At 36.8% G+C, this 72089-nt stretch overlaps 3 protein-coding genes across 5 annotated transcripts; 2 read left to right on the forward strand and 1 right to left on the reverse strand.

Moving 5' to 3' along the window:
* The first annotated feature begins 15634 nt into the window (after positions 1 to 15634).
* LOC109010390 lies at positions 15635 to 16118 on the forward strand. Its single transcript, XM_018991223.1, has 2 exons — positions 15635 to 15758; positions 15901 to 16118. The coding sequence occupies exons 1-2, from the start codon at positions 15635 to 15637 to the stop codon at positions 16116 to 16118; spliced, it is 342 nt and encodes a 113-aa protein (XP_018846768.1).
* A 22171-nt stretch (positions 16119 to 38289) lies between these two features.
* On the forward strand, positions 38290 to 49553 carry LOC109016070 (exportin-2-like). The gene is made up of 4 exons (XM_035683912.1): positions 38290 to 39394; positions 42513 to 44434; positions 47562 to 47648; positions 49252 to 49553. The coding sequence occupies exons 1-2, from the start codon at positions 38374 to 38376 to the stop codon at positions 44432 to 44434; spliced, it is 2943 nt and encodes a 980-aa protein (XP_035539805.1). The 5' UTR covers positions 38290 to 38373; the 3' UTR covers positions 47562 to 47648; positions 49252 to 49553.
* Positions 49554 to 54278: 4725 nt separating this feature from the next.
* On the reverse strand, positions 54279 to 57333 carry LOC109010373. Of its 3 annotated transcripts, none has more exons than XM_018991190.2 (3): positions 57097 to 57333; positions 55107 to 56086; positions 54279 to 54912 (listed from the first exon to the last, which is right to left on the reverse strand). In XM_018991190.2, exons 2-3 carry the CDS (start codon positions 56057 to 56059, stop codon positions 54423 to 54425), a joined length of 1443 nt encoding a protein of 480 aa, XP_018846735.1. In that variant the 5' UTR covers positions 56060 to 56086; positions 57097 to 57333; the 3' UTR covers positions 54279 to 54422. The 3 variants fall into 3 exon arrangements, with proteins under 3 accessions (XP_018846735.1, XP_018846734.1, XP_018846739.1); XM_018991189.2 differs by having other exon boundaries at positions 57092 to 57332; XM_018991194.2 differs by having other exon boundaries at positions 54279 to 54909; positions 57092 to 57331.
* Between the last annotated feature and the right edge of the window lie 14756 nt (positions 57334 to 72089).

A 72089-nucleotide genomic window follows, 5' to 3' on the forward strand; every position in this document is an offset into this window, starting at 1 on the left:
GGAAGTTTGTATTAGTTCTTTTTTATGATGTCATGGTGTATAGACAAAATATTTCGGACCACATGGTGCACTTGAGAACGGTTCTAGAAACTCCGAGGTAGTATAGTTTATATGCTAAAATGTCTAAATGAAGATTTGGGATAATTGAGATTGATTATTTAGGGTTTATAATCTCAGGTAGTAGAGTTAGAGCTAATCCAACTAAGATTTCTTCGATGATTGAGTGGCCCATTCCTTCTTCATTGAAGTCTTTGAGAGGTTTTTTGGGATTTACAGGATATTCTAGAAAGTTTATAAGGAATTATGGTTCCATTGCAGCGCCATTAATGTATTATTGAAAGAAACCTCTTTTGAATGGACTGAGGAAGCCACCAAAGCTTTTCTGGAATTGAAGCATGCTATCACTCATCCTTTTGTACTGAGGCTTCTTGATTTTTTCAAGAATTTTACCATTGAGTGTGATGCTTCTGGCACAGGGTTGGTTGCTATATTAATGTAGGAGGGTCAACCCATTGCCTTTTTCAACAAAGCTCTAAAAGGGAAAGCCTTACTTCTATCTACTTATGAAAAAGAACTACTAGCCTTGGTAACTTCATTCAATCTGTGGAGACCTTATTTGTTGGGGCAAACTTTTAGAATCAAAACAGACCAGCAAGCTCTTAAGTTCCTTTTGGAGTAGAATGTTGGAACTAAAGCACAACAAAAATAGATTTCCAAGTCTACGAGATATGATTTCAACATTGAGTACAAGAGAGAGAAGGAGAATAAGGTAATAGATGCACTGTCAAGTTAATTGGAGGAGGAAACATTCACATTAGCTTTGATTTCTTTTCCTACTATCTGGATAGAGGAGTTGAAACAAAGCTGCTCTCTTTCTCAAAAGATCCATGAGATTTATTCTCATCTCTAGAAGTGTGGAGAAGCCCCAAGCACTACTCATTACAGTAAGGTTTTTTACTCAAGAAAGGGAAGATGGTGGTTGTTCCTTCATCACCTTTTAAAGACAAGATTTGATAGCTCATTCATTATAATCCACAAGCAAGACATGTGGGTTCTCATAAGACTTTGTAGAGGGCTAAGATGTACTTCTATTGGGAAGGGATGTGTAGTGACTTTAAAAAACTTGTCAAGGAGTGTGACATATGTCAAACTACTATGTATAAGGCCATACATCCGGCAGGATTACTACAACCACTGCCAATTCCTAACTCTCCATGGACTGATATCTCAATTGATTTTATTGAGGGACTGCCTTTTTCACATGGATACAATGTAGTTTTCTCGGTCGTTGATCGACTCACTAAGGTTGTTCATTTTCTTCCACTTTCTTATCCTTACACAACCATTAAGGTGGCTTAGATTTTTTTTTCTCTAGTGTATTTAGACTCCATGGCATGCCAAAATCAATTGTTTCAGACATGGATCCAGAATTTACAAGCTCTTTTTGGAGATAGTTGTTTCAATTACAGGGCACTTCATTGGTCTTGAAATCTACCTATCATCACCATAATGATGAGTAGACTGAAGCTCTCAGAAAGTGTCTAGAAGGATATTTGAGATGTTATATTGGAACTGACCTAAAAGATTGGAGCTTGTGGATTCCTATGGCCGAATGGTGTTATAATACTACAACTCATTCTTTCACTGGAATTTCTCCTTTTGAAGCTCTATATGGGTATCCTCCCCCCAAACTACTTTCTTGTATTCCTGGCACAACTGCTAATGTTGATGTGGATTAGTAGCTGAGATCAAGGGAAGAACTTGTGGGACTTTTAAAAGAGGATTTACCTAAAACTCAACAAAGGAAGAAGTTTTTTGCAGACAAGAAGAGAACTGAGAGAAGTTTTGAAATTGGGAATTTGGTAATCCTAAGGTTACAACCTTATTGTTAGAAAGCAGTGGCATTGCACTGTAATCAAAAGTTAGCTATAAGATATTACATGCCTTTTAGGTGGCTGTAAAGTTAGGGGTTGTAGTTTCTCGATTGAATTTATTTACTACTTCCAAGATCCATTTACTATTCCATGTTTCATGTCTTAAGAAAAAATAAGTCAACAAATTACACCTTTCCTACCTTGCCACCAACTGACCAAGATGGAAACCTTCAACTTGAACTAGAAGCTATACTCAAAAGACGTATGAAAAAAGTTGGAAATCATGCCATCATAGAACACTCATTAAGTGGCTCGATGCACCTTCTAAAGATAGCTCTTGGGAGTCCTTGTTGAAGTTACGCAACCTTTACCCTCACACTATGCGCAATGTTCATTGACGCGGGAAGGCTTGTTAATAGCCTTGTGGTCAGGACTCTTGAACGGTGGGGGAATTGTTAGGGGTGGCATGAGGAGGACGAAGCAAGGCACAAGGAATATGTAGCAGAAGTAAGGAAGAAAAGAAAGGAAATCAAAACGGTGTGTAGAGAATTAATGAAACATGGTATTTTAAGATCAAAATGGGGCGTTTAATATTCTTGTAAGAAAACATTGCAATAGACTAATGTGTATATAAGGCGGGAGGGAATTACTTCTTGTTGTAAATAGAACTCGTGGAGGTTGATTTTATTTTCTTTTACATCTTGTTGTAATAAGGAAATCAATAATAGGCCATGAGTTGCTTCTTGATGATTCCAGAGAGGATATTTTGAAATGACATTCCCGACCTCCTGCTGCTGCTGATGACCAGTTTTGTTTTGTTTTGTTTTTTCCTTCATGCTACCGCGACTAAGCCTACAACACCATGTTTCAACTGCATCTACGAAGTAGTTTGACTCATCCTAGTGAGAGGTGTCAGTGATGTCATTTTCGGCCACTTCATGCCACCACTTCATGCCATCATCAACGTTACTTGTCTTTAGATAATACATCATTGTCCGTTCAAGGCTTCTCAACCCATTTGGCGGTAGCAGCCATCTAGAGCTTCTAATGAGGAGACTCCATCCATCCTCACGCTAGTCTCTGCTGACCCCTACGATAGTTATGGGCCTTACAACCCTACTAAGGCATCACTTGTGCACGGTCAGCATGATTCACTGCTTTCCTTCGACAGTCTGTTACGATCCCACATCGACTAATTATATGATTGGTTGATGGTTTATAAGCCCCTAGGCACCCTTTCCTTGTAAGCTAGTTTTCAACGGTGAATTCTACCCAGTGGGTTCATAACAAATGGTATCAGAGCCACCCCTCGTCTAAGGCCATGTTGCAACGGTTGCAATCGTGCAACACGGGGGGTGATGCCAGTATGGCAATATTCACCCGGAGCTTGGAAAAGACCTAGCACTCAGCCAGCCCGTGTGAGCGTCGAGACCCCGTGGACGTCGGTTGCAGAGCGTGGTGGTTGTTACGATCCCACATGGATTAAGTATGGGATTCATTGATGGTTTATAAGCCCCTAGGCACTCTTCCCTTGTAAGCTAGTTTTCAAGAGTGAGTTCTACCTAGTGGGTTCATAACACAGTCTCCCACCACACGCCGGTGATAACATAAATAACATTTCTTTCTCTCTCTCTCTCTCTCTCTCTCTCTCTCACCCATTCCCAAAACCCACAAAATACATTTGGATTTATGAAAAGATGAGCAAAGATAAATCCACTAAATGGTCAGATGTTCAAATGAAAAGATCAAAGTTCATTGAATATATATATATATTTATATATATATATATATATATAAGAAAAAACATTTACAACACAAGAAGAAAGGACAAACAAACAAAGTCCAACTGGTTGAGATTTGTCTAAAGAACGAACCATTACCATGTTACTATGTAAACTTTAATCTCTTCACCAGTGAGAAATTATTTTCTCGTTCAAGACTCAACACCGAGATATAGACTGTCTATAATCATAAGCTCTAATACCACATATTAAATATTTGAACATGAAACTTTAATTTCTAAAAGGATCTTTGACAATCTATGCTCCACAATAATGAATCTAATTAAATAACATGAAATAGAAAATGCACATCTCTTCTTATATGGGTGAGAACCCTTAACCCTCTCAGCTCTTATATAGGTGAGAACCTTTAACCCTCTCAGCCCTTAAGGTGTCCCACACACTCCATACTTCTAATGGATTTTTGTTCCACTATAACTCATTAACTAGTTTGTTTAATTAGGCTAGTATAAATCCATTAGAAGTATGGAGTGTGTGGGACACCTTATAGAATTAAAATTCTTAAAAAAAAAACCCACCCAAATAGCTGCACTATGTCTACCACTCAACAAACTCCAGAATGGAATATGGAATATGGCAATATCTCGTAACACAAATTTACAACTCTGAGTCTGCCATAGTTTTCATTTCAAGTTGTAATTATAAAAAGAAAACAAAACTTGTGAGAAAACACGATAAAAGATCAGGTTTCACATAAAAAAAAATCATAAACAAAAAATAGAAAGAAATGGTGATTATAACTAATGCACCTCAATCCTCGTTACGCAGTAGCCTACAATATTAGTGGTCAACTCTACAATTGAAAAAGTGAAAATACACCTTTTAGTATTCATAAAATGAGAAAATCCATATAAGACCAACATTCATGATTAAAACTAAAAAAAAACATAAAGATTAATAGCATAGTTAACAAAGTGGAAAGAGTGATGACTGTTATAACAGAAAAAAAGTGAAAAATAACAAAAAAAAAATCATAAGACGAGATCCTAGCCAGATTAAACTATAAGACTAGGCCCCAACTCAGATTAAACTACAAAACATAGTACAATAACACCAAGTCCTAACATAGAACTCAGATAAGATAAAATTGGGTAAATGTAGTACAAATGCTGTAATATAACTGTAGGTATTGGCTTAAAACTCATATTTAGAGAGCTAGCACCAACTCTAGTGGTTGGATTTGACTCATTATCCATTCCCATTGACTCACAAAACCTGACATGATAGCATGATGCAAAAATCACATAACAATTAAAATGATATAATCATGAACATCAAAACAATATTGAAATTTCAGTTTTGAAACCCCAAATTTAATTTGGGGTTTCGGATTGAAACCCTTAACTAATTTAGGGTTTCAATCTAAAACCCTATATTATTTTTGCAGTTTAAACCCTAGAACAGATTGGGGGCTCAATGTCAAAACCCTTAAATTAATTTAGGGGGAATAGATTGTACCTATGACTTGTTGTATCAGTATTTGGCCGTAGTTCCTTTTTGACGAGTAATCATTTCTTGCCTTAGGCGGTTAGTGCATATAATTCACCCGAGCTCATTCGTCCATTTAGCTCCTCATTCTTGTTCTCATAGGAGACGACTTTCTAGCTAGTATGTCATGGCTGAGTTCTTGATCTATACCTCGGTCTGGGACATGTCAGTAGGATTTCCACGTGGTGCATACTCGCCCAGATGTTGTACTAGCTGCACTCTGTGTCTCATGATGCTAGTTCATAAGGCCATTAGAGTGCTTCCTTCAACTCACGAATGGTATGTCCCCTTTCTTGTTAGGTAGGACCTTGACATCCTCCCCTTTTTATAAAGAATTTTGATCCTCAAAATTTAGTGAGGGCTCTTACTTGCTTGATTCTCTCAAGGGAGGTGCGTTCTGATAGGGGACCCGTCAATGACTTCGGTAGCTTTTGACCTTAGATGAGACTTTGCCTCAATTGCGTCAGCAGTCTAACCTTCATCATTTGAGGTCAAGACATGAGATGACTCATCATGTCTCCTCCGCTTTCTTCTTTGCCCTTGCCCTTCGGTAGTGGTCTCTGGTATCCTAGTGCTTAGGCCAAGTTCAGCTTCATAGGACTTTGTTTAATCCTCACCCTTGCCATCATCTTGTTCATCATGTTCGGGCTCCGCTCTCTCTCCTCCTCCTTATGTCCCCTGGCCCTATGAGCACTCTCCTCGTCTAGGCGGCGTTCTTCCTCTAGTCGTCGTTGTTCATCCAGTCTCCTTGCCTTCTCACGCTTTTCTTCTATGAATTGTTGGATGGCTTTGGGAGGTATGGCTTCCTTCCTAGTAGTTTTTTTTCCCGCACCATTTTGTTTTCCTAAGATTTGCAGTTTTGAATTGAGATCTGGGGAGAATGACAACCATTTTATAGATGCACTTGTTCACGTGAGTTATCTATAACACCCTTTCCTCATGCGTTACGGCCTATAAATAGGCTTGAATAAATACGGGAACTACTCTTGCGTGGTCTGCTCTCTTTCCCATGTATACTCCTTTTTTCCTACATTCCTCCACTACACCTTTATCAAGGGCACAATCTTTGACCTCAACCTTTCTCCTTTCTATCCACAATTCGTATGGGTCTTTCTTTGTATATAAGATTTGGTTGTAACTGAACTAGATTTGGTTCAATTACTTGAGCCTTCCGGTTCCCAAAACTTCTCCTAAGAGATGAGATGTGGAACACATTGTGAATACCTTCATATTCTGCCGATAGCCAAACTCGATATGCTACTGGGCCAACCCTTTCCATTATGTGATAGGGTTCAATATCTCTTGGGCTCAGCTCCCTTTTTAGCCCAAATCTCTTAATACCTTTTATTGGGGATATCTTGAGGTATACCCAATCACCTTCCTCAAAAGCTAGTTATATCCTCCTTTCTAGAGATCTCAGTACATCTTAGTTTCGTCTGCATGCATGGTGTAAGGCGTTGAATGGGCTTCTGCCAATATGCCTCTTATGATCTCCGGGTTGTCTAGGATCGCCTCACGTAATTTGAATAACATGATCCCATCTTTACTTAAGCTAAATTGGGTCGGTCCTTTGCCTCCGCTAATATTCTGTCAAATCTCTAATAACTTCTTATCCTTCTTTGTTGCTTTAGCAATTCTTCAAACCCATTTATCCTCAACTATTGTAGAGTGGCGAAAACCTCCTCCGACGATTTGTATTTTACCAATAAGAACCTCATATCTTCTATTAGCGAGTCCACCTTTGAAGTCTCTTGCTCGCCCTAGTCCTTGGCTTAAGGCTTTGGGCATCAGCGATTGTGTTAGCCTTACCCATGTGATACTTAATCTTACATTGGTAATCATTGATAGTCTCCAACCATCTCTACTACCTGATGTTGAAACTCTTTTGGGTAAACAAGTGCTTCAAACTCTTATGATTCGCGTATATTTCGCGCTCTTCCCATATAGTTAATTTTGCCATATCTTCAAGGGAAAAGCTACTGCTGCTAATTCCATGTCATGGGTGGAGTAATTCCTTTCATGATCCTTCAATTGTTTAGATGCATAGGCAATCACCTTATCTTCTTGCATCAGAATGTATCCTAAACCATACTTCAACACGTCACTGAACACTACTAATGGTTTATTCAATTTTGGTAGTGCCAAAATCAAGGCTAAGGGTAATCGCCTCTTCAATTCCTCGAAGCTTTACTCACATAGATCAGTCCAGATGAGCTTAACATCCTTTCTAGTCAACATCATGAGAGGGCTTGATCACTTAGAAAATCCCTCCATGAATCTATAGTAATAATCGGCTAACCCCAAGAAACTTCTAATCTTCTGTACGGTGTTAGGTCATTTCTAGTCCATCACTGCCTCCACCTTGTTGGGGTCTACCATGGTTTCTTCCCCAATTACCACGTGACCTAAAGATCTTACTCCTTTTATCCAAAACTCACACTTACTAAGCTTGGCATATAGTTCATGATCCTGAAGGGTCCTCAACACTATCCTCAAATGATCTTCATTCTCCTCAGATTTTGGGAATATATCAGGATATCATATATGAATACTACCACAAATAAATCCATGAATGGTCAGAACACCCTATTCATAAGGTCCATAAAAGCTGCTCGGGCATTTTCCAACCCGAAAGGCATTACATTGAACTCGTAATGACTGTACCTGGTCTGAAAAATCGTCTTAGACACATTCCTTTCCTTAATCCTCAAATCATGGTATCCCAACCTGAGATTGATCTTGAAAAAGAATGCAGCTCCTTGCAATTGGTTGAATAGGTCATCTATCCTAGGTAGTGGGTACCTATTCTTAATAGTCACCTTATTCATCTCCCAATAAGTGATACACATCCTAAGGGTTCCATCATTCTTCTTCACAAATAATATTCAACTCCCTAAAGCAAGGTATTGGGTCTAATGAGTCCCTTTACCAATAATTCATGTTTTTGACTCTTTAGTTCCTTCAATTCTGTCGGGGCCATCCTATAGGGTGCCCTATGAACTGGAACGGTCCCTAGTTCTAAGTCAATTACAAACTCTATTTCCTTGGCAAGAGGCATACCTGGCAATTCATCAAAGACTCTAAGGAATTCTCTTACTATTGGTATGTCCTCCACTTCCTTATGCACTCATTTTCTCAAGGTTAGGTGCACTAGATAAGCCTAAACTCCTTTTACTAATTACTTCTTAGCTTGCATTGAGGTGATAACTTCAGGCAGAGCGATAGTTTACTTCCCTTAAAAACCCCTAGCTTCCATTCCCGGCACTTGAAAAGTTACAATCCTCGAACGACAGTCTATACTCGCAAAGTGTCTAAATAACCAATTCATTCCCAAAATAATGCTGAAACCTAGTGTACAAAGACAATTAGATCGCTCCCCAAAGTTTCTCCCTCTACTTCAAACGGATATCCCTTAACTACCTTAGTACAGACTACTGTCTCCTCATTCAGCAGAGCCACTGTGATCCCTTGGCTCAATTGTTGCATTCGAAGGCTAGACAGTTTAACTAATGTTGAAGATACAAATGACTAGGAAGCACCCGAGTCAAACAAAGTGCTAGCATAGATGTGCGATACCCTAACCCTTCCTATGATAATCTCTACTACTTGCTACACACAAGGGATTCCTACAAATGAAGTTAACTACAACGAGTAATAACCTAATACGTATGATGACGCCAGCTTCCTATACTTCCATGGTCTCCTCGTCAACTTCTCCCAAGGTAAGTGTGTACACTCTGGCTTGCACAGGCTGCCTTAGACCTTCACGTCCACCTCTTGGCATCGTTAATTGCACTACGGGTGCCTAGGGACTGTAACAACCAGCCTAAAAAGCCTGTAAAGACTTAACCATTAGCTCCTTAGTCTTAGTTAGTGTAAGTTGTTATTGTTGGAATTACTTTAGCATGAAAATCAAATTTTGTATCATTCGAAGATCCCTAGTATTTTGTTTTGTTTAATTGTCAAGACGCCAATACGGGAATAACACTTGGCATCCTTAGTGGGCTAAGTATGGGTGGGGCTAGATGTAAGCCCAATAGTGTTTTATCTAGGACCTCAATTACTAAGGATGTGGTGGGTTAAGGGTAGATGCCATTGGCCAAGACCCACATGATTTAAGAAGCTTAGGTCATTCTTGGCAAGCCTTAGGAATTAGGCCCAAACTTGGAGTAGGCTTGAAGCCTTGGGCCTAACTTGGCAATAGTAGAGGCCCATGGTCCAACCATTGAAAGATAAGTCATTTTGACCCAATCTTGATAGATCTTTGAGGCCTTATATGAACCTCAAATTTGAACATAAAGTCCACTCAATGACCCACACCAAGAGCCCACAACCACGGAACTTTCACAAATAGCCCTTCAAGCCCAACATGGCCCAAAAGCGTTGTCTTCTATTTTTACACTTCTAATTGAAGCCCACATACACCATACCATTGGTTTCCCTCAAGTCCAAGAAGTACACCACGCCCCTAAGGTCCCTACTTGACCATAATTAAGCTTTAAACTTAGATTAAGGGCATTAATGAACTTACACATGATTAGTGACCTCTAAACCATGTTTTGAGCCTAATTTTCCTTTTAATTATTTCCCACATTTTTTATCTGAAATATATTGATTCTATTATTGATTTGCATCATTATTATATCAAATTAGAATTTTAATCTTGACCCAACACATGTCAATAGAGGCAAAGACATGCCAACGCCCAAATCACCACAATCGACACCTTGAAGCATCACTTTGTGCATTGCTCTAATTCAACCCCAAGCCCACGCCAATTGCACCTTTTTCTTATAGCATTTTCCTCTTTTAACACCTCACATTATCCCTCTGAGTTTAGTTTGATTGTTGGATGAATTGGCTCCATGGAACCAAACCAAAAAAGACCTAACAGGTTCCATTAGAAGCCAAGTTGAAGCCAAACTGAGGGACATTGTGTTTGTTTGAATTTTTGCTCTCGGTTGAGCTAACACCACACACCACCTCCCTTTCCCTCCAATCTCCATGAACCCTTCAAAGCCATCATGAAGTTCTGACCAAGTTTTCCCCCAAGCCAAACACCACAAACTGATGGCCATCAAGATTAAACCATTTGGCTACTCCACCCTCTTCCATGAGATGCACACACTTGAGCACTTGGTAACAAATCCTCCACCACCTACCACCTGAAAAAGCCTTCAAAGAGTGACATTATACCTGCACAAACCAGTTGTGGAGATAAAACAAAAGTTTACTTAGCACCTTACAGCACCTGAAATGGAGAAATCGTGGAGGTTTGAACACTATTCACCTACACAAGTGATGGCACAAGTTGGAAATCTCACCACCACCCTCCACTGCCCACTCAACTAATCACCAACCTCTCCTTCAGCCAAGGCCAACGTCCCCTCCCCTCTTGAAGCCTATAAATACCTCTATCACTTCCTCATCTCTCCACACTCTTCTCCAAGCCTCCTTTTGAGTTCTTGTGAGCTTTTCTTCCCTTAGTAAGCAATAGAGAGAAACTGAGGGAAATTCTTGAAGTTCGTGAGAGTTCTTGAGTGTTTTTGTATTGGGAGCTCTAAGGGCCACGAATTTTTGTAAGTAATCTTGCCCTATCTGTTGTTAAATTATGGCATGGGAATGGATGTTGAGTGAGTTTAATTAAGGTTTAGCATGCTAATGTCAAACCGAGTCAAATTTGAAGTCTTGATTAAATAAATTATTTTGGGTTGAAATTTTTAGCCATGGCATGACTTGATATGATTTGATATAATTCAAATTTGTCTTAGAATGAACTTTGATTGTTTAATTTTGAAGTTGGAAGCATGTCGTAATAGACCTTAATTCTATCTTGTGTTGATCATTTAAAGCATGCACAATTTTGAGTAGTTTATGCTTAGCTTATGAAAGTTTTGATTAAGTTACCTAGGCTTGAATAATGTGCATTTAGAAAAGTGTAGTGATTGGGATAAGAATGAAAATGCATGATTTTATTAAGTTTTTGAAACATCTCTTGGTTAATTAAGTGTTGGGATGAACTTGTATGACCTAAACTTAAGTTTTTAGTTTGTCATAAAGGTTATTAGAATTCATGGCACTTGATGAAATGAGGTACACAAGCGTCTATAGGGGTTAATTAGTTGAAATCACACTTAGGCATTGATGGAATGCATGCCACGGGTTGGGTATGATTAGTATAGTTTCACTTTGATTCTTAAAATTCTAAAGGCATAGATGGTTTTAGAACATCGAAAATATAAGGATTTTCAAGTTTTGTTAATTTTGGGGCTCGTTTGTAAATAGTGAAAATTTAGGGGTATTTTTGTAAATACTAATTTTTTAACCCTTTTGGTTATGAACATCTCTCTTAGAAGCTCTGATCCTAACTTAGTATAACCTTTTTGTGCATGTTGGTTGTTTAACTTACTGAAATTTTAAATAAGTCTCACCCCTTGTGGACCCACTATCATTTCTCTCGGGATGATAGAAGTTGTTTCAAGACTAGACGATGATGGATAGGATGGACCAGTGTATCCAACTAATTGAAGAAGAGTTGGACCTCTTATTTTCATCTTCATAGCTCTAACTCTTCATACTTTAGAGCGTATGAATGAATTGATCTAATCATGGAGACTTATTATTTAAGTATTTTGTATTGAGGATGTGCTACCTTATCGTTTAAACTCATGATGAATATTAATACTATTGGGATGTTTTAGTTCATTTTGGCATCAGTTATAATTATTCACCCTTATTCCACTGTGATTATTGCATAGTGCTGGTTGCATTCTATGATACATTGGATATTAATTGTCATGAACAGGGGGTATATAACCTTGTGTTGCATGTCTCGATGCTCTAAGAATCCGTTTCATCCCAAGCGGAGAATTGGGGGCGTCATAGGGTGGTATTAGAGCAATTACATCTCTAGATAAAACCACATATCCTTAGGAATGACATGCCAGAGTGTAGGTGTGAATCTTTAATTTGGATAGGCTTAAATCTTGAAGTTGGAGATGGATCTGATACGCGTGCCTCTCAAGATTTGATCGAGGGAAGCAAAATGACACATGATAGAAGGGAAAGGAACCTTGAGGGATCCAATGCTCGCAGAGAACTAGAACACTCGTTGGATGGAGGACATGACTTGGCGGATGCAATTCGCTAGATGACAGAGACGATGAAGCAACATCAGGAGATTATCCTGAGGCAAAACTAGCAATAGCCTCACCAAGAAAGGTAGGAAAGGATGGAAAGTCGAGGCTACTCATACAAGAAGTTCTTAATATATAGATACCCTAGTTTCAAAGGAATCGAAGGACCCATGAAAGCCAACAAGTGGCTACTCTATCTCGATAGGACCTTCGAGATCAGTGGCTATATTGAGGAGTAGAAGGTGCAGTACGCAGGACATTTGCTGCAAGGTGAGGCTGGTATCTGGTGGGATACCAAGAGACAACTGTTGATAAGGAAATTGGGCAACATTGCAGCTTTGACCTGGTATAGGTTCAAAAAGGAGTTCGATAATCAATGCTTCCCGAAATCAATAAAGTAGCACAAGGCTCAAGAATCTGCCACACTATTACAAGGGAACTAACCTGTCGAATAGTACGCTACAAAATTTATGGAGCTAGGAAGGTTCACTCCACATCTGATCGCTACCGAGAAGATGTAGGCATAGAAATTTCAAGGAGGACTACAACCCCGAATCTGCAGTTATGTGGCCTGTTTTCGCATTAACAACTTCTAGAAATTAGTTAATGTGGTCTCCATAATAAAGGTAGAACAACGGAGCGTTGCAGCCTAGATTAACCTAGAACAAAACAGTTCTTATTCCTTCTCGACATGAGGGAATAATGCCAAAAGGAGGATAATACAAGGAGCTGTCAAGAGCAAAGGCATCATGCCAGCCCCACCTATAACTTGCAAGAACTGCAAAAAAATTCACAGCGAAGAATGCCGAGTAGGTTTAGGGGTGTACTTTCGATGCGGACAACTAGGGCACATGATTCGAGTGTGCCCCAAAATGCACAAGATGGAAGGAATGCTCCTAACAATTGGCCAAACCAAAGGTCGCCTGCCCAAGCTCTTGTGTACACTATAACCCCAAGATAGATAGACGATAAAATTTCTGAAGATGAAGAAACGATAGTTATCACTGATAATCTTTTTTAGCACCCCTCTTTTAGAAATTTGATCTTATAAATTAGTTGCTAAGTATGTGGTAGTTAATTATGCTTTAGGGAAGATCACACTATATGAATATACGCCCTACGCTTTATTTACTCCAACACTACGTGGTCTTTTGTGTCCACGGCGTTTGCACGCACATGTAACCTGTAGACCCAAACATTACCTCAAGTAGTAGCAGTGACGATTCCTGATGAGAGTGCGATCATCTGTACTCGAGTCCTTAGGAACTACCCGCTAAGCCTAGGCGGAAGAGTGATGGAAGCAGATCTAATCGTCTTTAATTTATTAGAATTTGATTTTATACTCGGGAAGAACTGGCTATCCAAGCACTTTGCTAGGATAGATTGTGGAAACGAGGAGATCATCTTCGATCCACCAGAAGTTGGACAAATCCGTTATACAGGAGGGATTGTGAAGGCTACCCCTCTCTAATATCAACTTTGCAAGTAAGGAAGTGCATCGCTAGTGGTGCTACGACCTATCTAGCATTCATAGTCAAAGATTCTTATAGTGATAAGGACATTCAGGGGATACCCATAGTTGAAGAATATCCTGAGGTTTTCACTGACGACCTACCTGGATTACCTCCCGATAGATAAACATAATTCATTATAGAATTGGAACCTGTTACAACCCCTATCCATAGAGAACCTTATCGTATGGCCCCATTAGAGCTCAAGGAGTTAAAGGAGAAGATAGAGAAACTTCTGGAGAATGGATTCATTCAACCTAGTTTGTCACCTTGGGGTGCGCTAGTTTTGTTTGTAAAGAAGAAGGATGAATCGTTAAGGATGTGCATTAACTATAGTGAATTGAACAAGGTAACAATAACAAACAAGTATTTGTTATCACGTATCGATGACCTATTAGATCAGTTGCAAGGAGCGTCAGTGTTCTCGAAGATAGACTTGAGGTCATGGTATCATCAGCTCCAGATTTGGGAGCAGGATATCCCTAAGTCGTCATTCCAAACCAAATTCGGGCTCTATGAATTCCTAGTAATGCCCTTTGGTCTAATCAATGCCCCTGCCATATTCATGGATATGACGAACAGAGTATTCAGACCTTACCTGGATAGCTTTGTTGTTGTATTCATTGATGACATATTGATTTACAATAGAAGTGAGGAGCACAAGCAACATCTCTGTTTGGATTTAGAAAGATTAAAAGAGCAGAAGTTATATGCCAAATTCAGGAAGTGTGAATTTTATCTTTAAGAGGTGAGGTTCTTGGGGCATCTAATCTTAAGCCAAGGAGATCGAAGCTGTGATGAATTGGAAGCATCTGACTAATGTGGCTGAGATTGAAAGCTTCTTGGGATTAGTTAGTTATTATTGGAGATTCTTCGAAAGATTCTCCAAGCTATCAGGATCCTTCACTGCTCTAACCAAGAAAAATGTCAAGTATGTCTGGATGGTTGGAAAAGATTAGTGATTACCAGTGTGAAATCAAGTATCACCTTGGGAAAGCTAACGATGTAGCATATGCACTAAGTCGTAAAACGAAAAAGGGTGATCCTTGAGATTCTGGCCCAGCAATGGAGTCACTCCTACATAGTATTAGGAGTTTATTAATTAAGGATCTCCAACCTGATGCATCTCTCGCTGTAGTACAAGAATTTGTACTAATAGAATGGGAGGAAGTGATGAAGCGACATATGCAAAATCCCAAATGGTTAGAAGTCAAGGAGAAGGTTGAAATGAAGGAAGGGCCAGAAGGTTTCACCCTCAGAGATAATGGGTTGTTATACTATTAAGACCGAAAGGTGATTCCAGCTGATCCGAAATCACCTTGACTATCTATAGAGTAGTGAAGGTAGAACATCAAAGACCTGCTGGTGAGTTGCAACCACTTCCAATCCTAGAATGTAAATGGGGAGGACGTCTCAATGGACTTCGTGGTTGGACTACCAAGGACCTCAAAGTGTAATAACTCTATTTGGATTGCGGTCGATCGCCTTATAAAAAGTGCTCACTTTTTGCCAATGAAAAATACCAACCCTATGGAGAAGTTAACTCGGTTTTTTATCAGAAATAGTGCAACTACATTGAGTTTCAAAGATGATCGTATCAGATAGGGATACCTGTTTTACCTAGTGTTTTTGGCAAGGACTTCAAGATACAATGGGCACTAAGTTGAAATTTAGTAGTACCTATCATCTTTAAACTGAACGGACAATCTAGACTCTAGAAGAAATGTTGAAAGCATGTACTTTGCAAGAGAAAGGTGATTGGGAAAAGCATGATGGTGCCCTACGAAGCTTTGTATTGAAGGAAATACAGATCTTCCTTATACATGGATGAAGTAGGAGAAGGAAAGATCTGTGGTGTGGAGATTTTGCAAGAGATGACGGAGAAAATTCAATTGATAAAAGAAAGAATGAAGGTTGCTCAAGATAGACAGAAGAGCTACGCCAAATGTCAGAGAATGAGCATTTAGTTCAAAGTTGGTGTCTGGGTCTACCTCAAAGTATCGCCAATGAGAGGAGTAGTTCGGTTTGGGAAAAAGGGGAAACTAAGTCCAAAGTATGTGGGACCTTATGAAATATTGGTTGCTTATAGATTGGATCTTCCAGCTGAATTCCAAGGAATTCATGACGTATTCCACGTATCTCACCGTTAAGAAAAGTTTTGGAAAGCATACGCTAGCAGCTGTAGATATAGAGGATATATCATTACAACCTAACCTAACCTATGAGGAAATACCTATTCAGATTACTGACTCGAAGGAAAAGGAACTCAGGAATCAGAAAATTCCTCTAGTCAAAGTTCTTTGGTGAAACCATGACATTGAAGAAGCCACATGGGAGAAAGAGGATGACATGAAGACCAAATACCCTTACTTGTTTGGCTTGTGACTTGTGTGACATCACATTGCATCATGGCATATGCATCCATTCATGCACGCATGGCATCCATCTATTTTCGCTGTATGAACCGTATCTCCCTCGTTATTTACAACATCACCATGACCGGTAATGGGAGAGCCGCTCGATGATTATATATGACCCCCAGCCGATTATGGAGGCTAAGAGCTGAGCAATGAAAAAGAAGGCGGAATCATATGATAGACTCCTACTAGACTCAGCAAGAGAGATTCGAGTAGCATCAGACACATATTCTTGAGCATGAATAGGAAAGGTAACATCAGGACATGGAGAGCCCTACCTCATGAGGAGCAACAACCATATCACCCCATTAGCTAGATGGGTGAGACTAGGGCTTGTTGGCTTAAATGCCAAACTAGCTCGATCATTCCCACTACACCCGATCAGCCTGAGTCTAGCTAGGCAACGGAGCAATGACAGGGAGTGCAGGAGTAGTTGTACCCTACTCCTCCTCCGACCGATATGTCAAAGATGTCTGACTCTTCATTGAGCCGTATACGCTTTCGCGAGGAAGGAGATCCAGAGATTGAGAGCAACAAAATTAGGCAATGGAGGACGAATGAGGAGCGAGTCAACGCATATTATGAATCCAAAGAGGATGCTTACTACTATAACATGCAGGACCAGTTAACAGAAGATGACACTGAAGGCCCTTCTTCGAGCTTCGAGCTTCGAGCTTCGAGCTTCGAGCCTTAGAGCCATTAGTAAGCTTATGCTTAGGAATTGTATGTTGTGTGTGTGTTTTTTTACTAGCTAAGACCTCAACTTTGAGGAACAAATCTTATTTTAAGGGGGTGGATGTAACACCCTGCCTAAAAAGCTTGTTAGGTCTTAACCATTAGCTCCCTTAATTTTAGTTAGTGTAAGTTGTTATTGTTGGAATTTCTTTTTTTTTTTTTGGGAATATTCTAGCATGAGAATCACATTTTGTATCATTGGAAGATCTCTAGTATTTTATTTTGATTAATTTTCAAGAATCCAATAAGGGAATGACACTTGACATCCTTAGTAGGCTAAGCTAAAATGGATAAGTATGGGTGGATTTAGGTGTGAGCCCAATAATATTTTAACTAGGGCCCTCAATCACTAAGGATGTGGTGGGCTAAAGATAGCTACCATCAACCAAGAACCATATGGATTTAGGAAGCTTAGGCCTTTCTTGGCAAGCCTTAGAAATTAGGCCCAAACTTGGAAAAGGCTTGACTTGGGCATAACTTGGTAATAGTAATGACCCAACCATAGAAAGACATACCATTTTGACCCAATCTTGATAGATCTTTGAGGTCTTGTATGAGCCCTCAAATCTGAACACAAGGTCCACTCAATGACCCACGCCACGAGCCCATAACCAAGAGACTTACACAAATGGCCATTCAACCCCAACAAGGCCCAAAGCCTTGTGATCCATTTTTACACTTCTAATTGAATCCACATACACCATACCATTGGTTTCCCTCAAGTTCAAGTAGTACCCCATGCCCCTAAGGTCCCCACTTGACCATAATTAAGCTTATTGCTTGGGTTAAGGGCATTAATCAGCTTACACATGATTAATGACCTCTAAATCATGTTTTGAGCTTACTTTTCCTTTTAATTATTTTTCACATTTTTTATCTGAAATTTACTGATTCTATTAATGATTTGAATTATTCTTAGGTCAAATTAGAAGTTTAATCTTCACCCAACACATGTCAATAGAGGCAAAAATATTTCAATGCCCAAATCACCACAATCGACACCTTGATGCATCACTTTCTACATTGCACCAGTTTAGCCCCTAGCGCATGCCAATTGCACCTTTTTCTCAAGAAAGTGTTCATCCTTTAACACCTCATATTATTCCTCTTAGTTCAGTTTGATTTTTGGACGAATTGGCTCAAAGGAACCAAACCAAAAAGACCCAACTGGTTCCATTAGAAGCCTAGTTGAAGCCAAACAAAGTGGCATTGTGCTTGTTGGAGTTTCTGCTCTTGATTGAGCCAACACCACACACCACCTCCCTTTCCCTCCAATCCCCATTAATCCCTTAAGGCCATCATGAAAACTTGACCAAGTTTTTCCTTAAGCCAAACACCACAAACCGATGGGCATCAAGATTGAACCGTTTGGCTACTCCACCCTCTTCCATGAGCTGCACACACTTGAGCACTTACTAGCTAATCCTCCACTTGAAAAGCCTTTAAAGAGTGTCATGACACCTGTACAAACCAGCCATTTAGATAAAACAAAAGTGATACAAGCAAGAGATGAAAATCTGTCCAGATTTTTAGACTACTACCTGAAAGCATCATGGCATGATTTCATGCCTCGTTTTTTTGTTTTCTTTTTATTTTCATACCATGGCAGCACCTACACCCACTTAGCACCTTGTAGCAGCTGAAATGAAGAAATCATGGAGGTTTGAACACTATTCACCTGCACAAGTGTTAACACAAGCTGGAAATCTCACTACCACACTCCACCGCCCACTCAACGAATCACCAGGCCCTCCTTCAACCAAGTTAACGTCCCCTCCCCTCTTGAAGTCTATAAATACCATCCTCACTTTCTCATCTCTCCACACCACTCCTCAAAGTCTCTTCTTGAGTTCTTGAGAGATTTTCTTCCCTTAGTAAGCAATAGAGTGAAACCGAGTGAAGTTCTTGAGAGTTCTTGAGTGATCTTGTGTTAGGAGCTCTAAGGACCACGAATTGCTATAAGTAATCTTGCCCTATCTATTTTTAAGTGTTAAAATGATATGTTAGGATTTAAATTATGGCATGAGAATGGATTTTGAGTGAGTTTAATTAAGGTTTAGCATGCTAATGTTAAACAGGGTCAAATTTAAAGTTTTGATGAAAGAAATTATTTTGGGTTGAACTTTTTTAGCCATGGCATGAAATTATATGATTTTATGTGATCCAAAAATGTCTTGTAATGAATTTTTAAGGTTTAATTTCAAATTTGGAGGCATGCTATAATAGGATTTAATTCTATCTTGTTTTGATCATCTAGCATGCATTGGTTTTTTATTAGTTTATGCTTAACTTATGAAAGTTTTGTTTATTTTTACCTAGACTTGAATAAAGTGAATTTAGAAAAGCCTTGTGATTGGGATGAGAAGGAAAATGCATAAGTTTTTGAAACATCTCTTGTTGAAGAATGCTAGAACTATCATGTATATGCTTAATGGTCGGATCATTGAAGATTAAGGTCTTAAGGCCATGATTACGTGTTGGGATGAACTTGTATGACCTAAGCCAAAGTTTTTAATTTATCCCTAAGGTTATAACTACTATTGGCACTTGATGAATATGAGTACACTTGCATCCATAGAGGTTGAATAATTGGAATCACATCTAGGCCTTAAGGAATTGCATGCAACGGGTTGAGTGTGTTTGGTATAGTTGCACTTTGCATTTTACAATTCTAAGGGCATATATGGTTTTAGAACATATAAAATATGAGGTATATGAAGTTTGGTTAAATTTGCGGCTCATTTACAAATAGTAAAAATTTATGACCTTAGTGGCAATTTTGGAAAGTTTAGGGGTATTTTTGTAAATACTCATTTTTTAACCCTTTTGATTTTGAACATCTTTCTTGGAAGCTCAAACCCTAACTTAGTATATCCTTGTTTACAACCACTACGATTTTCTAAACTTTAGTTTGTAAGTTGACCTCTAACTTATGCTTCGATAATTTATTTATGATTTATTGATAAATGTCACATTCATGATATAAATTGTCATTTGACCATAAAAAATCATATTATATGATACATTGAATACATGACTAATTGCTTACATGACAAGTGCAATTTTTCATCATTTGAGCCATTTTTTTATAAAATTGTCATTTTCACATGAAGCATACTTATAAATGCATGTCATGAAAAATATTTTCAAGCATAACATGAAAACTTAATTTTTGTCATGACCCCAAAGGTTAGGATGGAAATGTATCCTAGCAGAACTCCTCAGTCCACTCTAGAATGAATAAAAATGGAGTTGTATCCCCTGGATTGACAAATAACAGTCAACGGGCTTCGAATGTGTTCTTTCTAAAAAACGTCATAGCGAAGTCAAAATTTTATGACACATAACCTAGTAGGTGTATATGTTATGATGTTATGATAGTGTCATGTTATGTTACCAATGCACTGAGAACGAGTCTGCAAACAACATAGTTTCAACATGAGTTATACTACGGTCACCAGCAGGTACTCATAGTGCATATGGGGAAACTATGATGATATCATACGTTATGATTAATGTGATCATCAAATAATACTTAACAATGATGAAATGTTTTGTTTTTAAAGTAGAATTAAGAAAATGTTCTCTATATGAAAATGTGCCTCAAATTTTTTTCTGAAAAGTTGAGGAATTTGGATGGTGTACAAATATTGATTTTATGAACAACATGCATTTCATATTTATCATTTATCATGCATAATTTATTTTTGTGCACGTTGGTTGTTTAACGTACTGAAGTTTTAAGTAAATCTCACCCCTTGTGGATCTACTATCATTCATCTCGGGATGATAAAAGTTGTATTAGGACCAGACAAGAACGGACAAGATGGACCAGTGGATTCGACTGATTGAAGAGGAGTCGCACCTCGATCGAAGATTAGATCTTATTTTGATGTTCATAGCTCTAACCCTTCGTATCTTAGAACGTATGAAGAAATTGATCTAATCATGGAGACCTATTATTTAAGTATTTTGTATTGAGGATGTGCTACCTTATCGTTTGAACACATGATGAATATTAATGCTATTGGGATGTCTTAGATCATTCTAGCATTAGTTAAAATTATTCACCCTTATTTTGTTGTGATTATTGCATACTGCTAGTCGCATTCTATGATGCATTACAAATTAACTGTCATGAACAGGGGTATGTAACTTTGTGTTATATTTTCTAACGCTCTAAGTCTTTGTTACATCCCAAGCGGGAGTTTAGGGGTGTCACACAAAAGATGACACCGAAGGCCCCTCTTCGAGCTCTAAGCCTTAGAGCCATTGGTAAGCTTATTCTTAGCAATTATGTGTGTGTGTGTGTGTCTACTAACTAAGACCCCGATTTCGAGGATGAAATCTTATTTTAAGGGAGCCAGGATGTAACATCTCGCCTAAAAAGCTTTTTTTAAAACTTAACCATTAGCTCCATTAATCTTAGTTAGTGTAAGTTGTTATTGTTGGACTATATATATATATATATATATATATATATATTTGGATTATTTTAGCATGAGAATCACATTTTGTATCATTCAAAGGTCTCTAATATTTTGTTTTGTTTAATTGTCAAGAAGCTAATATGGGAATGACACTTGACATCCTTAGTGGATTAAGCCAAAAGGGCTAAGCATTGGTGAATTTAGGATTGATTCCAATAGTGTTTTATCTAGGGCCCTCAATTATTAAGGATGCGGTGGGCGAAGGATAAATGCCACAGGCCAAGACCCATATGGATTCAAGAAACTTAGGACTTTCTTGGCAAGCCTTAGAAATTAGGTCCAAACTTGGTAATAGTAGAGGCCCTTGGTCCAACCATAGAAAGACATACCATTTTGACCCAATCTTGATAGATCTTTGAGGCATTATATAAACCCTTAAATCTGAACATAAGGTCCACTCAATGACATACACCAAGAGCCCACAACCAAGAGACTTACACAAATAGCCCTTCAAGCCCAACAAGGCCCAAAAGCCTTGTCTTTCATTTTTACACTTCTAATTGAAGCCCACATGCACCATACCATTGGTTTTCCTCAAGCCCAAGAAGTACCTTAGGGCCCTAAGGTCCCTACTTGACCATAATTAAGCTTCTAGCTTGGGTTAAGGGTATTAATCAACTTACACATGATTAGTAACATTTAAACCATGTTTTGAGCGTAATTTTCCTTTTAATTCTTTTCCACATTTTTTATCTGAAATGTATTGTTTCTATTATTGATTTGCATCATTATTAGATCAAATTAGAAGTTTAATCTTGATCCAACACATGTCAATAGAGGAAAAGACATGTCAATGCCCCAATCACCACAATCGGCACCTTGATACATTGCATTGTGCATTGCACCAATTCAGCCCCTAGCCCAAGCCAATTGCACCTTTTTCTCAAGGGCATTGTCCTATTTTAAAACCTCTCATTGCCCCTCTTAGTTTAGTTTGATTGGTGGATGAATTAGCTCCATGGAACCAAACAAAAAAAGACCCAATCGGTTCTATTAGAAGCCTAGTTGAATCCAAACCGAGTGGCATTGTTTTTGTTTCATTTTTTGCTCTTGGTTGAGCCAACACCACAAGCCACCTCCCTTTCCCTCCAATCCCCATGAACTATTCAAAGCTATCATGAAGTTCTGACCAAGTTTTCCCCCAAGCCAAACACCACAAGCCGATGGACATCAAGCTTGAACCATTTGGCTACTCCACACTCTTCCATGAGCTGCACACACTTGAGCACTTGTTAGCCAATCGTCCACCTTCTACCACTTAAGAAAGCCTTCAAAGAAAGACATTGTACCTGCACAAATCAGCCATAGCGATAAAACAAAAGTGATGCAAGTAAGAGATGAAAATCTATCTAGATTTTCATACTACTATTCGACGGCATCATGTCATGGCTTCATGCCTTTTTTTCTTTTTCTTTTTCTTTTTCACACCATTGCCGCACTTGCACCAACTAAGCACCTTGAAGCAGCTAAAATGAAGAAATCATGAAGGTTTGAATACTATTCACCTGCACAAGTGATTACACAAGCAATAAATCTCACCACCACACTCCATCGCCCACTCAACCAATCACCAAGCCCTCCTTCAGCCAAGGTCAACATCCCCTCCCCTCTTGAAGCCTATAAATACCTTCCTCGCTTCCTCATCTCTCCACACCTCCCCTCCAAGCCTCCACTTTGAGATCTTTTCTTCTCATAGTAAGCAATAGACTGAAACCGAGTGAAGTTCTTGAGAGTTTTTTATTGTTCTTGTGTTGCGAGCTCTAGTGGCCACGAATTGCTATAAGTAATCTTGTCTTATCTATTGTTAAGTGTTGAAATGACATGTTAGGCTTTAAATTATGGAATGGGAATGGATGTTGAGTATGTTTAATTAAGGTTTAGCATGCTAATATCAAACCGGGTCAAATTTGAAGTCTTGATGAAATAAATTATTATGGGTTGAATTTTTTATCCATGGCATGACTTGATATGATTTGATACGATTAAAAAATGTCTTAAAATGAACTTTTATGGTTTAGTTCAAACATCAAAGCATGCCATAATAGGCCTTAATTCTATCTTGTGTTGTTCATCTAAAGCATGAACGGCTTTGATTAGTTTATGCTTAACTTGTGGATGTTTTGAGTCGTTTACCCAGGCTTTAATAATGTGCATTTAGAAAAGTCTTGTGATTGGGATAAGAATGAAAATGCATGATTTTATTAAGTTTTTGAAACATCTCTTGGTTGATTAAGTGTTGGGATGAACTTGTATAACCTAAACTTAAGTTTTTAATTTTTCACTAAGGCTATTATAATTCATGGCACTTAATGAAATGAGGTACAAAAGCATCCATAAGGGTTAATTAGTTGAAATCGCATTTAGGCATTAATGGAATGCATGCCACAAGTTGGGGGGTGTGACTAGCATAGTTTCAATTTGATTGTTAAAATTCTAAAGGTATAGATGGTTTTAGAACATAGAAAATATGGGGTTTATGAGGCTTGGTTAATTTTGGGGCTCATTTGAAAATAGTAAAATTTTAGGGCTTTAGTGGCAATTTTGAAAAGTTTAGGGGTATTTTTGTAAATAATAATTTTTTAACCCTTTTAATTATGAACATCTCCCTTAGAAGCTCAGATCCTAACTTAGTATAACCTTGTTTACAGCTGCTAAAGTTGTCTAAACTTGGACAGTTTGTAAGTTGACCTCTAACTTATACTCTAATAATTTGTTTATGATTTATTAATAAAATATAAATGTCATTTGAACATAAGACATCATATTATATGATAAATTGAATACATGACTATTTGCTACATGACTTGTGCAATTTTTCGTCATTTGAGCCATTTTTTTATAAAATTGTCATTTTCACATGAAGCATACTTATAAACGAATGTCGTGAAAGATATTTTCAAGTATAGCATGAAAACTTAATTTTTGTCACAACCCTAAAGGCTAGGATGAGGATTTATCCTAGTGGAACCCTTTGACCACTTTGGAGTGAATAAAAATGAAGTTGTATCCCCTGGGTTGACGAAGAATAGTCAACGGGTTTCGAATGAGTTCTTTTTAAATAACACCGTAGCGAAGTCAAAATTTTATGACACCTAAGGCTAGTGGGTGTATATGTTATGATATTATGATAATGTTATGTTATGTTACCAATGTATTCAGAAAGAGTCTGCAGATAACGTAGTTTTAACATGAGTTGCACTACAGTCACTAGCAGGTACCCACGGTGCATATGGGAAACTAAGGTGATACCATATGTTATGATTAATGTGTTAATGATACTTAACGATGATGAAATGTTATGTTTTTAAAGTTGAATTAAGAATTTTCTCTTTAAGAAAATGTACTTCAAAGTTTTTTGAAAAAGTTGAGGAATCTGGATGGGAGACAAATACTGATTTTATGCATATCATGCATTTCATATTTATCATTTATCATGTATAATTTATCTTTGTGCACGTTGGTTGTTTAATTTACTAAGATTTGAAGTAAATCTCACCTCTTGTGGATCCACTATCATTCTTCTCGGGATGATATAAGTTATATCAAGACTAGATGAGGATGGACCAGTGGATCCAACTGATTGAAGAGGAGCCGCATATCGATCAAAGATTAGATCTTATTTTGATGTTCATAGCTCTAACCCTTCATACCTTCGAGCGTATGAAGGAGTTGATCTAATCATGGAGACTTAGTATTTAAGTATTTTTTATTGAGGATGTGCTACCTTATCGTTTGAACTCGTAATGAATATTAATGCCATTAGGATGTTTTAGTGACATCAGTTATAATTATTCACCCTTATTCTGCTGCGATTATTGCATACTGCTAGTTACATTCTAAGATACATTGCATGTTAACTATAATGAACGGGGGTATGTAACATTTTGTTGCATGTCCCGACGCTCCAAGACTCTGTTCCATCCCAAACGGAGAATTAGTGGTGTCACAAGGACAATCCCAAGCGAAATGTTTCGTTTGACTATATATGTAGCACACGCTTCAAGTCTGACGGCAATATCCTTTGTGAGCTTTACGACAAACATTACATACCGACATCCTTCCAGTCGTTCGCGACCTTGGAATGACTGGTGGTCCCCCAACAACTCTAGATACGAACTTTTGCGAGGTTTTGAGCTAGTCCCTTTGCTTACACCTATTCACCTTTTAAGAGTTGGGGATACATCCAACGAATTTCGCTGCTCCCGTTTAGCTATGGATACCTTATGAACAAGTTCCTGGAAATCCATAATTTTTAGGCAAACTACTTGAGTCCTAATGTGGGATCGCAACCAATCCTGGAATCATTCCAACCTCATGGCTTCTGTAGAAATAAGGTTAGGGGCAAACCTTCCAAATTTCATAAATATGGCGGCGTAATGTTCCACCGTCATATTCCCTTGGACCAAATTAGCGAAATATTTAGATCATTGTTTCCTTATAATCTCCAGGATATAATGGTCATCAAATTCTTTTTTACCTTGCTCAAAAGATCCTTCTCGTGGCCTCCAAGTTCCATAGTACGGAGTTGCCTCCGAGTGTTCCACCACAGAGCTGCTTCTCCCTAGAGTAAATAGCTCGCATATAGCACCTTTTGGTCCTTTGTGCACCCGCATACCTCAAACATCCTTTCTATATCGGATATCCAACTTTCCACTCTAGGCGGTCCCTCATTTTCAAGAATCTCAAGTAGAGATGAGCCAAAAATCGCTCATACATACATCCCTTTCCTTCTTCTATGGGGGTTCCTACTGACTAGACTTGCATATGACGGGAACACATCTCATATTGTTGTTCCAGCATGTCCGATATCCGATTTAGTGCTTTAGCTATCACCTATGATGGCCCAACCTCCGCTTGGGATGAAATGGAGACCCAGAACATTGGGACATGTAATACAAGGTTACATACCTCCGTTCATAACATTTAAAATGCAATGCATCCTATAAATGCATCTAGTAACATGCAATAACCATAGTGGAAAATGGGTGACTAAGAAGTACTTATATTAGAATAAGCTAAAACATCCCAATGTCATTCATAACCATCATAAGTTCAAATTATAAGATAGCATAATCTTAGTACAATTATTCTTGATAATAAGTCTGTATGTTTAAATCAGCTGCTTCATGTGTTTTAATGCACAAAGGGTTATGGCTATAAACATCAAGATGAGGTCTAATCTTTTGTCAAGATTTGGCTCCTCTTCAATCAATCGGATCCATTGGTCCATCTGGTCCGTTCTCGTCGGGCCCTAACACAACTTCTATCATTCCGAGTAGAATAATAGTAGGTCTACAAAGTATGAGATTTACTTGAAATCTTAGTAAGTTAAACAACCAACGTGTGCAAAGATAAATTATGCATAATAAATGATAAATATGAAATGCGTGCGATGAAAAAAATTAGTACATGTCTCCCATCCAGATTCCTTTACATTTTCAGAAAAATTGAGACACACATTTTCCTAAAGAGAACAATTTTTCACTTTAACTGCCAAAAACATAACATTTCAATAACGTTTCATCATTTATAGCAAGTCACATTTAATGATATTGTTAACATCATAACGTATGATATCGTCACAATTCCCCATATGCACTATGAGCACCTGTTGGTGACCGTAGTATAACTCATGTTGAAATTACGTTGTCTGTAGACTCGTTCTCAATGCATTGGTAACATAACATAACATAACATCATCATAACATGTACACTCACCAGCCTTACGTGTCATAACATTTGACTTTGCTCCGTCGTTCTTTAAAATATACCCATTCGAAACCTGTTGACTGTTCTTCGTCAACCCCAGGGTTACCACTCCATTTTTACTCACTCCAAAGTGGACAAAGAAGTTCCACTAGGATAATTCTTCATCCTAGCCTTTGGGATCATGACAAATATTATTTTCGTGATATGCTTGAAAAATTGTAGTTCATGACATGTACATATATAATAAGCTTTCATGTGAAAATAACATTTATATGCAATATGCTAAAATTGTGAAAATTCCACATGTCATGTAGGCAAGGGGTCATGTACTCATTGTATCATATAACATGATATTTCATGCTCAAAATAACAATTATAATATGAATATGGCATTTATCAATAAATCATTAATAACTTATCAATGTGTAAGTTAGAGGCTAACTTACAAACTCCTCGTGTGCGTTAATCATAGCGGCTGTAATAAAAATTATGTTGAGTTAGGATCTTAACTACTCAAGGAAGATGCTTGTAATCAAAATGTTTCAAAAATGGGTATTTACAAAAATACCCCTAACCTTTTCAAAATTACCCCTAAGGCCCTAATTTTTCAATATTTACAAACAGACTCCAAATTCTACCAAAATTCATAAACCTCATATATTCTATGCTCTAAAATCATCTATGCCCTTAGAATTCTGAAAAAAAAAAAAAAAAAAAAAAAAGTGGAACTAGTCCAAATACACTCAACCCGTGACATGCACTCTAGTTGATGCCTAAGTGTACTTTAAACTATTGAACCTTATGAATGCATGCATATTCAATTTATTTAACTTCAATTAATTACTATAATCCTTAATGACATGTTAAAAGCTTAATCTTAGGTGAACAAGATCACTACAACACTTAATCATGGCTAGAAACCTTAATTTTCATTAATCATTAATTAATCAAACATGATGCTTTTAGCCTAAATCACAAAGTCATGCTTCAAAATTCATCAAAATCATGTACTTTCATTCTTATCCCAATCACAAGGTTTTGCTAAATTCATTTTATTCCAGCCTAGGTGATAAAATGAAGACTTCATGCCTTAATCACAAACTTAATCAAAATCCATGCATGATTTGATGATCAATCCAAAATAGAATTAAAACCTATCATGACATGCTTATAATCTCAAAATCAAACCTTCAGTGATCATTCTAAGACATTAATAAATCATATCAAAATATGCTAAGACATGCCATAACTAAAATTCCCACTTAAAACAATTTAAACACTTAATCCAACCTTAATGGACACAATTTTGATTTAAGCATGATAACATTTTCTAAACTCAACTAAAAATCACTTCAACACTTAAAAGTGAAACATAACATGCAAACTAAGATTAGGGCAAGAAAACTTATAATTTTCGTGGCCTTCTAAAGCTCACAACACAAGAACACTCAAGAACTCCCAAGAACACACTTTTCGGATTCACTCTGGACTTTCTAAAGGAAAAAGGCTCTCAATGCTCAAGAGGAGGCTTGGAGAAGTGGTGTGAAGGAAATGTGGGGGTGAGGAAGGTATTTATAGGTGGCTATGGGGAAGGGACGTTAGCTTTGGTCCATGGTGATTGGGTGAAGTGGGTGGTGGAGAGGGAGGTTTGAATTCCAGCTTGGTTACATCACCTTGTGTAGGCTTCACTTTTAGGTGCTGCCATGGAAAGAGAGGGTGTAGGTGCTACCATGGTGCATCATTAGAAGGAAAAAAATGAAAATAGTTTATGAAATCAAGCATAGTAGCCATCGGGTTCAAGGCTGAAATTCTGGACGTTTTGATCATTTCTTGACTCACCCTCTTGTCCTTTCTTTATGGCTGATTTATGTAGGTCATCCGTCACTCTTGGAAAGCTTTTGTAGGGGTTAGAAGGTGGGGGATTGACTGCCAAGTAATGATGAAGTGGCAACTCAAAAGGGGAGAGGTGAATGCAAGGGTGTTGCCGAGTGGTGGTGGTTTGATGCCATCGATTTTGTGTTATTTTTCATGGGAACAAAATTTTAATCAATTTCCCATAATGAATCTAAGTGTGTCTTGGGGATTGGGTGGTGATGAAGGTGGCATGAGTGTGTGGGTCATTTGAGAGCAGAAAATCAAACCCAATTGCAAGGCATTCGGTTTCCATCCAACTAGTGTTTAGGTCTAGTTGGTTTTTGGGTTTTTGGTATGGTTCTTGGAACCGATTTCGTCCACCACTAAGTCTACAGTGAAATGGGTATTTTGAGGTGCTAAAATACAATAGATACCTTGAGAAAATGGAACAAGAAGCTTGGGTTAGGGGTTGTTCAATCCAATGCACACAAGAACACACGTGTGCCGATTAGTGTGGGTTAAGGGTGATACCCGCATGGTGCCCTCCCCCGCACCCCGCACCGCACCATGTGGGCTTTGGGGGTTTTTGCCCTGCCCCCCGCCCCCGGGAGGCGGGGGCGAGGGAAAAAATCCCATCCGCCCCGCCCCCTGCCTAGGCACCACATTGTGTTTAAAAAAAAAATTTGGTCTAAAAATATTTTTTTAGACCCAAATTCTAATATAATTTAAATAATAAATTAAAATTTATAAATATAAAAAGAACTTAAACTCATTTGAGTTAGAGTTTGGCATCCTAGACCAACCTTTATATAGGAGGGTAAGATAATACAATAGTCATCCTTAAGCAATGTGGGACTTAGTAGTAAGTCACACATTACTTAAGGATGACTATTGTATTGTCTTAACTTCCTAAGTAAAGGTTAGTCCAGGAGGCCAAGGCAATCCGATGACTTGAATATAATTTTAAGTCTTTAATAAATTGTATATATCTATATACAATATATTTATTTATATATATATAATTATATGTGGAGCGGGGGCAGGGGTTGGGGCGGGGCCCCGCTGGGTCATCCCACCCCCGCTAGGCCCTCTCTATGCAGGGCGGGGGACCCCACCCCCTCATGGACGGAGCGGGGTAGCTCGCCTGCCCATGGGGGGCGGGGTGGAAGCGAGGCGAGGCAGCGGGGGCGGGGCCCCGCTGCCCACCCCTAGTGTGGGTTTAGGGTTTGGACATGTCATTACCATTAATTACATTCGTGGAGATTTATCTAGGGTTCTAATATGATCTAAGAATTATGCAACTGAATAATAAAATAAGTAAATTTCATATCAAAATGGCTAAAAAGATTAAGAAGAAAATTAAGCTCAAAACATAGTTTAAAGATTACTAATCATGTGTAAGTTGATTAATATCCTTAACTAAAGTTAGAAGTTTAATTATGGACAATTGGGAGTCCTAAGGGGCGTGGGGTACTACTTGAGCTTGAGGAAAACCAACGGTATGGTGTATGTGGGCTTCAAATATAAGTGTGAACATGCAAGACAAGGCTTTGGGCCTTGTTGGGCTTAAAGAGGCCATGAGAAGGAGTTCCATGGTTTATGGGCTTCGGGTGTGGGTTGATGGGAGGTCTTGGTTTCAGATTTTAAGAGGTCATGAGAGGCCTTAAGATCCACAAAGATGGGGTTGAAAGGCTTGCCTTATCATAAATGGGTCATGGGTCAAAGCTAACACCAAGTTAGGACAAAAGGCCTTATGCCTTCCTCACACTTGGGCCAAATCTTTCTAAGGCTATGCCACAAAAACTTAAACTCTCATAAAACTTGGTTCAAAGCTTCTAAGTTTTAGCCCATAACATTCTAAGGGTTTAAGGGCCTTAAGTGTAGCACTAATGGGCTTGCTTACTAAACCACTCATACTTAACCTTTATGCTTAACCACTAATGACGCTAAGTGACATAGTTTATTGGGTAAAACAAATCTAACTAACTCCCTTAAGAGAAAAAAATAATAATAAATAATAATAATAAATCTTATATAAAGACCAAAACTATAATATAGTATTATAAGCTCATTCTAAGGGAGATTAAGGGTTAATCTTAATAGGTAATTAGGCAGGGTGTTACATAACACTTCATCCCTTCCTCCGTAAGATGATCCTCCTTTATGACCACTTGACATTTGCTCTCCCCATGGAGCTTTAGGTTGCACCATCGTTAATTCTTGCCACATAGCCAAAGCGTATTATGTACTATCCCACCTCATCGTCCTAAGCATAAATCAGGCCTAGTGCTAGAATATTTAACTTATCATGCTATATCAATCCTATTTTACAGTCCTATACTTCTAAGAGTTGCCCAGAGTCGCACATAAAAGCGTATCTCTGATACCAAGTTGTGGCACCCCGTCCCACATGAAAGACTTGGTGAGGTACCCTTGTGCCATGGATGTTGGCCAATTAGTCAGCATCTTGAAAAATGGTTAGGCGTGTAGTAATCCAAAGGGAAGTACATGTGTATGGAATTCGGTTTAAGACAACATAGTGAAAATTTAAATGAAACAAGTTGTAATAGCAACGTAAGCATGTATGTTCCAGAGACTAAACTTCATACAAAATGGGCTTCTCGCCCTTCATAACCTCAAAGCATTACATCGTTCAGGATACATAGGGTTAGTCGCCATAGGCAGCCGACTAAGTTACAAACAAACCCTTGGCTTAATTATGAACATTCTACAAAAAGGCACATAGTAGCTACAACAAACACTGATGCTAAGACGGATCCTAGTACCTTTAGTAAGAACTTGGGCGCGATTGACTCCTCTTCCTCAGGTGTCAAACCGAGGTTTGAACCTGCATAAAAGTCTATAGTCTCGAGAACGAAACCATAGGTAGGTTAGGCAGCTATGACAAGACCGTTAATGAAAGATATTGCTATCGAAGAAACACGTATGTGCATGGGTTGGTATCAACCTCTCTTCTGTAGTTTTGGGCATCCCCAAAACCTATCGAGGAATCACCCTCTCGAGACATGGCTCTCTCTTTATGCAAACTAGATAAAAGCTCAATAGTGCTATTATGGCGATGAATTACTCATCTCCATATGATAGAAAATTTGTAAAAACCAGTATTGGGTCAAGTATCATTATTTGCTCATAGGCATTCATTTCCACCATTGCTCATAGGCACACTCTTGCTCATAGGCACACACTTACTCATAAGCACACACTGAAACTTGTTGCCCCAGACTCTACCCAGCTGTACCTGACTCAAAAAGACCAACATGTGATACGTCGGGAGATCCCACATCTCGAATATCATGTGAGATCAAATATGATATCGTTCCACCCCACTCCCCTCGAGACATTCTCCTTCTTGTGTGATGTACGTGGTAACGATTCGCGGAATGGTTTCAGAAAATTTTTAGTCCCATACCATGGTATTAGAATCTTGTTTACTCCACAGACGTACACACACAGGTATCCAAGGCTCCCAAACAAGATATCACCATCAATAGCAAAAGCAATTAAAAAGCGCCAAAAACATTGAAAGCATCATAAAACAACGAGTAATTATAACTAGAAATATAGTGCTGGAAATATATATTTATACTTGTAGGAAAAGGGAGGCCAAGTTTACAGAAATGATGCAATGTCTTACACAAACAACATTCACCCCACACTACCTAACACTGTTTCAGAAGCTAACATACTTTCCTATGTCAAAAGTAATCTCGTTGTCTCCCTACTCCTTGCATTTTGCAGCAGTCGCCTTCTTGAGCTCATAAGTGAATAAGGTCTTAAAAGTGAGATCTTATCCCACGTCTAGATCTTTTAAATTGGTTGGGAATGTTAGATGTCTTTGCTAACATATCACTGACTCCAGATTTGCTTGGCTATGAGTCTTTTATCCTCGTCCTGTCATACTATAGGATGACAGAAATAGGTGACCAAGGCATGGTCTGCACACCCTACGGCCTATCAACTCCTTAGTTCTCCTTTGAACGAGGGTTCTCCAAGTGGCGTCCGGCCATACTTCTGGGTCCTAACAACATGACTTGTCGAGCCTTCATCTTTAATTGCATAGCCACTTTGGATGTGACCTTTCAGATGGAGTGTGGTCTTTTATACTTGCTGCTAACATTTCTCCAAACTCTTTTGTGTTATATCGGAAAGTTCCCATGATTGATTATGTTAGTAGTTGTTCGTAGCTCCTCTTTGGTGAGTAATCCTTTCTCGCCTTGGGTGGTTAGCGTGTAACTTGCCCAAGCTCATCCGTCCCTCCATGTAACGACTCGATCCAATATTATTAGGGATATAATATGAATAATTTTATTGGGCCTAAATTAAGTTAAATGAATTATTTTGGATATGCCCACAAGCTAAAAGTTTTTAGGTTAGTTGGGAAGTTTTAATCAGGGCTGAAAGCCCAAAAGTTTATTTGAAGTCCTGAAGATTAGTGGATGATTTTGAGATGGTATAAATAGGCCAACATTTTTGGAAGCCCAATCAAGGTTTATTGGATTATTTTGAATAGGTCACTGGTTCATAATTTATTTAAATGGATTATGAAATTTTATTGGGCTCAGTTATTAGGTTAAAGTTCATCTAATATTTATGGATCAAGTGGTCCTTTGTCTTGTGGTGAAGAATCCTATGCATTTGTCTCACCAAGATGGTAAAAGATTAGAGGCCTTGCGGATTAAACCGATTGTGCCTAAAGTTCCTTGTTGCAAATTGGTTAAATGGATTAAGCCACCGTCGGGATGGTACAAATTGAACACGGATGGTAGTAGTCTCAGAAACCCGAGATCTTGTGGCATTGGTGGGATTATTCGAAGTGATTCAGGTTGTCTTGTCAAGGCTTATGCCTCTCCTATTGGTTTTGGCTCGAACAATAAAGCGAAACTTTTGGCGCTCCTTCAAGGTTTGAAATTTTGCAAAGGTTTACATATTTCTAATGTGATAATAGAAATGGATTCGATGGTGGTGTTATCGTGGTGGTTGAGAGGGCATTGTGGTGTGTGGTACCTAGTGAATTTTTGGGAAGAACTTGTTGGTTTGACTCGTAACCTTCATTGTCGGTTTCAACATGTGTTCCGTGAGGGTAATATGGTGGTAGATTGATTAGCCAAGGAAGATGTTTTAGGCGCCGAATTGGCTTTTTCTAATAATTGTGAATTGCCACGGACTCTTCGTGGCTTGCTCCATTTGGATTTCTTAGGCCTTCCATCTCTAAGAGTTTAGTTTATTCTGGTTTTGTAGTTTTGTTTTATCCGTCAATACATAAGTTTGTCACAGATTTGTTTTCTAGGTTGCGGGCCTGATGGGTTTTCCCATGGTCATTTCTTATTACCACGATATTCATCCGCCATAAGTGAGGGCATTATTAATAAATTTGGGAGGAGGTCACTCTTGGACATGTGACTTCTGCTCTTTTTTTCTTAAAAAAAAAAAAAGTGGGCCTTATTTAATTTGGCATATAGGCTCAACTATTATTTTAAAAGCTCAAAAATATTTATTGGACAAGTTGAAATTTTTAGCACTCAAAACAAGGACCAAGGGAAAACCCTAAAGGCCCACGAAAAGCCCAAGCCCATATACCCAACATCCAAACTTGCACATAAACTCCATGCACTTCGTCTTCTCCCTTTTATTTCACTAGGGTTTCCAGTAGCGCATACGCGCACACGCACACACACACACACATATGCGTACACACACGTGTTAGAGATTGCATAACGTACAACATAAATTTCCAGTCCCTAGGGTTGTTGTTGACCCAACTCCTGCCAAGTAGGCTAACAACCCGAGCAGCCCGTGCTGTTTTTTAACTCGACCCGACACAGCCACGTGATTGAAACAACCCGACTCGACAACTGTGGGTCAGATCAAGTCTTTATTTATTTATTTTAGAGCTCAATGAAACTTCACCATATGAACCATTAGGTTTCAACACAGTAGGCCTTTCAACCATTTTTACTCGAGCATTACTCCCAAACATTTGTGGATTTCTTGCAATATATGATTGAATGCCATAACTCTTATTTGTATTTTTTATTTTTTTGTCTTTTATTTGTATTATACCTCTATTGGTGTTATTGGGAAATCTATATTATGCAAACTCTTTAATGAGTGCTCCACTACTGTGTTTGCATGCTTGCTATAGGCTCCCATAATAAGCACATGCGGACAATAATCAAAAGGTCAAAAAACATATCAAGCATATATGTGTGTGGAGTAGTCTATTTTCTCAATCTTTGGGTATGTCGAAAACCCATACATCAAAGACCCAAGAACAAGGATCTGCAAGGTGGAAATGGAATCGGAATTAGGAAGCCAGTGAGGAAGTGTGCAGGAGGACTTACCAAAATTCTAGTTGTTTCCACCATTTTGGCGCAACTCCTCCTCTAGTCAAGTCTTTCTCTTCCTTCCACTGTACACATAGTGTGGTAGCTAAGAGGATACTTCAAATCTGTAATAGAGGCAACGACGAACAAGTTTGATTTTTGGATTTTCTCTGGAAAGAAATAAATATTTTGTAAAAAAAAAAAAAAGAAACTTTCTTGAAAAATTTTGGCAAATCAACCGATCGACCAAAAGAGCCCACTTGATAGCTTTGGTATCTCATGAAGATATTTGTGTCCAGGGGGACTTACCAAAAGTACAGTTGTTTTCAACATGCTTTGTTGCTGCCGACAACGGAAGCTGCCGCCCATTGTCCCTTTTGGTAGCTATTGCACTGTGAGCCTCCATCACCCTTGAACCATCGCACATAGAGGCCAACAACCATGGATGAAGAAGACCAGACCCACTAATGCTCTGCCCAAGCCCCTATTGCACAACCATCCAACCTTGTGTACGTACAACTCGGCACCAAGAGGAAGAGAAGCCTACCACCATGATCCTCACTCCCATGTTCAGCAGCCTCTCTCAGGCACCAACACTGGCAGCAATAGAGCACGTCAGAAAGAGAGGGGAACAAAAGTGACGACGAACGGAGGCAATGGCGATAGCGATGGGAGGCGATGCTGATGAAGAAGAGAATGGGGAGGGCTAGCCGACTAGGATTTGGTTTGCAAAGCAACAAACTTAAGTTACTTTAAAACAAGTTGGGTTAAGTTTAGTAGCACATTGCTTTCTGAAGATTTTTAAAAAATGACTTTATTGGAGAACGAGGTGTTAGACTCCAGCTCCTCGTTCTCGTCCTCTTGGGAGACGACTTTTCTAGCTCATCTATCGTGGCCAAGTTTCTCATCTCTACCTTACTTTAGGACATGTCAGCCAGATTCCTACAATGGTGCCTACTTGCCTGGATGTTGGACTAATTGTACTTGGTATCTCGTGCGACTACTTCCTAAGACCATTGGAGTGCTGATTACCTTTGCCTTTTCTTCAACTCCACGAATGGTTTGTTCCATTTCGCATTAGGTAGACCCTCACAAGCAACCTTTGTGTCCCTTAAAAAAGCTGCATGCTCACTTGAGGTAGAAAAAGGAAGTGGTCTAGAAGTCCATCTATCTTGTCAAATCCTTATTTTCTATTTGTTTCATACTCTCCATATTAGACATTCATTAAAGAGAGCTCTAACATGCCACGTACTTCTCCAAGCAAAAGTAAGTTTACTACGTAATTTGGAATCCGTAATATTACCATTTGAAAAAATATTTAGCTTTAAGTATAAAAGCTGACATAGAATCAAGTTGTTGTAAAAGCGTTCACTATTGCTTAACAAAAACAGCTTAATTAAAGGCTTTTATGGGGCCTATTTGGGATTACAGAAAGAGGCTTAAAAAATATTTAAATAGACTTAAAAGTTATTTAATAAAAAAATTAAATTATTTAAATATTATATATTAAAATATTTTTAATCTCAAATAAGTTAAAAAATATGTTTAAAGAAAATCATTAATTTCTCAAACGTGCTTTTACAGATAATATAGAACGTAATATGAATTTTAAAAATATGTAAATGGACGACAATGTCTATACAACTTTCAGATAATTATAACTTAAAAAAATATAGTCATAATCTTTAAAAACTCAAATAATCATCATTTTGACCTTAGAAATCACTTTTTTAATTTGTTTCTCAACAAATGTAAAATGTTTCAAAGTGTTTTAAACATATGGTTATCAAACAGTAAATAACGTTTTAATAGTAGAACTTATTACTTAAGTTATAAACTATAAACCCTAAAGCTATAAGCTATATTTCTCATCGTAATCTCAAACATACACTATATCACGTAATCTCAAACCTCTTAAGAATTTAAGATGAAAATTTTTGAGATGAGACGAGATAATTCATCTTTATTCCCAAAACAACTCCTTAGGCTCTTAGGACAAGCATGGAGATTGAGATGAAATGATAATTTTGTGAATAGTAATAAGATAATTTATGAATAGTAGTGAGATAGTTTGATTAGAGGAGATTTGAATTCAAAACTCATCCCAACTCATCTTATCTCATCTCATTTAATCATTATAATTTTTACAAACTTTGATACAATATACAATAAACAATTCAATTTTTTTAAATTATAAAACAAAAATAATATTCTAACAATATTTTATTTAATTTTTAACTTTTATTTTATTTGATCTCATCTCAACTTACTATTCAAACATCTTTTATTTTATGGGATTTTAGGAAATGAGAGAAAAATTTGAAAAAAAAATATTATAAAATTAAACTATTATTATAATATAGTTTTTTAAATTTATTTTTATTTTGGAATTTGAAAAAATTAAATTATTTTTTATTTTTTGTTTAAAAGTTTGAAAAAGTTGTAATGATTAGTTTAAAAGTATTTATATTTGAATGATGTTTAAATAGAAGATGAAACGAAATAAAAATTTTGAGATGAAAATTTTTTCCAAGAGCAGTGTTACTCTGTCGCCTGAATAGCACCGCTCCAAGTGACCACAAGGTCAAATTTATTTATTTTTTAATATTTTTTTATCATTTTAAAAGAATATAAAATATATATCAATATACTAATAGTCACTTCTTTAACTATTAAGTAAAAAAAAATTAAAAAAAATTAAAATAGATGAAGTATCAAAATAAATGGACAAATTAAATAGATAAAATAACATTTTTCTTTTTCCAAAGAAGCCCTTATCCTTTCCCCAAACCTCCGGATAAAAACTGGTTATACCGGACGACCATCTCAACGGTCATTAAAATGGAGTTCAAATACAGTCGAGTTCAACCGACTATATAATACATTCGAGTTCAAACTTCAAAGTACCTAAAAGATCATTTGTCCCCATCCAAATTCCTAAAATTTACCTTCACTTTCCCTCTCTCCAAACATCTCCCTACACCCACACTTTGCAAAATCCTAAAACCTTAAAATGGAGTGGAACCCAGAAACCCTCGAGTTCCTTTCCCAATGTTTCCTCCACACTCTTTCTCCCGCCCCCGAGCCGCGCCGCCACGCCGAGGCCTCGCTCTCTGCGGCCGCTGATAGCCCCAACTATGGGCTTGCGGTCCTCCGCCTCGTCGCTGAGCCCTCTGTTGATGAGCAGATCCGCATAGCTGCCGCCGTCAACTTCAAGAACCATCTTCGGGCTCGATGGGCACCTGCGTCAGCAGATGATCCCAATTCCCCCGTCTTTTCCTTCATTACCGACGCCGAGAAGGAGCAGATTAAAGCGCTGATCGTCCACCTCATGCTTTCTTCCACTCCCAAAATCCAATCCCAGCTCAGCGAAGCCCTTGCCCTCATTGGAAAGCACGATTTCCCGAAGCTGTGGCCGGCATTACTCCCTGAGCTTGTCGCGAACCTCCAGAAGGCAGCGCAGGCGTCCGATTACTCGTCCATAAACGGTATTCTCGGTACCGCCAATTCTATCTTTAAGAAATTCCGTTACCAGTACAAAACCAATGATCTTTTGCTTGATTTGAAATACTGTTTGGATAATTTTGCCGCACCGTTATTGGAAATCTTTCTCAAAACCGGCGCTTTGGTTGATGCTGCTGCGAATTCTGGCGCACCTGCCTCGACCCTTAAGCCGCTTTTTGAGTCTCAGAAGTTGTGTTGCAGAATATTTTATTCATTGAATTTTCAGGAACTGCCTGAATTTTTTGAGGACCATATGAAGGAGTGGATGACTGAGTTCAAGAAATACCTCACTATAAATTACCCGGTACTTGAGAGTAGTGGGGTTGACGGCCTTGCTCTTGTCGATGAGCTTAGAGCTGTGGTATGTGAGAATATCAATCTCTATATGGAGAAGAATGAGGAGGAGTTTCAAGGGTACTTGAATGATTTTGCTCTCGCTATTTGGAGTTTACTGGGGAATGTGACTCAATCTTCTAGCCGTGATCAGCTAGCCATGGTTGCAATAAAGTTTTTGACCACAGTGAGCTTAAGTGTAACGCCCCGACCCCGAGGGTCCGGAGAGTTAACTCATATCACCTAAAATCAATTCCAACTAATGCATTTAAAATAAACCAGAGTCTCCATAACATATTAAGTCATTTGTTTAACACAAATATCCATATTCCTACGTAAGGCACATCAATGGTGTCTCGTCGTTATACATAACTTTTCTACTCGATTAGAAACATTCGTTACTCAACATTCCAAAATCACATAAAATATCAATTCTACCAAAAAGTTACTCTTCAAGAGTCATTGCACCCTAAGGCACTTAGTCTTCTATGTTCCACAAAACCTGCACATACTCCCTATTTCTGGTTCTCAGCTGTTGCATCAAAATTATCTGAAATATATTATGAAGATAGGGGTGAGTTATCAACAACTCAGTAAGCAGAGAATATATACTAGTATGCAAACATGAGCATTTACAGATTTCATAATGCAGAACAAAACACTTTATTTTTTCATAATGCAGGGTCAGAACATGTTATAAAAATATCAGAGCGAAAGTTCAAAAATATTCTTATTCAAATTCTTTTGGCATAGCATAACTGACCACCATCGTACCAGAGTATCATATCGCATCAGAGGCCATGTTTAACCCCCATGGTAGGGTTGTGCAAACCCCGGTAGCTAACCGAGCAGAAACAGAATGTGAATCTTCCCCTTATTTATTCTCGGAGCCCCGAGTGTGCACACAGGAAAGACCACCAGAAAACCACTTTGTTTCCAAAGTGGGTGCACCAGAAACAGAACAGTTGGTACCAACCCAAACAGAAACCACTATTAGCACCCGTGGTAGGTCAAATAGGTCACCATCCACAAACCACATCCCAATTCAGAATGTCATGCCAAAAGTTTTCAGAAATCACATCATATCAGAATACGGAACACCTTCAGAACAGAACAGAGTTTTCAGAAAGCATATCATATCAGAGTACAGACCATCTTCAGAACAGAACAGAGTTTTCAGAAATCACAAAACATTATTTTATGCACAAACTTTCATATTCGCTCTCTTTTTCACAATGCAGAAGTAAAATGTAAAATAGCTCATGTCTACACCAGTCATGCCAGAAAATGCTTTATTCTTAAACAGAATCTCATGAGTAATGCAGAACAAATAACTGAGGTAGTTCAAGTATATTTTTATAATAAACATGTTCATTTTCAAAAATCAACCTCAGACCATTTTATTTTTATGCAAATCTAGCATAGGAACCCCGCTTACCTGGAACTCTTTAGTCTTTCAAGATTCCTCAACGAAGCCGAACAAATATTAATCGTCACCTATAAAATTACGTAAATTCTGTAAATTTTCAATCAATCACGTATTTCGATAGTTGAACCTAAGAACCTATTTAAATCCTCAAAACCTAGAATTCTAATAATTCCTATAATACCACCATTTTCTAAAACCACCAATATCCACTTAATCAAATTCGTACCAATAAGAGATTTAATCGAGCAAGTATTTATGCATTTACCAAAATCAATAAAGAGTCATATTTTAAAAAAAATAAATATCTAAAGTACCAACAATATCTTATAACTTAATAGAATACTAAGATCACTTTAAAAATCTTGTTGAATTCGCTATGCAAAACTCATCTCTTAAAAATAGGTTTACCTCTTTTTGTTAACAATATTGCTAAAATATTTTCTACACAAAAATAATGTTTTATGAGACCTAAAACCAAAACTCATTTTAACATAACAACAAAAATACATAAATAAATAAATACGCTTCATCCGAAAACACACTTCTGGAGTGTAAAGGGGTAAACTTGGGAATTGAAATCAACTATCAAGTTACCACTTTATGTATTTATGAAATATAATATATATGTACGTAAATCACCTATAAGAAGGAAAACAAAAACTGTTGCACACACAAAACACGGGAATCACCCAGTGAGTGGCGGCAGCAGCACTTACCGAGAGATGGAGCCACGATGGCGGCAAGATGGGCGGATGCAATGGACAAGGGCTGTCCCGACGGATGCGCACTGAGTGGGAGAAAGCGACGAGCGAGACTGGGAACGGTATGAGGGGCACCGAGAGGGAGACGGAGAGTGAGGGAAGGAAAGAATACGGGAAGGGAATACAGGCTTACGGCAGCAAACTGGAGGTGCCTCGGCTGAGCTATGGTGCACAACGATAGAAGGATAGAAGTTTCGGTTGTTGGCTGTGGAGGTGCCACACTAGACTCTGTTTTGGTTGCTGGAAAATAGGGGAGTTCGTGAGTGGTGCGTCCGTGCGTGTGGATGACTCTCGGTTTCGTGAGGCTGAGCAGCGGCCAAGCAGAGGTGTTACGGTGCAATGGCTGAGGTTCCGCGTGGACTGGGTCCGGTGGGTAGCGACTTGATGGCTTGGCTGGTCCTCTATTTTTCGGTGGTGCAATAGAGGCGAGTTTACGTGGAGAGGATAATGGCGCGCGGCTTGAGTGGTGGACCTGGGTGGCTGAGGTTCCGTGCGTGGACTGAGATCGGTGGTGAACGACGTGGAGGAAACAAATGCTCTGATTTGAGCTGCAAGAGCAAGGTGGTTTCGGTCGTTTGCCTCTCGGTTGGGATGGTAGCCGTGGTTCACAGTGGAGGATGGATGCTAGGAGATCGGATGGCTGAGGGTGATGAAGAGGGGCAGCGGCACTTATTCTAGGGTTGAGAAATGCTTAATATATATAAGAGCTATAAGAGGAAAACAGATGAAACCTAAAGATGGAGAAGGGAGATACGTGCATGAAAAAGGAAATTGGACTCAAACCGTGCGATGGAGTCTGGACCCGCGCAATCTCACGGCTAGGCTTTGAACGAGATTAAGGCATTGCTTTTATCTAAAGTTTTGGGTCTCCAATCAACTAAAAAAAATATATATATATATATATATATATATATGCATAGATATAACTATCCCATAAATTTTGATGAATATCCACTTGATCCATTAAAGACTTTGAAACCTAATTATCAAACTTATAAAAAAATTATACACCGCCAAAAATATCTTAGGCTCAAACTCTCTTCTAAAAAAATTTTACTCGTAATCCCAAATGATTCTAACTAAAACTCGAAAATTTTTTGTAAAGTCGCTTGGCTGGCCCGGGAGTTACATTAAGTGTGCACCACACTCTGTTTGCAGGCGAGGGAGTGATACCGCAGATTTGTCAGGGAATTGTGATTCCAAATGTGAGGTTGAGGGAGGATGATGAGGAACTATTTGAAATGAATTACATTGAATTCATTAGGAGGGATATGGAGGGAAGTGATCTGGATACTCGGAGGAGAATCTCATGTGAGCTTCTTAAAGGGATTGCAACCAATTATAAGCAACAGGTCACTGATATAGTTTCTTCACAAATTCAGCATTTGTTAACCTCATTTGCTGCAAACCCAGCTGCAAACTGGAAGGATAAGGACTGTGCCATATACTTAGTTGTCTCCCTCACTACTAAGAGGGCTGGGGGTGCTTCTGTCTCGACTGATCTTGTTGACGTTCAAAGTTTTTTTGCTTCAGTTGTTGTGCCTGAGTTGAAAAGTCAGGATGTGAATGTTTTTCCAATGCTTAAGGCTGGTGCATTAAAATTCTTTACAATGTTCCGGAATCAGATATCAAAGGAAGTTGCTTTTCAGTTTTTTCCAGACTTGGTTCGGTTCCTTGGTGCAGAGTCGAATGTAGTTCATTCTTATGCCGCGAGCTGTATTGAAAAACTCTTGCTGGTCAAGCATGAGAGGAGAAGAACTAGATATACTGGAAAAGACATTGGTCCAGTTTTTGGAGAGTTGATGACAAACCTTTTTAATGCCTTTAAGTTTCCAGAGTCGGAGGAGAATCAATATGTGATGAAGTCCATCATGCGGGTTCTTGGGGTAGCAGACATATCTCGGGAGGATGTTGGGACTTGCATTATTGGGTTAACTTCTATCCTCGTGGAGGTTTGCAGAAACCCGAAGAACCCAATCTTTAATCACTATCTGTTTGAGTCTGTGGCCATTCTTGTGAAGCGTGCCTGCGAGAAGGATTCATCTCTTATATCAGCTTTTGAATCCAGGCTCTTTCCTTGCTTCCAGCTGATATTGGCCAATGATGTTACTGAATTCTTCCCTTATGCATTTCAGCTGCTGGCGCAGCTTGTTGAGTTGAATAGGCCACCCATTCCTCCAAGCTACATGCAAATTTTTGAGGTTCTCCTGTCACCTGATTCGTGGAAGAGATCTTCAAATGTCCCAGCACTTGTGCGGCTGCTTCAGGCCTTCCTTCAAAAGGCACCCCATGAGCTTAACCAAGAGGGAAGACTTAACAAGGTTCTTGGGATATTCAACACCCTCATCTCATCCCCTAGTACAGCCGAACAGGGATTCTATGTGCTGAACACTATCATTGAGAGTCTTGAATATGGTGTCATTGCACCCTACATTTGCCATATTTGGGCTTCCCTTTTCGGGCAGCTCCAACGTAAACAGACAGTAAAGTTTGTCAAGTCTTTCTTGATAATATTGTCACTCTTTGCAGTCAAACATGGTTCTTCAAACCTTGTAGATACTATGAATGCTGTTCAAGCAGACATATTTTCCATGATCGTGAAGCAGTTTTGGATACCTAATCTTAAGCTGATCACAGGTGCTATTGAGCTTAAGTTGACTGCAGTTGCTTCTGCCAGACTTATCTGTGATTCTCCAGTACTTTTGGACACCGCAAATGTTGAACTGTGGGGGAAAATGTTGGATAGCATTGTAACGCTCCTTTCACGACCAGAGCAGGATAGGGTGGAGGAGGAACCAGAAATGCCAGATATTGCAGATAATGTGGGTTATACTGCCACCTTTGTCCGTCTCTACAATGCTGAGAAGAAAGAAGAGGATCCTCTGAGAGATATAAAGGACCCAAAGGAGTTTTTGGTAGCTTCATTAGCAAGGCTTTCTTCACTTTCTCCTGGGAGATACCCTCAGATCATCAATCAATATATGGATCCCGCAAATCAGGCAGCACTACTTCAGCTTTGCCGCACTTATAATTGCCCAATAGTTTGAGTAAGTCATAAAACCAGTGTTGCCTTTTATTAATCTTTTTACTTGTGTGTTCCAATTGTCTGTACATAATAATGTGTGTTTTAATTTCTACTCGGAATGCCTGTTTATGAAACACACATGTAAAAAAAGGACAATTAGATTTCAAGTAGATACAACCATTAGATTATGAAAAATAAGATTGTTAGAAAAATATTTCTTAAAATCACAATAATTAAATAGAAAAATATGGTTGTTATAGTAATGAACAAAATATGACTGTTAGCTCTACAAAATATTATCCTTAAAAAAGTAGAATAAAAACATAATTTTTTTTTTTATTATTACAGAGAGTTAGGTGGCTAATCCAATGTGAGGTCAAGATTAGAAGAGAATGTGACATAAAGAGCTAAGTGGGAATCTCATGTGCACTGTCCTCGCTTTATCGAATCTTGTGTTTATGCTTCTGGATCCTTCTGCATTTCACAACTGTTGCCATTGTAATTTTTTTCCCAGAGTCAAGGTAAAAACCCCCCCCCCCCCCCTATACAGTTATAAAGATGCTATATAATAAAATATCACCAAATCAACAATCGAAGTAATCCGAGAGTCCCCATATCTTCTCTATGTCTCTATTTACTTGAGATGATCGAAAATGAGACATACCAAAAAACCTATTTTCTATCAGTTAGGACTAGAGTTTTACGTCTGAACATATACATTCATGCAATATAGACTGAAAATGTACAATGGTCTCAGAGTTTATTGGATCTTTTCATGCATATAGTCTTTGTAGTTTGTGCCTTGTGCAACATATGTACAAGGTACAACTTGCATTACTTATTGTGTAGAACTTGCATGTGATGTTGGCTCTTATAGTAAACACTTTACGCACAAGAAGATCAACTTGTTCTCATATGATGCTAAATCAATATGTATGCTTAAGGATTCAACAAAGTGAAAGGATGACTCAAGTACTTCCACACTCTCTATAGTTCTTCCACTCTTTTAGCCCCAAAGATTGTTCTCTCTCCCTTTTTCGTCCCTCTCATCCCTCTCTTCATTTCTCTCATTTGCAAGCTCTTGTTTAGCCCTCCACACAACATTGTCATTACATTCACTCATTTGGATGGCTTGAAGAACCTATCATGCTAAAGCTAGGTCCCCCCAACTTGCACAAGCAGTCAAAGCTTCTACACTTGTGGGGAAATCTCATCTCAACATATCAAGCACTACCAAAACCTATGATTAGAGGGAACCTCGCCCACACATGGAGCTTCTCCATTGAGGCCCATGATTCAAATACATAATCTTCACTTTTACGAACCCCAAAGATTGACACATGATATTAGCCTCAAGTCCTTGGAACATAAGAGGACCTCTACTTTTGATGAAGAAATGGCCTCCCAAACTTCCTATTGATTGCATCAATTTTTCTCACGTTCTATGGGTGCAATTCCATGGGCTATCACCCAACTAAATAAATAGGGAGTATGTAGAGACACTGGCAAGCAAAATAGGTATCCTACTGGAAGTGAACTTGAAATCATCCTAGGAGTAACCACTATGCCGTTCCTACAAGGGAGCATTTTAATCAACAATTACAATCCCCTTCCTCTGAGCGCCCTTTGCAAGTATCTGATATTATTCATTTATGATTTTAGTATAATTTGAGAGGACTTCAATCCTCTACTATAGATATGGTAGAATTTAGGGGTGGGCGGCAGGGCCCCATCTACCTGCCCTACACTGCCCTGGCCTCGCCTGGGCGGCGCAGGCTATCTCGTCTGGACCATGCGAGGCGCCCTGCCTGCACCCCTTGAAGCAGTGGGGGTGGGGGGCTGCCTGGGCCCAAGCCCATCCGCATAATACCCCGCCCCCTGGCCTAGCCCACTATTATTTATAATTATATAGAAATATATACATGTATATTAAAAAAATCGTTAATAAAACAACGTCATTTTGGGTTAGGTTTTAAAACCCTTCCCCCCCTCCCCGCCTTCTCTATATTTCCTCTCTATCTCTCTCTCTCTCCCCCCCCCCCCTTTCTCCCTTCCAAGGTATTTCTCTATCATATGATATATATATATATTTTTTATAAGTGATAATATTATATATATATCAATAAGCGTAACCAAGTGCACTGGACGTATACAAGAAAACACGTAGCCCATAATGACCCAAAAGCCCATGAAAACCTACCCAAAATACACCAAACCGAATTGGAAAACTATCATTACACCTCCCTGACCCCATCCCCTAGATTCCGTAAAACTAATCCTCAACCAGAACATCACAAAACCCTCCCTTTAGCCTTCTCTCGACTTGAGTTACCTCCCTTAGCATCGTAGTTAATTTCCCATGAAAGATTCTTTAACTCCCTGCTTTTCTTAAACTTAGATTTGGTTTCAAGCGCAATATCATATGATATATACATTGTTTTGAATTTTTTTGTTGTTTTCCGATTTATTGTGGATGGATTTGTTATTATTTTTTTTTTTTTGTGTTTCCTGGTTGTTTTCTGCCATGGGTGGGCGGTGGGCAGTGGGGGACGGACGGTCCAAGGGGCCGTTCTGCCCCCCGGCATACGGACGGGGCATCCCGCCTCCGTGGTGCAAGGTCGGATTTCAGGGTTGGAAACCCAAACGCTGCCCATGCTGGGGCCGGGGTGCGCATGGTGCGGGTAGCACCCCTAGAAGAATTGTACCATATAGAGAACCCATATCCATAGAAACTCCTAGCCCAATTGACTTGGATACTTCGGCCAAGAGATGAACACAGATCAAAGCCATCAAAGAAAGCCATCTTTGGTTGCTAGAGCCACATTCATAACCAAAAGCAAAGTAGGAAACAAATCCTTTGGTGCAGAAAACTTTTATACGTAAGGTCACATAAAAAACATAGTAGTCGATATCTCTACAACCCACGCAAATCTCAAATGTCAACCTCATTTCCCAACTGAAATCCCTAGCCCGCAAGCAATTCTTGAAGCAATCTTTAAACCCTAGGTACCTACAAGAAATATGCGGGAGTATGAGCAATGTGTAAACATTCGAATGTCAGAAATGGAGACAGAATTAGAGTCTCAAAGAGAAACTCAACCCGCAGTTCCTTAGCCACACTAATGCCAGCAGTTACACTTTTGATGAAGGTGTCATGGAGAGATGACTTCAAAGTAATACTTTTGTTCAGCACATCGAGGAACTCTGCTATTGCTGGAGGGGGTACAGAAAAAGAGGTAACTGCTTTGATCTGTTATAAATTCAGATTGTATAAATTGCCTGGTCATTGCCTTCTAGACAGTTCTCTCAATACTAGTTGATGATAAAAATGTGTAGAAGGGAGAGATACTTTCAATGAAATAGGAGTAGTTAGACAGCAAACTTTATCCCTTTGTTTGCAATTTATGTTTAAGTTAAACAATTGCACGGTAGTTGCAGTAGAATCAATGACTAATTTAAAATGGTACTTTGCAAATCAATCTTGAGATGATTTTGTGTATTTTGCTTAATGTTAATGTTTTTTATACTCTGCAAGCTTTGGGCATGATCTGGTTGCACCAGAAAGAATTTTAAAGAATTATAAGAGTTACAGTTAGACAATTTTTGGCCTCACATTCCTTATCATGGTGTCCCGGTTTTTCCGGTCATGAATGACATCAAAGTGAGCTTTGTTTGCTCAGAATCAAAGTGAAGTTTGATAGTTTTATGTTATAGTTGTTTGATAGAATGCTAAATTTGGGAGGACAATATATTGTAGACTGCCAAAACTTCGAGTTAAGATCACGTTGTTGGGAGTTTCAGAGGATGCATGGTTTAACAACATGATTGAAGGCCTTATGAGTGGTCTAAGCTTGGATGATAAGAACCATATGGAAAATGAGCACAAGGAGAAGTAGGACTGCTTGAAATAGGAAGAGCGCTATAACACGGTTTGGGGGAGGGTTATTCATTCAAACCATGCCGAGAGAGACTGAAAAAAGAGATAATCATGGGTAGCAGGTGATAAAAAATACTAGCATGGCATCTGTTAGTCTAATCTGAATACCATATGACTGTGAGTATATATATATATATATATATATATATAGTGCACTATACATATATATTCAGTAGATAACTTATTGTGATTGACCAAACCAAATATTCCCGATATGATGAATATTTTACTGCATGTTATTCAATGCCATGGGTGGTAGCTAAATTGGCCAGTGATAATTTAAGTAAGCTACTGATCTTGTTTTTTTGTTTAAATAGTTTCTTTGAACTAACTAGTGTTTTCTCATACAACAATTGTTCCAGTAACTAGAGATATGGTGTGATCAGCTTTTGGCTAATTGTAGGTTATAGTCGAAATGAACAACTTACTGTTATTATTCATAGGGTTCTTGTAATGGCAAGGCATATATGGAACAGATTGGAATTCCATGTTGTTATACTTGAGAGGTTGTTTATGGCCCTGTGAACAGTAAGGTACAAAAAAAATCTCAGGTTGAAATTCCATCATAATATGGATTAGGAAAACATCAAATTTTAGGCTTATATATTACTAATATGCAGTATATGAATTGCAAAAACTTATGAATTTGAACCACAAATAAATCCCACCATGGCCAAGGATGCTTGAAGGTTCGGATCCAATATCCTCATATGAAGTAGCCTGTTGTAGTGAAGGAGAAATGAAGCATTTTTGTAGTTGTTTGGCCATTGAAAGTACTTCTCCTGCAGGATATAACATTCAATGCTAAGGAAGCTGTAATTTTAAGAACTTATTCTAGGAAATGGTTATGCATGAATGCATGCTATGGTCTGAATTTAATACATGGTTGTGTATTGCAACAGGTCAATTCACCTTCCAAGGGCAGGGCTGATTTGGTTGTGCTAGCCAAGACCCCAACAACTCCCAGAAACAAAATTCCTCTGTGCGAGTGCATACATGTAGAGATAGGACTGCTGGCATGTTGAAATAGAAAGTATGGCTGCATTGTGGGAGAGCTAAACTAATTTATGAACGTGAATGAATTTGAAAGAGTAATTACTAATACATGTTTGGCATGGTTCATTCAGTTTATATGTAGTACTGTGTAAAGTCTACAATTGCATCTGGTTCTTTTGTATTATTGGTAGAATGGTGATATATGCAATTTGGTAGAATGATGATATATATATATATATATATATATATATATATATAACGGCCATGTAAACATACAAGAATATAGACCAAATTGATCAGGCTATAATTATGTGAAAACCCTATGTTCAAACCCAATGGAGATATAGAAGTGATAAAAACAGACCGGTAAATTGTCGAGTGTCAAACCTTGAGGCCTCATTTGGTAACACATGAAATGAGATAAGATGAGATGAAAGTTGAAAATTAAATAAAATATTGTTAGAATATAATTTTTTAATATAATTTTTATTTTTTACTTAACAATAAAATATATTATTTTTATTTTAAGATGTGAAATATTGAATTGTTTATTATATTTTATTTGAAAACTTAGAAATATTTATGATGCCAAATTGAAAAGTAATTGTTCCAACCATAGCTTTGCTACTAATGAATAAGGTTGTGCATTTAGATCCACATTCGGATTTTTAAAAGTGGGTGGATACTTATCCTGGTACAACTGGTCAAAATCCAAGTAGGTATCCGATTTTTATCTAATTATCTAATAAATAATATCGGATACTCGGTTATCCGGATTGTTACTGGATTCGACTACGAGCTTTGAAGATCAAAAGGTCGTCGAGGCCAAGAGAAAACTAAGGGACCTCATTGTCAAGAAGAACTGTGCACCCCTCATGCTCCGTCTCACGTACAATCTATTTCTCCAACTATCGACTAGGAGTACAACTGTAGAATGACTCTTACGTGCATGACACTCTGCTGGGACCGTTTTAACTGGAGGTCGCTTCGGTACCATGAAGCACAGGAGCAAGCCCGAACACGCCGCCAACAATAGCCTCGACATCACCGTCAGGCTCTTGGAGCCCATCAAGGAACAATTCCCCATCCTCTCTTAAAACGCGGCGCGGATTTCTATTAGGTACCAAAAAAAAAACAAAGAGAGAAAGAAAGATGCTTCTTTCTGCCATTCCAAATCCCAAGACCCAAACCCACATGCCTTCTCTCCCTCTGCCATTTCAAAAATCTCAGAAGACGAAAAAATAAAACAAAAGATTTGAAATCAAAAATTGATTAACACCTTGTCTCTTCTCTCTCTCGCTGAATTAGTAAAATCACCTACTCACTGTCCATGTCAGTTTTCAAACACATCACATCCTGTTATACCCCCTCACTCTCTCTCTCTCTCTTTTTTCTTATTTTCTTTCACTACAAAATTTCTTTCATCTCTCAAAGGTGTGAAACTGCACTCCCGGGACTGAAAAGGACCTCTTAAACATGGTGAAACTCTGCTAGAGTTTTGAGCTATGAAGAAAAACGAAAACGAGAAAGAAAATGGTGGAACATTATTTTACCCGTCTGCCTACAATCGAATGGTTATCCACCCAAATTCAGCAAGGTATCCGGGTTCCAGCCCGGACCCAAAAAAAATCTGGTCCGGATCTGCAGTCCTATTAATGAATCACCAGCAAAATGGATGGAAGGTGTCGATTAGGAGGACCATTTCCACAGATTTGCCAAATCTTACATCCTTTTATGTAAATTGAAAGGTCTCCTTTGCAACTGTATATACATTGTTTATAAATGTGTATATATGTATGTATGTATAAACCTTTGTTGGAAGTTCCTTTTTATGAACTCGATTTATAATGAAAGGAAATTGCATGTGATTTTAGAATGGGATGAATAATGATGTGATTAAATACTATGTTGTATGATTATATGTTTTGAAGAATGAAAGCTGAGGTAAGGTAAGGTAAAGTAAGGTTAAAGAAAAGAAAATAAAAAGGAAAGAGATTGCTTGTGTTTGATGAGGATAATGGATTGTCCATGATGACAATAAAGGTGGTACGTACCATGAGGTTGGGACAGCTTATAACAATATCGGAATTAATTGTATGGTGTCTTTTAGATTCGAAGATGAGTTGAGATGGGTTATGAATAATAGTAAGATGAGTTGTGAATAGTAGTAAGATTTGTGAGATTTGTGAGTTAAAGTTACTGAATAGTAGTGAATAGTAGTGAGATGAGTTAAGATGAGCTGTGAATACAAACGATGCCTAAGGGTCTCTAATCCTAATACACAGAGGTAATAGTATATAGCGATCATTAAGGATTTGAGGTTAAGCATTGAACTTTTCTTCTTTGCTTAAGATTATTGTTTATATATGCTATGAGGTAAATGTTTTATGGAGAATGTTAATGTTAATTGAAACATTATATTGTTATATATTATTTTTGTTGCATGCTGTAATTCTTACTGATTACGTATTTGATTCATTTTAGTATTTTTTTATATTTTTTCCATCCTAGGTGAGGAAGACTATGAGGATGCTGCGGGCTAGGATACTCTTAAGGGGGATGACAATGATGCTTGAGGCACTAAGGGCAATTTATGATTTATTTCACAGGGAATGATGTTTGTAACACTCAAGTGTTTTGTTTTTTTTTTCAATAGATGTTACTAACAATCTTATTTTGAAAAGGTTTTATTTTAATAGTAGCATCCAGTTTCTCTAGCTTTAAAAGCTTTAGAGGGACAGGGTGTTACATGTATGGAAATTCTCTGAAATCGAATATTCGGAGATGAGTGATACTTTTTAGCTCCATTAGAGACAACATAATCACACCTCGAAGTTCCCATAAGCAAAGGCTTTTAAGGTTCTTCTAAGCACCATTAAGTATTAAGTTCTCTACTTTTAACTACCTTTGAAAGCCTGGATAAGAAATATGAGAAAGCAATCCCCATTGGAAGATGATGAGACAATGATCACCCCCCAGTTGGAGAGTATGTAGCAGGTTCTTGTTGAAGAATTAACAGGAACCCTTGACAGTGATAATTATAGATTGGGACTGGGAGAGGACAATGGTAGTACAAAGTTGAAGATGACAATGTATATATAGAAGGGTTGGGTGTTTATCTCATCTATATCCCTCGAAAGGTCTCATTTTTTGGGTATGTATTTCTCTTAATTTTTCAGTAGTTTTCGTTTTACTTCAATTGTATATATCAACATGCGATAGCATTATTAATTGATTAACACCGGAAACATCGGATTCTAATGAAATTTTCTTACTTGGTTCTATGTTTCTAATAGGCTTAGTTGACAAAAAAATGTCTCCTCTTGCTTGCAAGTACTTGGACCAAAGTCACCAAACCCATAAGAAAAATATTTTAGAAATGAAGTGATTACACAAAAGTAAACTCACAAACTGACGTGGTTTGATATGATACATTATATTGTAAAATTACTTTTATTTATATAAAGTATATCTAATGGATTCTATGAAACTATATCAGTTTATGGGTTTACTTTATGTAATTTCTTTGTATATGTAACAGTTCTCAACCCATAAATGTTGCAAAGGTTCTCCAACCATATAAAGGCAGGCAGGGAGCTTTTTGATTCAACCATAGAGATTGTTTTGGGATGGGTAGATTCAGGTAAAGAAAAACTCTATATTTGTAAGCATGCTTATGGACACATCTAAAATATTGATGGTGTAAAAATCTTTCATATCAATTAGCATTAAAAATAGTTGACCTTTTTCATTATTGTAAAACCATCTCTTGGTAGGAAAAACAAGCATTTGTGACGGATTATTTACGACGATAATAACTATTTGCGATGAGAACAGACTAATTTTGATAGAAAATAGTCATTTTCGCAGGAAATAGCTGACTACAAATAAGCAGTTTTCTTGTAGCGGCCAAGTTGTAGATAGAAGAATTTGTAATTTTGGAATTCTTGTTTGGAAGACAAAAAGCGACCAATTCTAGTTGATGATGAAAAATTGCTTATTTTCAAACTAAATCTTTTTGTCTTTCTTCAACATATATCGCAAAAACATTTGCTATGTTCAATGTTATAGGCAACCATATACAAAGGCTTCAAGCAGATGGTTCCATGAGGGAGTAGGAAATTGAAGAAAGATGGTTCGATGTTGCAAGCCACGGCTGTTTTGCATCTGAAAGTTACTAAAAATGACAAGAAAAAATCTAAAAAAATAGTAAAACAACATGACAAGTCCGGAAAGCCAACCGGTGGCAAGTTAGAAGTGTCTGATAACAAAAGTAAATTCAGATATGAGTTGAGTTGGAGGCGTCTTGATTGACACATTGACTATGCCACATGGCAATTCTTTTTTGTAAGAGTTAAAATGTGATTCTTTTTAAACTTGGGGATGTAATGTACTAAAAGTGAAATTTAAGGGAGTTTTTTGCAAAACGATAAAATTTAAGGGTGTTTAAGCGGAACGTTTGTGGTTCCATGTCAAATAAAAATGAATAGTTAAACAATCAATTTTAATTTCATGACATGTTATGATAAGTTGAGAGTACTACGTCATCCATACTCCGAGACTATCTAATAATTTTTCGATTTTGCCTATCGAGATGGTAAAAAGATTCTTGTAAAGGTTCTTATGACCCAAAGAGGTTGTCCTTTGCTATCAGGTGTATAAAAAGGATGTTGGGTATAAAACAAGGGTGGAAGCATTCTCATATAAAAGGTTTACTCCATCTTTGGGGATTCCGTAGGATGAAATCGTTATCAGCAGAGGGATAATGATATTGCCGATCGAGTCTGTCAAAAGTCAAAACCTTTCCTTCCAACCAGACATTCTTAAGACAGTAAATCTACAGAACAAAGGAATCGAAAGAAAAATTTTTTGGCGAAATTTTAATATATATATATATATATATATATACACATATCTCATTGCACATTTGTCCTTGAGGCACAAGGTGCAAGGGAGAATTTACATAAGGCAACTTAAGAATCTACAAAGATACATGCATGCATTAAAAAATAAATAAAAATAAAACAGCTGCTTACATAAATCAATCTTCAAAAGGAGCAGGGTGAAACATTGTAAACTAGAAAGGAGGAGGTAACATGCACCCTACAGTCCATCCCAGAAACAACCCAGCACCAACAAGACTCATCCCCAGTGCAAAAGCAACAGCATACCTTTTGATATCATGTCGTACTCGCCCTCGCTTGACTCTTTTCCCCTTGGTAGCCTTCTGCCAGCTCTTTCTCTTTCTCCGACCTTTGTAAGACATCCACGGAAGGACCACAGGGAAGAGAGTGGAAATTGACTGGTCGTTATTTTTAATCTGGACATAAAGGGCTTCTAGCTCTAACAGTTGGAACCACTGCCTATAGGCAAAAAGTTGTGAAGCTTGTCTGAAGAAGAGTTTAAGAATGTGCTCTTTCTCAGCATAGGCCTGCTTTGCTGCCTTCTCTGCTTCCCTTGCTCGTGTTTGAGAATGGCAGAGTGCTTCCATCAGCTGAGCTTTGCCAGGGTCACCTTCAGAAACTTGGGGCATCTTTGTGACATCTATGTGCTTTGTACTGGAACTGCTTTTAAATTGCAAGTCCCAACAAAAAAAAGCTAAGCTAAGATATCTAAAAAAAAATAAATATTATCTATATGTTTATATAAGCATAAGTAACAAACTCAACATAATATAATCACTAATATGCATAATCTATTCAGATGAATCATCCAGATGATTTCATCCCACAATAAAAACGATGGTTATCTAAGCTAATACCTGAACAACTTGTCAGAAACACATCTTGGAAACTCTTCAGATGAGTCCACCGTATTTCCATGTGTTTTTCCAGAATCAGGACAGCCCCATGTATGAGTCCTACTGGAAATACTACTAGTTTGGGCCTTCCAATTAGAAGATGATGACAATGCTTCATCATTGTCAATGTGCCCACTACGAGCATATGGGTGCCTCCTTACATACACTTTCTGGGGTGGGGGAAGATCACAATTAACAATATGGTCAAGTGAATTCTTCATGACTAAAAAGGGCAATTCATCTTTATCCGTTGTTTGCCACCACGGCCCAGTCTTACAACCCCCGGTCCATGGAGATTCTGGATCTAAACAAAACTCATTGGCTTGGTTTGAAACTGGACAATGAGAAGGATCCATATCCACAGGTTCATATTTTCCTCTCCCATCCATTAGTTCAAGATACTCCTCGGCATTCATACTACATGGAGCCTTTACCTCTAGCTTTCTGACTTCATGGGCCTTATTCATATATACCGCAGAGAGACCATATTGCTTATCAAGAGAAGACTCAAAGTTCTTACCATCATAAACATGAATGGTATCTCCTTTTTCAGGGTGGAGCTCATCAAACTTAGTCGTAGAATTTGCAGTGCCAACTCTTGAGGTTTCCACTTCAGCCTCCAATACATTCGACTGTTCATATGTTAAACCCTTTGGGTACCCATTGCTTGGCTGCAATTGGAGCCACCATCTTGTGTTCTCGGGTAGTTTGGAAAACGAAGGATTCTTAGGCATAAAACCTGAGGCAGGATGATCTTGTTCATCTACTTTATTGGTAGGTCCATTGTCAACTTGCTTGGATGTTGATGGTGCTGACTGGCAGCAAGCTAACTTTGGAGCTCTTTTGGCATCTTCTTGGACAAGGCACCGATTAGCTGCTCTCTGCCATGCAGCTCGTGCTTCTGCTACTGCCATCCTTATTCTATAGTTTGACACATTTTACTGCAAAAAACCGGGGCTTAAATTTGATAAAACAAGAAGTCAATCAGGAATGTAATGCCTACAAGCACACAACACGTAAGAAGTTTTTTCCCTGATATGAACAGAGTCAAAAGTGAAAAGTTACTTGTTAACTGAACATAATTATGACAAACCATGCCCTGGGTATATATATGTTTCCATTGTACAGGACAGATATGATCCAACTCCTCTAATACCCCCAACACCGGAAGAATAAAAAAGAAACAGAAAAAGAGCAAAATAAAGTATTCAAAACGGGTCTCTAAAGTTCAATAAAAAGGTGAGGTTTCAGCAGATGGAAAATTCCTTAGTATATAAGTTAGGAGTTTCGTCCAGAGCATACCAGCATAAATTTTTGTTTTAATGCTGCCATATCTCTTATCAATTCAACATATTTGATGAGTTTCTAAGAATACAATATGCCATTTTCCACATTTTCTACAATTTCTGGTCCTTCCAGAATGGATAAGTCTTTGTGGTAACAGGTTAAAATTAAGAAAATAGGAACAAACCCATTATATTGGTTAATCACCTTCAAATATGAGTCTCCAGTTTTCTATGTTTACATTCCTAATGATCTACGACGCAAGAAATATTTCGATATAAAAAATAAAATCATTAGCACTTCCACTAAATCTAAATCCAATCCTCTAATTTTCCCAGTAAATCACCATGTTGATGAAGTCAAGCAGAAATAAACGGTCATAGAGATTATGCGAAGCCTAGTAATGCCTTTTTCTTTAAATTAACCATAAGCAAAACAAAAAACCACCCAGAACAACCGGGGAATTTGATATGTAGAACTGAAAATCAACCACAAATCCAGCACCTCAACAACACAATTACACAGAGAAGCTCAAATAACACATGCAACAAACATCATACACTAGAACAACACCATAAAAGCTAAGAAGAAAAACAAATCACAAATAAAAACACATAGAATAGAACAAAAGGAAGACAAAGAAAGAAAGGAAGAGAACAAACCGAACCGAGTAGATTGAATAGGATTTGGCTAAGGTTGATGGTCAAGGGTAACTGGGTAGGCATCGATCGGGATGAAGTTGAGGCCAGAGGTTGCAAAACGCATCGTTGTGGTCGGATTGAGATCCAGAAGAGAAACTAGGACCATGGGAAAAGCTGACGCATGTCGGAGAAGGCTGTTGTTTTGGCTTTCCTCTCGTTTTTCGGTTACCATTTCATTATCTCCTGTAGTTTTGATTTGCACGGACAGCTTTTTTAAAATTGGCGTGGGAGAGACAATATTGTATATACGACCCCGTTTTGTTTGCTACTCCAAACAAGACTATATGATAATTTATTCACAATTGGTGTGAATCTCTCTCGACCCCTGAAATCAATTTATAATTATAATTAATAAAAATAGAATATATTAACATCGTATATATTATTTTTACAGTATTATTTTAAGCGAAATAGTTGGGTATTTTATTTTTTATTATTTTAAATGTTTAAAAAAATTTACCACTATTTTATTTGTTTGTGTATTTTTTTTTAACATTAAAAAAATCAATATCAAAATCAAAATATACAAGAGACTTTTGAAAGCATATTTAAAGAATATCAAAAATATATAAGTATGTTTCTATGTACTACATTTTATTCTTATTTCATTATCATAACGTATCGATACATTTTTTTTTCTTGAAAATTTAAGAAATTGTAATTGATAATAACGACTGATTTGATTACACAAAATCAATTTATTTTATCTCATCTTATATAATTATTATAATTTTTTTAAACTCTAACATAAAATATAATAAACAATTTAATTTTTTTAAATCTCAAAATAAAAATTATATTAAAAAATTATATTATAATAATATTTTATTTAACTTTCGATAAAACATCTAATATTTTCTAATATGAACAGACTAATCAAACGAGTCCTAATAATTAAAAACGGGATAAATAAATTAATAATACACTTACAATTGTCGTAGAACTCATTTAACAATGCAAATATATCACTTTAAAAAATAAATTTAAATTTTACAAAACTATTATTTATTTAATATACAAAAAATGGTATAATTTTATTTATCTTATTTTATTTCTCCAAAAAAAAAAAAAAAGGGCCCCTATTTGGGCAAAGGTGAGTTTCATGCCTGAAGAATTGAGTGACGGTGATCGTTCTATTTATTTTCGAATAATATTAGAGAAAAGTTATTATAATTATATATTTTATACTTGTTGCGTAATTATTTTTAATTAATTATTTTTAACACTTATTTAAGAAGATATATAGTCTAAATGATATCATATTATATATACAAAATAGATACTCACAATAATAATTTTTACCTATATTTATTATTTATTTTCAACGTTTCTCTTCATTGTCCGTACATAAACTTTACACGTGGTAAGTGACTGAAAAATCAAAGAAAGGTGGAGTATAGGGCCCACCAAGTTACTGAATAATGAATATGAGATAAGACTTTTTTTTTTTTTAATAAAAAATATATATAAATATTTCTCCGTATACTAACCAAGAAAATCGAGGGTCCTAATCGAAGTTTGAATAATAAGAACAAAAAGAAGCATTTTTGCATTGGACCCATCCCATGTAGACTTGGAATCAGCAGCGTATATAGCTTATGAACTTCAAAAATAACATCCTCTTTATTGTATTTATTTAGCCTTTATTTGGATTGAAAATTCATTTCAATTTATCTCTCTCATCATTATAATTTTTTTAAATTATCATACAAAATATAATAATTAATTAATTTTTTTTAAATCTCAAAACAATAATAATATTAAAAAATAATATTTTAACAATATTTTATTCAACTCATCTAAAACCATCTCAATTCATTTTTGAATCTAAACAGATCCACTGTATAAAATAAATAATAAAAGAGAAATATAATTTAATAAATATGTGAAGATTAATTTATAATTATTTTTTGTAAGCTCTTTAGCATAAAGCATTGAACGTTTTTGCTTATTCAGTGTGTGCCCATGGTAATAGAAATAATTGTAGGTTGTAGTTTGGTGAATCTGAAAGGAAACCATTCAAGTAAGTTCTAGAAAGATTTTAGACACAATGAATGAGAAGAAAAAAGAAGAATAGTGAAAATGCATATTGCATTAGATTGGACAGGAAAGTGGGCCCGATTGGTATGATCTCCTTTGTTGCGATCCTCCCATTAAGCTTTCTTTCTTTTTATTATAATCCGTTTAGCGCCCACCGAAATCTCATCTTCTTTTTTTTCAGGTTTAATACATAAAAGAAGTATTAAGCCTATAAAGATAATTATAAAAGAAAAATATTATTAAATTGATGTAATTTGACGTAAACGTGACATCTACTTTACAAATATCGTTACTAATAGATTAATAGGAAAGAAATAGAATAATTAATTTGATCAAAATTGAAAGTATAAGGAGTAACAGATTAAATTTATAAACTTATCACGTGTGATCAATTATATCTATTTTATAATAAAAATAATTGTATAATTTGACGTACCACATTAAATAATTCTAATTTTAATCAATTTATCTCAAATAATAATGCATCAAGTACAACACTGTCAATAAGGGTCATTAATTAAATAAAAATCACAGTGCCTGACAAGAACTCAATGCCAACATCTCTTATATTTTTTTGTACATACATGGCTTATTTCGAAACAGAAAATGTGTTTGATGTAATTTATAACATAAATGTATTTTTAAAAAAAATATATATATATATATTGTTGACCTTGTTTATGATATATTGTTTGACCTGTTTCCCAACAATATATGACAAACTTGAGTCCACTGGCATAGCCTAAGGGAACGAAATGCCTTTTGAATTTTTTTGAGATACATAGAATCATAATTAGACTAAATGGATTGCACCATTAGGTTCGTATGAACTTTTGAGATTTTATGATACAATAAAAAGTTAAGTACTTTTTGAGTGCCAAATGAGCCAATAGGAGAGTGCGCCACGTGGCATCTAGTGCACCACGTCACTAACCAATTATCACATCGCCATGTAGGATGTCCACATAAGCCTAGAAACACTAAAACATCTTATGGACACATGACACCATCACCACCCTCCATTTGGACCTCACTTTATATATGTCAAGTTTAGTACATGTGTAAGGAGATTGTGTGAAACAAGCAAAAGCCCATGCTTTTTTACAAAAATCTTGCACCTCTTACACCACCATGCCCTTCCACTTGCCCACTTGTACCTTCTTGACTACCTTTTGGCTTGAAATTGAATTTCAAGCCCTAAATCGCCACACACCCAAAGCCCTTATGTCCATCGATTTTTGCCCCTCTATTCCCATTTGTCTTGAACAATTTTTACAAGCAACCATCACACCCTTCATATACCTCTCTTACACACACCATGAATCCCTTTTACATCCTTGTACCGTCCAAGACCAACCTCCATTAGAATTGAATTTGAAACCTCAAAATCAATCGAACCTTAGCCCTCCACCCAATCGGTTTGCACCTTCTCATTCCTTATTGTCTTAATCCTCTCTACAAGCAACCATAACACCCCATAGTACCACCAAACCAGCCCTCCTGATATGTCTTGTACCTCCCATTTCAGCCCCTAAAAACTTCCACCACACTCAAATACACCGCCCACTCCCATTCTCACTCATTCGGTCAACTCAATCACCAATTACCTATGATATTGTCCACTCAGTCAAGCAACCCTCTCATCACCTCTATGCCATCCCATGACCAATTCTAGCTACCCGTCCCCTTACTCCCTTCTTGTTTCCCACATCCACTCTAGTTCTCTCCTCACTTGCACACAAGCAAACTTTCACACTTAGTATTTTGAGAGCAATACCGAGAGGGTAACAGAGACTAAGGAAGCTAGGCATTTCCTCTTGGTGATCAAGCTTGGTGAGTTGTTTTCCTCAACCTCTCCTCTTCTATTCTTGTGTTACTCTAAGTTGGAAACTTTTTGGTTGGGATATGAATATTTTCCTTGAGATTAAATGTTAGAATCTTGATGATATTGTAGTGGATGGATTTGTCGAGCATGTATTACTTGTCTTGGAGTTTTGATTTGAAATTCCAGGTAGTACTAGGGTTCTTTGGATGATTTTAGTTTCTAATGGATTATTGACATGTATAGTGTATCAACCATTGGTTTGAACCAGTAGCACATAGTGATTTCACTCAAAAGATTGCATGCACTATTATGTCTTTTCTTGAGCCATGAAACTAGGGTTTGAGTTGAGGCCTTGATGATTATGTATGAACACATGATTTTGATGCAAATTTTGAGATTTTTGCCTTGTCACTTGTTTTAATCTTGAAGTTGGGTGTAATATGATTAAAATGATGCTAAGACCTAGCTAAGCCTTAACTATGATGAATATGGATGAATTAGTTCAAGAAAACTTGCAAGTTACATAAGGATTTAGTCAACATATTCTAGCACAAAAGCAAGCATGTTTCAGTTTAGGGCTTATTGCATGATTAGTTTTCTATCTCTTGATTATAATGAAATTTGTTGCTTAGTGAATTGTAGTATCAATTAGGAATGAGTACTTAGAATGTTTCAGGTTTTATAGCTATATTGTGTTTATGTCGGTTGCATCATATGATGAATACATGATTGTGATGATTGTGAATCTAGTGTCTAAACATGATACTAAGTTATGGATTCAGAGCTGGTTTAAGTGTTAAATCTAGACTAAGGCATAAATGGTACACAAGAAGGAACAAGAATCACACCAAGTGAAAATTAGGGTTTAGGAGTCTCGGTCAAGGTAGAGTTCTCATAATAGATGCTTGAATTACAAATTTGTAAGTTCATATATATGGATTTAGTATGCTAGAATTACTCTCAGTATATGATAGTATACTTGATGGTAAATTTCATACAAGTGAACCAAGTTTTATTCAATTCTTGTTATATTTATAATAGTTATGTTATGCAGTGTTGTCATATGTCACAAGCATGAATATCCATCACATAGCACAAACATATGTCATGAAGCATTCAAGTATGTTACATTATTTAGTCAAGCATAAAATATTAAATTTGATCACGACCCCAAATACTAATATAGAGGAGTATCTTAGTAGAACTCTCATGTCCACTCTGGAGTGAATAAAATGAAGTGGAATCCCCTAGGTTGACAAGAAACTGTCAACAAACTTCAAATGGAATCAAAAAAATTCTGGAGTGAAGTCATAATAAGCCTAATGTTGGTGGGTACCATTGACATCATGGTAACCCCATGAAATAAGATTCTAATGTGTTCATAGATAGTGTACAAACTTGTGATATGATGCAGTAACCAACACAAGAACATGATTTATAGGGAATCGTGGAGTGTCCATTTTATGTAAATGCAAGATTAAGAATGAACGAAGTCTATCTATGAAAGCAAGCATGTCATGAAGTATGAGTAACTATGTAAGATATAAGTAAAAGAATAAATGAGTCTGTTTTCTGTAAGCAAGCATGTCATGAAGTACAAAAACTCTGAAGTCTTTTCTTGTAAGTGTAAGGTCATGTCAGTCATGCATACATGCCACATTTATTATCATGCATGCTATATAAATGGATGGTAGCTTAGACGTATAACTTGTAGAAATTGAAAAATATCACCGTGGTAGTCCCAACTACCATTCACACTTGGAATAGTAGAAGTCGTGACAAGGCCGCATGGAGCACAAATCCCTAATTGAATAAGGTAGTTTAGGATGAGAACGAGCGTGTAGGACCTTCAGGGGATTATACTCTAGTTTCTGAATGTCATTTTGACATTGATAGCGAGCTATGTGAGCGATTTGGTGTCTAGTTAAGGATCTTATGAAGTCTGTAATTAAGGAGTTATTACTCTAGTATGTTATCTCTTTTATGTTAAAGATGTGTTGAATGGATGATGAACTTGTTGAAGTATCAATGAAATTAAATGTATTTTGGGATTTAGTTATTCTGATACAACTTATGTTTGATGAAAGAACAAAAGGAAAAAACTTCATTGCGTTTATTGCATATTGTTGAAGCATGTTAGGTGCATTGCATGTTATCTATCATAGATGGGGATATGTAATATTGTGTTGCATGTTCCAATGCTTCAGTCTTCGTCAAATCCCAAATGGAGGTTGAGGCCATCAAATATAATAAGTAACAAAATAAGAGGTTGTCTAGTTTACATGCCCAGAGTCCTAATACAAATATAAGTCAATGACTAAAAGAAACTATAAAATTCAAGTGTTATGTAACTTGGGTAAAAGACAAAAGAAGCATGGATAGGGGGCCAAAATCAATTACACAGAAAAGAAACGTGTGAAAGAAAAGAGCACATGCGATTTTGATTGTACACCTCCCAGTTAGAAGATTTGAACTTGCACCTAATCCTATTCTGAGTCATAGACTTTTTGTTGTTTCTAGCACAGAGGAAGATCTCACATCAACAACGTTGATGTTTCGTAGTTGGTCTAACAAGACAATCAAATTCATCACGTTCATTCTTTACAAGACGAGAAACTTGTATAGACTTATTATCATCCATCTTAGAAGCTTACAAGACGGCTAATAATAAGTCTATACAAGCTTCTTGTATTGCAGAGAATGAACGGATAATTATTTTGAATAATTGTGGGTCTTTCATTATTATTATATTGCACAGTCTCTTCGACCTCGATAGTGAAGTAACAACGATAGACCCACATTTTTCAAATAATTATCCGTTCATTCTCTTCAAGCAGGAAGCTTGTATAAACTTATTATCATATATCTTATGAACTTACAAAACAGTTGATAATAAGTCTATAACAGTTTTCCTCTCTTCAGAGAATGAACAAAATTTTCTTGAAAAAATGTGGGCCTTTCATTGTTACTACACTACACAGTCAATCGGATCTTAAGAAGTACAGTAATAATGAAAGACCCATATTCTTCAAAAAATATTCTCCATTCATTCTCTGCAAGACGGGAACCTTGTATAAGCTTGTTACCATAGGTCTTATAAGCTTACAACAAGACTGATAATAAGTCTATACAGGCTTCATTTCTTGTAGACAATGAATGGAGGATTTTCTTGAAGAAATGTGGATCTTTCAGTGTTACTTCACTGCACAATATCTAGAGTTTGAGAAGTGATGACTTGGGCAATTTTGGCATATAAATGTTGACAATGATTCTTTAAGTGAATAGAGGGAAAATAGAAACTTCATTTAAGAATTATCAATCCAATCTTACATAACTAAACTTTCATCGGAATACTGAGGAGCCAACATACCAAGTCAATGCACTATTTCATTATATTAATTATATCCATTTTTCTTATCTCATATCTTCTAATAATCTTGTATCTTTTTGTAGGAGTCTTGTCAATAAAATAAATATATCAAGCTTGAAGATCCATCATGGAGATGCGATTACAATAACAACAACAACAGGAGCTGCAACAAAGGGAGTTAGCAATTCAGTGCCAAGAAATGAGACTTTTCTCTTGATAGTTTGAATTAATCATTACCATGAGTCTTAGCAGCACCCACTAGTATTAGGGGCTTTTGACTTCGCTTCAAGAATCTTTTGACCTCACTCGAAACTTGTTGATGATTCATTGTCAATCCAGGGGATTCCATTCCATTTTATACACTCCAAAGTGGATAAAAGAGTTCTACTGAGATAATCTCTCATCCTACCATTGGTTTCGTGACAAAACTTTAACAACATGCTTGACTCATACTTCAAGACAAATGTTCATGCTTCATGACATATGTTCATGTTTGATGACAGATATTCATATTTCATGACAGAAGGTAAGATGATATGACATAAATATTTCTGATACTAATGAGAACATAGAATAATACATGGATTACTAACATGCCATTTATTATTTAACGTACTAGCAAAAATCAGGAGTAAGTTAGAAGCTAATTTACAAAATTCTTAAGTTTATAAGTAGTATTAAGCTAAAATGAGAGAACTACGGTTAGGAATCAGGTTATCAAAAATAATTACAAAATCTAATACATTTAGAGTACTATTTACAAATTTGTCCCTAAACTCCTTAGAATTGGCAAATATGCCCCTAAACTTTTAAAAATTACAATCTAGCCCCAAACTTGAGAAAGCTTTATAAGCCTCATGCAGTTTGATTCTAAATTCATTTCGAACTTAGATTTTAATGAATCACATAGCAACTATGAGAAATACCCCAAAGTCGATTGAATGACATGAACCATTCACCAAGTGTGATTCAAGCCTAATTGCTTACTAAGAATGACTTATCTGACTTTTACCACTTAATCATATTCTAAATTAGAGCTTAATAGCATGTTAACTCATTAGATTCATATCATGTTGTAACTTGTACTCATATTATCAAATGGATTGAATCCATTTGTTGTTAGTCGTAGACGCACGTTACGAGTTTCGTTGCCAAAATCTGAGTATTTATTATCAAAACATTGTCATGCATCTTAGTCAGTTGGGTGCCTCATATAATTGTCATCCTTAACTCGTTTCTCCTTGTGCCACCTCATATCTTGAGCTATTTTGCTACACATATATAGCTTTTGCAATCTTTGTTTTGCGCATTAAATAATGCAAAATTTTCATCGGAATATTTTTTTTACCCTTCCACCTTGACTCTCCATATACGGGAAAAAATTATTTTTCCTCATTCTCCTTCCAAAATAACACACAATCATTCCTACATACATGTATCGACTTGTACTTAAACCCTAACCTCTTTCTCAAATTTTTCGGTTCACCAAAATTCTTCAGCAATGCTAAACCTTCAAGGAGCATCTCATTAAATAAGTCCAATAACATGTTGATTGCTTTCGTCAACATCCCACACAACAACTTAATGTGCAGTAGCCGCAGAATAAATGACATTTTGCTAAGTTTTGTACAACCAAAATAAAACTTACACTTTGCATCTTCCCACATCCTAGGGAAATTCTCTGACTCTGTCCATCAGCCACTTGAGTCATCATCATGAATTTTATCCATAAACATCCTAGCTCCAATATCACCCAACATCTCCTCCATCTCATCCTGCTCATTATCGTTACCCAAGTGCCTCATTTCGATACTTTCACCGAACGGAATGTCAGCAAATTGTTTGTAATGCCCATCCTTCTTGTCGGACTTTAAAAAATGAGACGGAAATTACTAACACTTTTAAAATTTTTTCCCTTTCCTTCCCAAGATATAAAAGATTCTATATTTTAAAATTAAAACATATTCTATAAATTAAAAGAGAGTTACAACGGAAATCATCAAATTAAATTAAAAGTCCTTTTGCAAAAATACTCTTTCATACATTACATAAAACATGTCTAGGCTTCTGTTACACTTCCCTTAGGTGGTGGCAGAAGGTGGGTTTTGCGCCTGGCAACAATGCAGCCGTGGGTGGAGGGAGAAGTCGAGAGGTAGGGGCGTTGGGTTGAGCTAGGATAATCGACGGTGGCATGGAGTGGCTGGTGATGGTGGCTATGGCTATGGCTGCAGACGGTGCACGATGGCACGGGAGGCTACGATAGTGAGAAACAGAGGAGAGGGAGAAAGGTGTGGATCTGTGGAGAGGAAGGGGTTGGGTTGCGGCGGTGGGTGTGGGGGGACATCACAGCGGCTCGTGGTGGCACTGGGAGGATGGGCTGGGGCTGTGGGTTGCGAACAGACACAGGGGCTGTTGACCTAGCATAAAGAGCAGAGGGGCTCCGGCGAAGGCGCCAGCAGCCTCGACGAGGCATGGTGGCAGTCATGGCGTTGTAGGCCTTAGCAATGGCAAGTCCAAGAGAGAGGTGAGGCTCGAGGCTGATTCGGGGAGGAAAAGAGAGAGGGATCGACATGATGGTTGGTGGAAGAGGAAAGGGAGGTCGCCGGTGAGGTCGTGTTCTTGGCGTGCGGCAATGATGAGGGGCTAGCTGCAACGGAGGCGTGTGTGAGAAGGGAGATTGAGGAGAGAGGAGGGGACGGGTTTGAGGGGAGGAGAGAGGGGAAAGAAAGAAAATGAGGCAAAAAGTTAGGGTCTTTGAGATTTAATCCCAACCCTTCATCTAGGGGTCCTTAGATTGATCTAACGGTGGAAATTAAACACAGATACTAAATTAAATTAAAATAGAAATACCATAGAATTAATTTAAATTCCAACTTAAGTTCTAAAAATATAATCTTTCTTCATAACATAAATTGATGAAATTTGCTAAATATTTTTTAAGAGAAACAAATCCATCTTATATTATAGAGTTTTTAACATAAAATGAAATGATGAATATTTAATAATACTCTTAAAGAACTAAAATAATTTAAATAAAATGATTTGCTAAAAATATAAAAATGTTTACTTGAAAATTAGGTTTGGTTCAATAAAATTAAAAATACCCCATTTAAAATAGTTTTGGAGACTAAAATATTTCGAAGACTTTAAAACACTAGGCCTTATTTAAAAATCATCTGCAATATTTAAAACACAACTTCTAGATTTAAAACCCAAAGACGAGACTCGTGACCAATCGAGAGAAAAAAGGAGCAATTGGTCACATCGTTCATATCAATACCCATCGAGTATATCCCAAATTCATACCAGTTACACATGTTTGACTTTCTATTTCATCCAATCCTATAACATAGATTCTTGCACCCTTGACATGCACACTTTATGTAACCTCGACTATCGGCAGAGGCCCAAGCAAAATCAATCAAGTTTTTCACATCATGTCCATACAAAACGTAGTCTTTTCCAAATTTATAGCCAAGACACATCCAACTTTTGTCTATTTCTAAAAAAACATGTGGATTAGTATAATGGCAACTAATTTTACATGTATCACATGCTCCAATCCAGTTCCCCATGTTCTTTAGATAAAGGTAGTTGATCTTATCCTATTCGAGATTATATCATCCATATTGCACAAATTTTGTCACTTTTTTTACTCTCCACGTCAGTAGAAATTTCGGCAGCACCTCCTCATAGTTCTCCAAGTATACATGGTCGCAGAGTAGGATTGTCACCTTGCAAACAATATACCCAAATAACAAATGAAGAATACACCCAAATTTGTATCCTGAACGTGTAAAGAAAGAGTAATCAAAATGTGCAATTTAGATAATATAATCTCAAACTGTCCACAAAGGACAATTCAGGAATTAATGAACACATGAGTGTACACTAATTCCCAAATAGGTCTAAGGTTATTCATGCAATCTCACATACACAAGCTATGAAATGGTAACATATAGCTATAACACACAAGCTCTAACATATAAGAAATATATATTCATACTAAACCTTTCAAAATCCTCAGTAAAGACTCCATTGTTGGGCCTTAACTGAGGATTTCGAAAAAGTTTAGTATGCTTTGTCCTAAGTATAATATGTGGAGTTGGTTATTTGTTATTGTTACAATTTCTTAGCATTTTAAATGTATCATTATTTAAATTAGAAATAATTATTTATCAATCTAATATGAAATTTTAAATTGGATATCTAAAGTGTATTTAATGTATATTTGATTCCAAATAAATAAGGTTATAAATTTAAATAATGTATATTCATACTGAAATTCTTCAAAATCCTCAGTAAAGAATCCATTGTTGGGTCTTAACTGAGTGATTCGAAGAATTTTAGTAAATTTTGTCGTAAGTATAGCACGTGGAGTTAGTTATTTGTTTTATTGGTTATTGTTTTAATTTCCTAGTATTTTAAGATTACCATTAATTAAATTGATATAGTTATTTATCATTCTAAGATGTAGATTTAAATTAGATACGTAAGTTGTGCTTTATATTATTAATTAGTTATTTGTTTTAATCTTAGTATATATTATTAATTAATTATTTGTTTTAATCTTAGTATATATTATTATCACTTACTTGTTTTAATCTTAGTATACATTATTAAATACTTATTTTTTTAATCTTAGTATATATTATTAAGTAGATTTATTCAAAATCTCTTTATTCAAAAATTTAATTTATGTAGTTTAATTATTCCTATAATTTCCTACCAAAAAATAAATCATCACATAAACGCAAAATAATCCCAAAAATCACAATATAATCTCAAAAATCACAATATAATCACAAAGTCACACATACGCCAATCACAATATAGTGATCACAAAAATCACAATATAATCACAATATAATCATAAAAATACAATATAATCACAATATTATCCCACAAATCACAATATATACCACAATTCACAATATAATCATAATATAATCACACAAATCACAATATAATCCCAGAATTCACAATATAGTATAATAAATCATAACAATTATAATAATCCAAACATTGCAAGATGATAGGATGATAGATAATATATATCTTCTATGATTGAATATATATATATATATTTATATATATATATATATATATATATATATATATATGTTGGTGTGTGTATCTTGAAACCACTCAATGCCTAGCCATAAAAACCTAGACATTAAAAAATAAAACCTTGTGCTCTCGCTAGCTTATTTCATATATATATATATATATATATATAATTTGTTTTGTGATGATTTGTCTTAGCCAGAATTCATTAGAAATGGAGACTTTTATTTTGTATTTTTCCCTTTTACATGGTGATGAATGACAGTCTAGGGCAACAATTAATTTAAACTCTAATATTCAAACGTGGCCATGCGTGGACTAGGATTTGTGCACTGAAACACGACACACGTAGATGAAGGCAACAACATAATTACAATACAATCACAATATAATCAAAATATAATCACACAATCAAGTTTGGAAATATACCTAGCTAGAAAATACCAACTTTTTATCTCACAACCTTTAAGAAGCTCTAACAAATATTCCTTCAAAATAAACACAATATTAATTAATGAAAAAATGAACCTAATAAATCTATAAACACCACAAATAGTCCTTAAAAATAAAAAAATCAAAATAAACACAAAAATGAATACAATAATAAACACAAAATAAACACTACTACTACCTTCAATTTCACATATTCCAATCTCTCTTTCTCCCTTTATCTCTCTCAGTCTCAACCTCTTTTTCTCCCGATATCTCTCTCTCTCACACCAGTCTCTTTCACACACCAAAAATCTCTCGGTCCCTCACTCTCACTCACAAGTTTCTCTCACAAGCACTCTCTCTCTCTCTCTCTCTCTCTCTCTCACAAGCACGAAATGAGGAATAAACAACATTCTCCATTTCTTAAACACGTCTGGGGCGGTATAATTTTTTCTTCAAAATTTTTAACCTATTGCAACGAGTTTTATAGTTACAATAGATTAAACTAAATAGAATGACAGCGCTCTGTTTAGTATAGGGCCTTTTTGCAGTGACTTTTTAAATACAAAGTGGTCGCCTCAAAGTGTCATAACGTTTGAACGTTTTGTAAAATTTTACAATCCTGATAAGTGTCCTACCAAATCTGTTTACACACCGTAACCTTGGAACGTAACACTGTTAGCATTTGAATGTAAATAAAATTAGGTCCTTGTATATGCCACAGAATTAACATGAGAAAGATCCGACCAATTTTTTTAAAAATATTCGAACCTAATTATTCCATATTCGAATGTACCAAACGAATATTCAACGTAACACTATTGACATGCAAATATAGTTGAAATTAGGTCCTCGAATATACCATAGAAATAACGCAAAAAAGTTCCCGCCAATTTTTTAAAAAACGTTCAAACTTAATTATTCCACGTTTGAACGTACCAAAATAACATTTAAATGTAACCATGTTGACATGCGAATGTAGTTGAATTTAAGTCCTCATAGATACCATAGAATTAATGCGGAAAAGATCCCACCAATTTTTTTAAAAGCATTTGAACGTACCAAACTAACATTCGAACGTGTATTTAATGTTCGAATGTGGTTTATATATTATAGTTATACAATATATGTAACATAATTATATAGTATAGTAATGTATATAGTATATATAGTTAGTATAATAATCTATATAGTTAGTTAGTAATCTAGTATATAGTATATAAAGAGAGTAATCTACTATATACTATATATAGCAATCTAGTATATGGTATACACTATATAATAATCTATATAGATAATATAGTATATATAGTTAGTATAGTAATCTATACAGTTAGTAATCGAGTATATAATATATATAGTAAAGTATTGTATATAGTATATATTATATGGTTATATAGTATAGTAATCTATATAGTTACTATATTAAATTTGATAGTATATAGTATGAGAAATACTTTAGCCACAAAGAGATTATATAAAAGTAAACTCACAAATTGATGTGGCTTGATGCAGTACGTCAGATTGTAAAGTTACTTTTATTGTAAAATAGATTTAATGGATCACATGAAACCACATCAATTTATAAATTTATTTATGTGTACTCTCTTTGTGTATATATCACTTCTCATATAGTATATAATAATCTATATAGTTAGTATAGTAAATTATATAATATATTATAATAATCTATATAGTTGTTATAGTATATATATACATATATATATGGTATTACAATATATATGGTAATATATATATAGCAACTCACTTCTACGAATATTTTAGCCAGTCACTTGCGGTATCGTTATTACAAGTGCAACTTCCTTGTAGTATTCCAACCCGAAAGATTTCCATATGCTGAAAAATTATTTATCGTCCATAATACTACAGCACGCATATGAAAAGATGAAGATGCATATGCCTCAAAAGTTCGGACGCCATTTTCTCATATATCTTCACTCCTTAATTAATGGTTACATGAATACGTCAATATCATTTACATGTGATCTTGGGTTGGGGATAAGCAAAGTTAATAGAAAGTTTGGCACCTTCGTGCATTTCCATGGTGGAAGATTATATAGAATCAAATTATAGTCCACGTACTTTAGCTTATACTCATATTACCAAACAGATTGAATCCATCCGCTGTTAGTCCTAGACACACATTATGAGTTCCGTTGCCAAAATCTGGGTATTTATTATCAAAACATTGCCACAAATCTGAG

This window comes from Juglans regia, chromosome 12 (assembly GCF_001411555.2).
Source record: "Juglans regia cultivar Chandler chromosome 12, Walnut 2.0, whole genome shotgun sequence".
Classification (NCBI taxonomy): Eukaryota; Viridiplantae; Streptophyta; class Magnoliopsida; order Fagales; family Juglandaceae; genus Juglans; species Juglans regia.

What these genes read in the sequence shown, in the direction of transcription:
- LOC109010390 (XM_018991223.1), top strand. Translation starts at nt 15,635, where the DNA reads ATGGATGAAGTAGGAGAAGGAAAGATCTGTGGTGTGGAGATTTTGCAA. An exon ending in ACAGAAGAGCTACGCCAAAT is followed by an intron (nt 15,759 to 15,900) that starts GTCAGAGAATGA and finishes GGTTGCTTATAG; the next exon opens with ATTGGATCTTCCAGCTGAAT.
- LOC109016070 (XM_035683912.1), top strand. Translation starts at nt 38,374, where the DNA reads ATGGAGTGGAACCCAGAAACCCTCGAGTTCCTTTCCCAATGTTTCCTC. An exon ending in TTTGACCACAGTGAGCTTAA is followed by an intron (nt 39,395 to 42,512) that starts GTGTAACGCCCC and finishes CTGGCCCGGGAG; the next exon opens with TTACATTAAGTGTGCACCAC.
- LOC109010373 (XM_018991190.2), bottom strand. Translation starts at nt 56,059, where the DNA reads ATGGCAGTAGCAGAAGCACGAGCTGCATGGCAGAGAGCAGCTAATCGG. An exon ending in GTTTCTGACAAGTTGTTCAG is followed by an intron (nt 54,913 to 55,106) that starts GTATTAGCTTAG and finishes GCAATTTAAAAG; the next exon opens with CAGTTCCAGTACAAAGCACA.